This window comes from Monodon monoceros, unplaced genomic scaffold (assembly GCF_005190385.1).
Source record: "Monodon monoceros isolate NGI ecotype Baffin Bay Population unplaced genomic scaffold, NGI_Narwhal_1 Super_Scaffold_4, whole genome shotgun sequence".
NCBI classification, from domain to species: domain Eukaryota; kingdom Metazoa; phylum Chordata; class Mammalia; order Artiodactyla; family Monodontidae; genus Monodon; species Monodon monoceros.
The window spans coordinates 79,665,978-79,738,066 of NW_021703781.1; the positions used below are offsets into that span (position 1 = coordinate 79,665,978).

Here is a 72,089-nt window from a genome sequence, read left to right on the forward strand (position 1 = left end):
GGCCTGGAGAGCGGGAGTCGGGCTGGTGCCGGCCTCCGAGCCATCCAGAAACTTCGGCCAAGTTGGGGTCCCAGGACGCAAGGCCGGCCGCGGCGTCAGCGCCGGCCCAACGCCCAGAGCACTCTGTGAATGCCCCTTCCTGCCCGCGGCCGAGCCCCAGGAGCCAGCCGCCCTCTCTCCCAGCCTTCCGAAGAGTAATAAACTGCATTTCCGGCGTTGAGAAGCCCGGGCCGGGGGTTCCTGGAAGCCAACCCCCAGGAGGCATCCGGGGTGCGCGAGCGCGGCCGGGTGCGGCTCCCTCGTAGCGCCAGTGTCCTCAGGCCCAGGCTGCGCGGCCATGTCCCTCAGAGCCCTCGGGAAAGGGTGGGAGCCAACGCCCCGAAGGCCAGCGGTTCGCTTTCCCGCCGCCAGTGCTGAGTTGCAGGCGCGGCCCGCCCCACGTCCTCCGCGCCCAGGGGTCACGCTCAGACAGCGCCGGTGACCCGGCCTCCAGCCCGGCTCCGGCCCCGAGTCTGGGCCCGGCGCCGCGCACAGGCACGGCTCGGGAAAAGAACCCGAAAGCGGAGGGCCAGACTGACCTTGGGCCCCGGCGAGAAGGAGGTCGCAGGGGCTGGGGGAGCCGGAGAATAGAGTAATCCCGGGAGGGCGCACCTAGAAAGTCCCGTGAACTGTGGGGTGGGGTGGAACAGCCAGGCACTCGCAAACCCTGCCCCTCGGGGGTCAGTGACGCGGCCACTGAGCGCGCCCGGGCTTTGCCTTGCGCCGCGGGGGCACACTCGCCCGTGGGCCTGGGGAGACCGGGGAAGCCAGGGCTCCGCACTCAGGCCACCCCAACCTGTTAAGCTGCGTACCAAGGGGGCCGGGCCAGAGTCGGGAGTTTTCCAGGCCCAGAGAACGCGCCTTCGCTCTCTCAATACAGAGGCGGAAGCTGCGGGGCCCTCAGGAGGCCTGTGGCGACGGAATCCAAGCCGGGACGCGCGTCCCGCCTGCCCTCAGAGGCAATCAACTGGGCATCTCGCCCTGGACACACGGGGCGCTTCTACGGGCTCCTCTCCCCTGCGCTGGAAGGCGGGAGGCCTGGCTGGATTCACAGCTAAAAAGAGAGCACCGAAGGGTCTCAGACCCCTGTTCTCTGCACCGCCGCCCCCCCCCAACACCGGTCACTCTGTAGGCCCAACCCTGAGTACCGAAAAGGGCTCAATTCTCCAAGTGAGAACGTGCAGGCGCCTCCTGCCAAGGCGGCCAAGTTTGATAAACAGCGCCTCCTGGGGTGAGGAGAGCGGAGTGCCGCAGCGCAGCCGAGAGCCGAGCCGCCCAGGCTCCCACCCACCCCCGGGCAGGTGGCCGCCGCGGCTCCCCGCCCGGCTTCACCAGCTGGGCCGCGGCTTCTGCGCGTCGGGCGCACCTAGGCCTCGCTGACCCCGTGACCTCAGGAGCGCGAAGAAACGTCCACCCGCCGCCCGGTCCTAATTGCCGCTCACGTATGTTTGCAAGAGTCAGGCCGAGCCGGGCACCGGGAACAAGGCCCAGGCGGCGAACACCGCGCTCACGCCCTTGTTGGAGAGAAGCGCGCGCTCCAAGTGCCCGGCCCTGTGGGGGGCAGCGGACGCCACCGGAACGCGCTCGACCGTCTCCTTGGAAAACCTAGCTCCAAGCGGGGCCGAAAATGCCGGGGCGCACCTCGGCTCCTGCAGCGTGCGAAATTAGAAAGGAAACAGTTAATTACTGTCTCCTTGTCCTAACTTTTCTCTGGTCCTTTCAGTTACTTTGTCTAACCCCATATTCTGAGTCAGCCCTGGGAGCTCTTCAGCCAGAGCGAGAATCCAAAATCAAACACTCGCCTTCTGCCAGCCGGGCTTCTCCCAGTGCACCTTGCAACCTTAAAGGTTGCCCCTCCGCAACAAGCTCGGAAGGCGCACCGGTGCTGGGAAAGACAGCTGAAGCGTGGCGGGGTCCCTCGGATCCGAAAAGGCACAGTGGTTTCGCAACGAGCTGGGATTTCCCGAGCTGCGTTCAGCGGCGCCCCAAGGCAGTCGGGCAGGCTGAGCCAGAGCCGGCGCCCCGGACGCGGGTTCCGCGCGCGCACGCCCGCCCCCGCCAGTTTACAAAGCAAACTTTCCCCAGAGTAGCTTCTACATGGAACGGCGCGCGAAGTACGCCAATCAGCACCTAATCACACCCAAACTGTAGAAACACGGATCGATCAGATAATTTCAAATATTATAATTGGCTTTAATTAAACACACTGCGTTCTAATTAACTCTGAAATTTTAGCATGCTTTGGGACACTGGTGTGTGATTTGATATTGTCAGTCCAGATGTCCTAATAAAATTCAATCCTCCACTCAAGACTTCAATATTCACTAAGAACAAAATGCAAATTAAATGCAAAACCTAAAGTATCGCCAGAGGTATAATCAAGAAAGGTGTCTCAAAACTTCTCACTTTTTATTACGCAGTAGTTTAAAAATGCAGATTACACCCTAACAAGACCTCTCCGGTACACCATAAATCTTAACTCTTTCCTGGACGGGGATGGAGTGCCCTGCCACTGGCTTAAAGGTAAAGGAGGGGGAGAGCCAGATCCCATGATGGAACTGAACAACCTCCTGTGGAAGAAAACGGAGCGCAAAAGTTTGCCAGTGAGATTCTGGTTTGAAACACGGGTTTGCCAACCCGGGCAAAGGAGTTGGGGTGGTAGAGAGCCAAGGGGTGGAGGTGAACGGGATGGCACGGGACTGACGCCCTCCTCTGCCGCCACCTTCGCCCACTCCTTGGCCACACCTTAACGGAGCGTGTACACATCCCTTCTCCTGCGCAAAGGTGGGGAGGTGGGTGACCGCGGCCGGGCCCGGTCAGTCCGCTCGCGTAATTATCTCAGCTGCGGGGACCGGGAGGACGAGGCTGGGAGGGAAGAGAGAGCACACTGCCCTTGGACAGAAATGTGTCAAGCCCTCCTCCTCTCCCTCTTGCACAAATCCTTTCGCCACATTCTCCCGAATTCTAAGGGATCCGAGCCAGCGGACGGGGTCCAGCGGCACGCGGCGTCGGGACGGCCTCTCCTGGGAAGCCCGGCGCAGGCCACACCGGGGGTGCGCCTCTGGCGACACGTTTAGCCGCGACTTGATTCTTTACCAATGCGGGGGTCTGCTAAATTTACAGTCCAGAATGAGCCCCGTTAAAAGGAAGCTATTCTCACATTAAAAATGTGTATGTTTTCCATACTAATGGAGTCACTTAAAGCTGTTGCTAATTTAACTTTTTAAAAAGGCCACACTGGAAATTTGCATTTTCTTTAGGATATTGAAATGAAGAGAAAACTGCTGGGCGGCGAGGCTGCCCAGGGCATAGCTGGGGGCCATGCAGAAATAAAAACAGATAAAGAAAAGAAGAAAGAAAGAAACCCGCTTCCCTTCTAGACTATTAATAAGCAATTTGTCCCGCTGAAATTTACATTGCAAAGCGCAGTGCACAGGCTGCCACGGCGGCGGAGCGGGCTCGGGCGGCGCATCCCGCGCGGGGTGCGGGCGGCCTCTGGGCAGTCCGGGCCGCCCTCGGGAGTGATCGGTGCGCAGCTTTGAACTTGGTGTCCTTGCCGACGCATGGCCGACCCTCGCCCGCACCCAGGCGTATCTGCACCCCAGTGCCCCGCCTGGGCCGAGCGCCCGGAGAGCCGGCACTGGAGCTGCGCGGTCACCACCAGGGGGCCGCAGCCAGTTGGGGTCTCTCCCGGGGAGCCCCTAGGCTCCCACGGACATCCCAGACTCACTGACCCCCATCCGCCCCGCAACACTGCCCCGGCCTTAAATTAAAAATGCCAACAATACGCTTAATATTTTTCCCGCTGAGCCGTGCGGCCCTGGTCCAGGCCCACTGCCGGTGCGGAGCCTCGCGCTCGGCGCCCGCCCCGCGCCCCCGCCAGCTCCCCCGCCCGCGCGCGGCCCGGCGGAGCGCAGCTCCGGAGCCTAGTGTGGGACCAGGGCGCCATCTACGGGCGCCGCGCGGCTCCGGGCGCCGCCGCCTCCTCCCTCTCCCCTTCCGGAACCCGCTCCTCCTCCCGCAGCCGCCGCCCGCGCTCGCCCCGCGTCCGCACAGCGACGCTGCCACTTACCACAATTGCAAGGCCCTCCCCGTGCCATTTTGCTTATGAAACATTGCTAGATAGTCGAACTTTTAAGCGCTGTATTAAAACTTTCGAAATGAAGGCGCTCTCCTGCTTGCAATTTTGGGGCACACGGTTAAAAGACATGAAATGCAAAGATAATGCAATTTGTTAGTCCAACTCTGCGATTTGAGACTTGATGTCCCCAAAGACCCGGCGAGCTTTTCGCCTTTATTTTTATTAAAACATCAATCTACGCTGGAGCTGGGTGAACTCGGTTTCACCTGGAGAACATAGAATTCTCCGTACCAGAGAAATAAGCACCTTTCATAAATCAGCGGTGCTCCTGACACATCGATCAATTTTTGGTTGTTAATCCGAAAGGAGGAGTTTTAATTGCTTCCTGCGTTCTCGTCCAGGCATCTCAGCGTTTCGAGCCCTCCCTCCTGCCCTCCAGGGATCTCACTTTGTATTGGGGGGAGGGGCGGGGATTGAAAAGTCCTGGGTCGTTCCACTAAATCCCAGAACCCCCAATCTCCGCCCGCGCCCGTGCGCGCCTCCCCCGCGCCGAGGGCGCTCTGCACGCGCTCACCTCTCAGCAGCCCAGCCAGGAAGGCCTCGAGGAGAGGCCACCCGGAGCCCGCGAGGCCGCCCAGGCGTGCTCGCCAGCCGCCAAGACGCTGCCAGGGCCCGGCGCAAAAGTTCACTGCGAGGCCAGGCCCGAAGTGCCGCCCACGGTCCCGGGCTCCCGCGTCCCCAAGCCCCGACCCGCGCTCCCGCAGGCGAGGAGAGCGCATCCCGGCTCGGGGACCCCTCAGTGCGCGCAGCCCGGGCCCCCCCCCCACTCCGCCCAGCGCCCGACCCGCGACGCGCGAAGTTCAACTTTGAGGGCCCGCGGCCTCCGGTGGGCCGCGGGCCGGGGCGGGGACCACCCCCCCGACGGGATCGCGAGCAGCCACCACGCGCTTACCTGCGCCACTCATTCGACGGGAGTCGCGGGGCGCCCTGGCCGCGAGGTGACAGCGGCGCAGGCTTTGGGCCGGGAGGGTGTGCTGCCCGGCGCCTGCCCACCTTCCCACCTCCCGCCCTCCCTGGAGAGCCCACGGGCCGGGCCGCGAGCGCACCAGTGCGCACGCGCCGCGCCGTCTTCCACCGCGGGAGGCGGCGGCGCGGTGGGCGCTGTGGGCGGGCGGGCGAGAAGGTACCCGCGGGCGCCCGGCAGCCTGCCCGCCGCCGTGCCCCGGGGCCGCAGCTGCACCCCGCGCTGGCCGCGGGCGGGGGAGGACTTGCGGGGCATCCCCTGGCCGGACGCGGGGTTCTCCGTGGGGAGGCCCTTTTGCCAGGACCTGAGCCACGCTCCTTCCTCTGAGGGCCTGAGGGCGTTCGCAACCTGCTTTGGACAAGACAGCGCGCCAGGCCCCGGACGGGACGGCACGGCCGGTACACCTGTCCGGAAGGGGGTCCCAAGCCCGGGAGGCCTGAAGCCGTCGGTGTGGATGCGTGCACCCTCGCAACCTGAAGATGCCCCGCGCCTTTTTGGTAATGTTGGGGAGGGGGCCGCTTCCTTGGAGACTAGATGCTACTAAGCTAGTGAGAAACACTCTTCGCCCGGAGGTCTCAGTGAAATGGGGGAGGGAAGAGATCTCCCACAAACAGGAGCGGGACCAGGATTCTCCCCTGAGAATTTGTTTGCAGGTGGCTTTAGCCACCTGGCCCGCTCCAAGCGGAGCTCTGCGCTCCGGGCGTCGTCAGCTCACGCGCCTCCGCAGCTCTTGGAGAACGAGGCCAGGCAGCCCTGACCACGCTACCCCTGCCTTTGGTGTCACCTGGCAAATGACCAGATGTGGAACCTTTGCCATAAGCATCTGGAGCTGCTCTGTAGGAAAGAAAGGGCGTCAGGAGCTCTGGCATCCCGCACCCTCTGACTGACGCTGGGCCTGGCGGGAGCTGACCGGGCCTGCCCTCCCTACCCCCTTCTGCTCAGTTTTCTAATACCTCCCTTTGACGAAAGCCTGGGGCTATCTCCTACCGATTCTTATCTACATGCTTTCTTAAAACCTAAGTGCGATGCAGATACCTAAACAAATACAACTTTCTTATCACCAAGGTTTGTTTCAGAAAGCACCAGTGTGTTGTAATGTGACCCTCACCCTCCACCTTCTTGGTTTTTCTCCCCTGTTTCTGGCTCCTAGACTTGTTTTGTACTCTTTATTTCAGCCTTTTACAGTGAAAGTTGAATGTGCTGAATCATGAAATCTTACCGGAAGGAGAAAGTTATTTTTGGCCATTTATTTAGTAAAAGGCACTCTAGAGAATGCAACCCAGAAATGTACTTTATTATGATAGCTTAATGTAAGAAAAGAACTAAATAACGAATATTTCCCCCTTGTCATCTTCACTTGGGAATCATTTTTAATGTGAGCCAGCATGAAACTATTTAAGCAGTATGCAGTATTTTAGGACATAAAATTACCCATGTTTTTAAAAGCAGCTCACATGTATTGGATGTTATGTGCCAGCACCCCAAGATAGGCACATGCACAGAAAAGACGGAGGACATGTCCTGGTCACACTGCCAGGAGGCTGCGACTCCAGCCCCAGCGCTGGACTCCAGAGCTCTGGTCCTTACAAGGTGCAGCCACGTGTGCCTTCAGAGGCAAAGGGGGAAGCGCGGGGTGGGGGGGGTCCAACGTCTTGAAGTCACTTTGCATGCATGGAGCCTTGAAACTGCCTCTGCTCAGTTTGGTCAGGTCGGCTGTGGAATGATGGGGGTGGGGTGCTGACAGGGGGGCGCTGAAGGGAGGGGTTCCATCCTCTAGTGATGGCTTGGTGACCCCTTGCTGTCCAACCTTCCTTCTTGCTGTTTAACCCCAAGTTCCCACACCATGCCCTACAGTCTTGCCTGCTCCCGTCCCCCAAAGGCTGCTGTCGCCAGGGCTCCTTCTCCGAATGTGCCCGTGAGCCTCTGCCGCCCTGCAGGTGCCCACTGCTCTGTGGCACCTCTCTCCTCCTGAGCCACCGCTCGACTAAGGAGCCTGGGCTCACCCTTGGTAGGTCCTCAAGGGAGATATATATGTGTGTATACATATATATATATATGTACATATATACGAATATATATATACATGAATGAGGAATGGATGGAGAACATTTAGCCACGTAGGTAGTGATTCAGGGGTCAGGGGCCTGGGAGAGGAATGGTGTAGGTCTGGTGGGTTCGTGAGGGAAATGACATGATCTGATGGGGTGCTTGGAGCAAACCTGTCATTTTTATGGGAGAGAAACTCAGAGAGCTCAGCCGTTGAGAGGAGGCCCCCCATGGCCTCATTTTTACACACCAGTATCGGCACAGAGGTATCCTTGAGTAGAAGCCATTGACTTTCTCTGTGCCTCGCTTACTGGATACAGTGACTGCTGCCCCTCCACTGCCCTCCCTTCCCCCCACCCCCAAACATTCATGTAGGCCAGGCTCAGCTGTGTGTGAGGTGTGGTGAGGAAGCCCTGCCCGCATGCAGCGGGAGATGTAGTGTCACAGCCGGACACGCGAAAGAAACAGGAAACAGCTTGGTGATGTTTGCACTGGGAAAGCCTTCCATGGATCTCACAGGTTAAGCCCAGTTCTCTCAGCCACATAAAAATCAGCATCCATTTCATCTGTCACGGTCCACATCTGTGTGCTCTCATTGGCCACTGTACCTGGAAACATAAATTCACAAACATCAATATTCAAACCTGTATCAATATTTACTTGAATCGTTTTACCCGTAACAAGCACTGTGCCTAGTGGCCACGACTAAGCAGCTAACATTGCGAGTGTGAGGATTGCAGGTGGGGACTTAGCTGCCCCCAAATAGCACAGGCTAGTCCAAGGTGCTGGAGGCGCAGGGGCCCCGTCACGGCAACTTGGCCGAGGTGAAACTCGGCCACTGAACCCAGAAGTCAGAACTTGATCGTGGGCATTTTCAGAGCACAAATAGTTTCAGGGATTGTTTGTTTTATTTGCAGGTCTCTCATTCTGGTGTGAAACGTGTCTCTACATGGATTTCTCCTACGAGAAGCTCCTGGAGTCAGGACCGTCCCCGTCTTCTGGTTTATTAGTTCTTAGCACAGAGCTGGCACAACGAGGGGGCTCAGCAAATACTTCCTGAATTAATACAGATGTGATTCTGTTTTAGAGACTCTGTATCATGGGAAGATTCAAACACACCCACACCTTGATAGAATGGAAGATGGAAACCGCTCTCCTGCTCAGAACATTGCTGTTCGTCCATCTCTCTTCCTGTCCTGCAGGGGAAAAAAAATATGTTAGTTAAAACGGCACCTGACTTGGTCAAATATGCCATGATGCTTGAGGACACCTTTGCTCTTGCCTCCCACTGGAGTAACCTGGGCGAGAGTAACAAAGAAAACAACAACACACTGTCCACGTCGGACAGCCATGAAAAGGGCCCCTTGTGGGAGGTGGGGGCAGGGGAAGTGAGGACCCTCACGGTCGAGTCCCCCCTGGGAAGCAGTGAACAACCGCCCACAGGGCTATAAGCCAGGCCAGGGATGATGGGAACTGGCTTCCCAATGCCCTTCCTGCCTGGGATGTTGATTTCACATTGAGACCCACTCCTCCAAATTGTGGAGATGGACTTGGGGCTCTCGGGGCAGAAGACTTGCCCAAGGGACTTGTGAACGGAAGCAATCAGATGCCCCTTCCCAAGACATCTCTGCCCCTACCTGGCCCTCCACTGTCGGAGTCTAAAGGAACACGATGGATGCTTCTGTCTTAAAATCATTCCTGGGGAAATCCCAGGGTGGGAAGCCCTCTGGCCAGGAGGCGAAGTTTTCAGTGAAAGGTGTGAGGACGGCAGAGGGTTCCCTCATCAGCTGTCCCGACCCCGCAAGCTCTGGGGCCACCAGAAATGCAGCCGTGGGGTGAGAGGTCGCACTCAGAGATGGAAAGTTGGAGCAAGGAAGTGGCAGCTGCCCTCCCAGGGACTGAGCAGGTCTGAATCACAGAATCCCGTCAAGCCCACAGTAAAGAGCACCCTTTTGCCTTGTGGTGGAACAAAGGAATCATGTACAAGTGCGAGGGCACCTGCCCGGTAGCTTGGGGCTGGCAGGGTGTCTCGGCTGGCCTTGGCCGTGGGGCGTGGTAATTATAAATTACAAGGTATTGAGTAGAGTTCCCTGTGCTGTACAGTAGGTCCTTGTTGCTCATCTATTTTATATATAGTCATGTGTATCTGTTAATCTCAAACTCCTAATTTATCCCTCCCCCGCTTTCCCCTTTGGTAACCATAAGTTCACTTTCTATATCTGTGAGCCTGTTTCTGTCTTGTAAATAGCTTCATTTGTGTCATGTTTTAGATCCCACACATAAGTGATATCGTGATATTTGTCTTTATCTGTCTGACTTACTTCACTTGGTATGACAATCTCTAGGTGCATTCATGTTGCTGCAAATTTCACTCTTTCTTTATGGCTGAGTAATATTCCATAGTGTGTATATGTATGTATATACTACATCTTCTTTATCCATTCATCTGTTGATGGACACTTAGGCTGCTTCCATAACCTGGCTATTGTAAACAGTGCTGCAGTGAACATTGGGGTGCATGTGTCTTTTCAAATTAGAGTTTTCATTTTTTCCAGGAGTGGGATTGCTGGGTCATATGATAATTCTATTTTTAGTTTTTTAAGGAACCTCCATACTGTTCTGCATAGTGGCTGCACCAATTTACATTCCCACCGACGGTGTAAGAAGGTTCCCGTTTCTACACACCCTCCCCAGCATTTACTAGAGAAGACCTCTTACTAAAATCCAGGGTCTCCACTGTGCATATTCTAGGACGGGGCGACTGCCAAGGAGCAACACACAGGCAAGGAGACCCCTGCATATGATCACAGCAGACATAAACCTGAGGATATTTTCTATGCACACACTAACCATTTTGCTTGTCTACTAAGAGTTATCTCCTCAACCTGAAACAATGTATTTTTGTACCGCAAATTCTACTAAAGAGAAAACAAGCCATTTTTAAAAATGTAAATCATAACAGTTCTTTGCATTTAACTTTCAGAAGAGATTCCTAATGAATTCTTTCCAACCCTGCGTTCTAATCTCTGATCCAGTGCTGACAGGTGTGAGATAATACAGAAGTCCACTCCTCAGCCAGCTGGCCATGGCACAGCCCTGGTGCAGGGCTGGAATTCTAAAGATGTCCCCGAGATTTCTGTCCTCCGGTTGTTCAATCAAACCATAATCCAGGAACTGCTGGGAAGGAACTTGGCAGATGGAATTAAGGTTACCAGTCAGCCGACTTTAAAATTGGGAGATTATCCTGGACTCTCTGGACATGAGCCCTTAAGAGCAGATGAGGAAGGGAGAAGAGTCAGTGAGATGTAGCAGGAAAGGGAGCCAGAGGAGAGGCCAGAGAGAGTCAAAGCATGAGAGAAACTGGGCCTGCCATTGTCGGAGGGGCCACACAGAAAGCACAAGGAGGACACAGGCAGCCGCTATGAACAAAGACTGGACCCAGCTGTCAGCCAGCAAGGAAACAGGACTTCAGTCCTACAACCACAGGAACCGAATTTAGCCAAAGATCAGAATCATCTTGGATGAGGACCCCAAGCTCCCGATGAGAACACAGCCAGGCTGACAGCTTGATTTCAGCCTTGCAAGACCCCCAGCAGAGGACCCAACTGAGACCATCCAGGCAGCTGACCTTCAGAACTATAAGACGGTGAATGGTGCTGTTTTAAGCCACCAAACTGGTGGCAATTTGTTACCCCAACAACAGACAATGAAAACACCCACCTTTGAAGCCTGGAGGCAGATGCTCCTTGCTTACACTGTGTATCAGTCAGTTGTTGCCATGGTAATGCTGCTAACAGACCTTCCCCAATGCAGAGGCTTGAACAACAGCCATGCCCCTCACACATGCCCCTGCAGGGCAGCTGGCACAGCTGTGCTGATCTCGGCCTGGTGGGTTGTGTCTGGCCAACGGTGGCTTCACTACACAAGGCGAGAGCTGTGGACTCTCCCAGCAACTCTGCGGACAGGCTGGCTTTTTCCCCGGGGGCCCCTGGCTCCAGGGTGGCCACAGGCTGGAGCAGACCTGTTCTGAGGGGTGGAGGCCAGGTGGGCATCTCCAGTGCCTCGGAAGAAGGCTAACCCAGCCTCTGAGCCATAGAGTGTGGAGAAAATGCACATCAGTCCCATTGGGAAGCTATAGGTGATGGGGAGGAGGGTCAGGAGAAAAGAGCACATGGCACTCACCTCCCATCTGTCCCTCCTGTTGTATGGAGACCAGCTCCAACAGGCCTGTGGGTCTACCTCCCACCCCCCAGCACCTAGAACAGTGCCGTCAGCCTTCAACCATATACTTTCAATTTACCAGCCCCTGCTTAACATAAAAACCGAAAGCAGAGCCCACATTGGTCTGGGTTGGATCACATACATGATCATCCATAAACCAAGTACGGTGGCCCCAGGAGGATGGGGCTCTTTGATAGGCAGGCATCCATCCCAAAACTGCCTATTGAGGAGTGGTCCCATATGAAAGAATGCAGGGTGACAAAATGCATCCAACACAGCAACCATAGAAGCCAGAATGAAAATGGCAAAAAATTATTTCTAAGTGTTGAAAGAAAAGAACTGTCCATACAGAATCCTATATTCAGAAAACAATGTCCTTCAGGAATAAAAGGGAGATCAAGCCATTCTCAGATGAAAGACAACTAAGAGACTTTCTTGCTTGTATACCTACACCCCAAAAATGGCTGAAGGAAGTTCTTTAAACAATAAAGAAACAATAAGAGAAAGAGCTTTGGAACATACAAAGAGATAAACATAGAAACACAATAGTTAACTCAAAATGGAATTCAAAAAAAAGTGTTTAAGTCTCAGCAAGCGAAAGTCCAAATCCAGACAGCTTCACAGGTGAATTCTACAAAACATTTAAAAAAGAGTTAACACTGATCCTTCTTAAACGATCCCCAAAAAATTGAAGAGGAAGGAATGCTTCTGAACACATTCTACGAGGCCAGCATCACCCTGATACCAAAACTAGACAAAGACACCACAACAAAAGAAAATTACAGGCCAATATCACTGATGAACATAGACACAAAAATCCTCAACAAAATATTAGCAAACTGAATTCAAAAATACATTGAAAGGATCATACCCATGCTCAGGTAGGATTTGTCCTAGAGATGCAAAGATGGTTCAGTATATCCACAAAGCAGTCAACGTGACACACCACATTCACAAGTTGAAGAATAAAATCATCTGATCATCTCAATAGATGCATAAAAAGCTTTAGACACCACAATTCAACATCCACTTATCATAAAAACTCTCAACAAAGTGGACATAGAGGGAACATACCTCAACATAAAAAAGCCCACATATGACCAACCTACAGCCAACATCATACTCAACTGTGAAAATCTGAAAGCATTTCCTCTAAGATCAGGAACAATACAAGTATGCCCACTCTCAACACTTTTATTTGACATAGCGTTGGAATTCCTAGCCACGGTAATCAGGCAAGAAAAGAAATAAAAGAAGTACAAATTTGAAAAAAGAAGTAAAACTGTCACTGTTTGCAGATGACATGATACTATATATAGAAAATTCTAAAGACACTACCAAAAAAATTTAGAATTAATAAATGAATTCAGCAAAGTTGCAGGATACAAAATTAATACACAGAAATTTGTTGCATTTTTATACACTAATAATGAACTATCAGAAAGAGAAATTAAGAAAAAATCTCATTTACATTTGCATCAAAAAGAATAAAATATGTCAGAGTAAATCTAACCAAAGAGGTAAAGGACTCTGAAAACTATAAGACACTGATGAAAGAAATTGAAGATGACACAAATGGAAAGATATACCATGCTCATGGATTGAAAGAATATTGTTAAAATAACCACATTACCCAAGGCAATCTACAGATTCAAAGCAATCCCTATCAAAATACCAATGGCAATTTTCACAGAACTAGAACAAATAATTCTAAAATTTATATGAAAACACAAAAGACCCCAAATAGCCAAAGCAGTCTTGAGAAAGAAGAACAAAGCTGGAGGTATCATAGTCCCTTCCTGATCTCAAACTATACTACAAAGCTACAGTAATCAAAACCGTATAACCGGCACAAAAACAAACACACAGATCAATGGTACAGAATAGACAGCCCAGAAATAAACCCACGCAATTATGGTCAATTAATCTACAACAAAGGAGGTAAAAATATACAGTGAAGAAAAGATAGTCTCTTCAATAAATGGCACCGGGAAAACCGGATAGCTACATGCAAAAGAATCAAATTGGACTACTTTCTCACACCATATACAAAAATAAACTCAAAATAGATTAAAGACTTAAACGTAAGACCTAAAACCATAAAACTCCTAGAAGAAAACATAGGCAGTATGCTCTTTGACATGGATCTTAGCAATAATTTTTTGGATCTGTCTCTACAGGCAAGGGAACAAAATCAAAAATAAACAAATGAGACTAAACTAAAAAGCTTTTTCACAGGGAAGGAAACAACCAGCAAAACAAAAAGGCAGCCCACTGAATGGGAGAAGATATTTGTAAACAATATATCCAATAAGGGGTTAATATACAAAATTACAACGAACTCATACAACTGAACATCAAAAAACACAACCTGATTAAAAAATGGGCAGAGGATCTGAATAGACATTTTTCCAAAGAAGACATACAGATGGCCAACCAACACGTGAAAAGATGCTCAACATCTCTAATTATCAGGGAAATGCAAATCAAAACCACGTTGCAATACCACCTCACACCTCTCAGAGTGGCTATTGTCAAAAACACAACAAAACGGCAAGTGCTGGAGAGGATGTAGAGAAAAGGGAACACTTGTGCACTGCTGGTGGAAATGTAAATTTGTGCAACCACTAGGGAAAACAGTATGGAGTTTCCTCAAAAAATTAAAACTAGAACTTCCATGTGATCCAGCAATTTTACTACTGGGTATTTACCAGAAGAAAACAAAAACACTAATTCAAAAAGATATATGCACACCAATGTTCACGGCAGCATTATTTACAATAGCCAAGAGATGAAATCAACATAAGTGTCCTCTGGTAGATGAATGGATAAAGAAGATGTGGAGTGTGTGTGTGTGTGTGTGTGTGTGTGTGTGTGTGTGTATACATATATATGTTTACACATACATATATATGTACATACGCACACACAATGGAATATTGCTTGATCATAAAAAATGAAATATTGTCATTTGCAGCAAATGGATGGATTTAGAGGGTATTATGTTAAATGAAATAAGTCAGACAGAGAAAGAAAATTCCATAGGATCTCTTGTGTATGTGGAATCTAAAATACAAAACAAAATTAAAACAGACTCATAGATACAGAGAACAAAAAGGTGGTTGTCAGAGGGGAGAGAAGTGGGGAGGGCAAAATAGGTGAAAGAGGTACAAACTTCCAGTTATAAATAAGCCACAAGGATGTAATATACAGCATATTACATAAGTAATATGGTCAATAATACGGTCAATAGTATTGTAATATTGTAACAATTTTGTATGAGGACAGTTACTTGATTTACCATGGTGATCATTTCATGATGTATGCAAATGTCAAATCGCTATGCAGTACACCTGAAACTAACATAATATTGTACATCAACTGTATTTCAATAAAAAATAAAAATTAATTAACCTAATAATTTAAAGTGTTTAAGTAACCCACAGAAAGACAGGTAAAATAAAAAGCAGAGGGAATACACTTAAAACAAAAAGAAAATGGCAAACCTAAGCCCTAACATATCAAAAAACTACATTAAATGTAAATAGTCTAAATACTCCATTAAAAAGGCAGAGATTAGAAAACATGATTCAACAATATATTCAATATACTCAACAATATACAGTCTACAGGAAACTCACTTCAAATATAATGCTATAGGCAGGTTGAAAACAAAGAGATGGAAAAAGATATATTGTGTGAACATTAATCAAAAAGAAAGGGGTACTGCCTGTATTAATATCAGAAAAAGTATACTTTAGAGCAAAGAAAATCACCAGAGACAGAGAATGACATTATATAATGATAAAAGAAGACATAGCAATTGATAAAAGAAAACACAGCAATGCTAAATGTGTTTGTACCACAGAAACAGCTACAAAACATGTGAAGCAGAGACCGACAGAATTGAAAGAAGAAGTAGACAAATCTATAATTATACATGGAGCTTCTCTGTGATGGATAGAACATATTTACAAAAAATCAGCAGACATAGAAGAACTCAACCACACCATCAACCAACAACTCAATCCAATTAGGATCTAATTGACATTTATAGAACATGCCTCTCAACAACGGCATTATACACATTCTTTCCAAGTATCCATGAAACATATAACAGTATTGACCATACAACCTAGGACATAAGACAGATCTCAACAAATTTAAAAGAATCAAAATCATACAGAGTGTGTTGTCTGACCACAATAGAATAAAACTAATATTCAGTAAGAAAAAAAATCTTCAAACACTTAGAAACTAAGCAAGGCACTTCTAAATAATCCCATGAGCCAAAGAAGAAATCCTTAGTGAAATAAAAAAATAAATCCATTGAACTAAATAAAAAGACATATCAAAATGATGGAGCACAGCTAAAGCAGTGCTGAGGGAAAAATGTAGAGCATTAAATGCATTCATTAGAAAAGATGCTGAACCAAGTAGACATTCACAGGCAAACGTGAACCTCCACCAAAGTCTCAAACCTTATACAAAGAGTAATTCAAAATGGATCATGGACTTAAATGAAAAATTACAAAACTTTTTGAAACAAACATGGGAGAAAATCTTGGGAATTTAGAGTAGTAAAACAGTTCTCAGACTTGTAACAAAAACACAAGCCAAAAATAGAAAAAAAATGGATAAATTGGATTTAATCAAAATATGTTGGGACGAGCCTCTTAGATAGCCTCATCTGCCAGAGGGCAGACAGCAGAAGCAAGAAGAACTATAATCCTGCAACCTGTGGAAGGAAAACCACAATCACAGAAAGATAGACAAAATGGAAAGGCAGAGGACTATGTCCCAGATGAAGGAACAAGGTAAAACCCCAGAAAAACAACTAAATGAAGTGGAGATAGGCAACCTTCCAGAAAAAGAATTCAGAATAATGATAGTGAAGATGATCCAGGACCTTGGAAAAAGAATGGAGGCAAAGATCGAGAAGATGCAAGAGATGTTTAACAAAGACCTGGAAGAATTAAAGAACAAACACCTAGAGGAATTAAAGAACAAACAGAGATGAACAATACAATAACTGAAGTGAAAAATACACTAGAAGGAATCAATAGCAGAATAACTGAGGCAGGAGAACAGATAAGTGACCTGGAAGACAGAATGGTGGACATCACTGCCACAGAACAGAATAAGGAAAAAAGAATGAAAAGAAATGAAGACAGCCTAAGAGACCTCAGGGACAACATTAAACACACCAACATTCGCATTATAGGGGTCCCAGAAGGAGAAGAGAGAGAGAAAGGACCCAAGAAAATATTTGAAGAGATTATAGTCGAAAATTTCCCTAACATGGGAAAGGAAATAGCCACCCAAGTCCAGGAAGTGCAGAGAGTCCCAGGCAGGATAAACCCAAGGAGAAACATGTCAAGACACACAGTAATCAAATTGACAAAAATTAAAGACAAAGAAAAATTATTGAATGCAACAAGGGAAAAATGACAAATAACATACAAGGGATCTCCCATAAGGTTAACAGCTGATTTCTCAGCAGAAACTCTACAAGCCAGAAGGGAGTGGCAAAACATATTTAAAGTGATGAAAGGGAAGAACCTTCAACCAAGATTACTCTACCCAGCAAGGATCTCACTCATATTTGATGGAGAAATCAACAGCTTTACAAACAAGCAAAAGCTAAGAGAATTCACCACCACCAAACCAGCTCTACAACAAATGCTAAAGGGACTTCTCTAAGTGGGAAACACAAAAGAAGAAAACGATCTACAAAAACAAACCCCCCCCCAAAAAAAAAACAAACCCAAAACAATTAAGAAAATGGTAATAGGAACATACATGTCAATAATTACCTTAAATGTGAATGGATTAAACACTCCAACGAAAAGACACAAACTGGCTGAATGTATACAAAAACAAGACCCATATATATGCTGTCTACAAGAGACCCACTTCAGACCTAGGGACACATACAGATTGAAAGTGAAGGGATGGAAAAAGATATTCCATGCAAATTGAAATCAAAAGAAAGCTGGAGTAGTGATACTCATATCAGATAAAATAGACTTTAAATTAAAGAATGTTGCAAGAGACAAGGAAGGACACTACATAATGATCAAGGGATCAATCCAAGAAGAAGATATAACAGTTGTAAATATATATTCACCCAGCATAGGAGCACCTCAATACATAAGGCAAATGCTAACAGCTATAAAAGAGGAAACTGACAGTAATACAGTAATAGTGAGGGACTTTAACACCTCACTTTCACCAATGGACGGATCATCCAGACAGAAAATTAATAAAGAAACACAAGCTTTAAATGACACAATAGACCAGATAGATTTAATTGATCTTTATAGGACATTCCATCTGAAAACAGCAGACTGTACTTTCTTCTCAAGCACTCACGGAACATTCTCCAGGATAGATCACATCTTGGGTCACAAATCAAGCCTTGGTAAATTTAAGAAACTTGAAATCATATCAAGCATCTTTTCTGACCACAATGCTATGAGATTAGAAGTCAATTACAGGGAAAAAAATGTAAAAAACACAAACATATGGAGGCTAAACAATGCACTACTAAACAACCAAGAGATCACTGAAGAAATCAAAAAGGAAATCAAAAAATACCTAGAGACAAATGACAATGAAAACACGACAATCCAAAAATTATGGGACACAGCAAAAGCCGTTCTAAGAGGGAAGTTTATAGCAATACAATCCTACCTCAAGAAACAAGAAAAATCTCAAGTCAACAATCTAACCTTACACCTAAAGGAAGTAGAGAAAGAAGAACAAACAAAACCCAAAGTTAGTAGAAGGAAAGAAATCATAAAGGTCAGAGCAGAAATAAATGAAATACAAACAAAGAAAACAATAGCAAAGATAAAACTAAATAAAAATAAAACTAAAAGCTGGTGCTTTGAGAAGATAAACAAGATTGATAAACCTTTAGCCAGGCGCATCAAGAAAAAGAGGGAGAGGACTCAAATCAATAAAATTAGAAATGAAAAAGGAGAAGTTTCAATGGACACCACAGAAATACAAAGCATCATAAGAGACTACTATAAGCAACTGTATGCCAATAAAATGGACAACCTGGAAGAAATGGACCAATTCTTAGAAAGGTATAAACTTCCAAGACTGAACCAGGAAGAAACAGAAATTATGAACAGACCAATCACAAGTAATGAAATTGAAACTGTGATTAAAAACCTTCCAACAAACAAAAGTCCAGAACCAGATGGCTTCACAGATGAATTCTATCAAACATTTAGAGAAGAGCTAACACTCATCCTTCTCAAACTCTTCAAAAAATTGCAGAGGAAGGAACACTCCCAAACTGTTTCTACGAGGCCACCATCGCCCTGATACCAAAACCAGAAAAAGATACTACACAAAAAAAAGAAAATTAGAGACCAATATCACTGATGAATATAGATTCAAAAATCCTCAACAAAATACTAGAAAACAGAGCCCAACAACACATTAAAAGGATCATACACCATGATGAAGTGTGATTTATCCCAGGGATGCAAGGATTCTTCAATATATGAAAATCAATCAGTGTGATACACCATATTAACAAATTGAAGAATGAAAACCATATGATCATCTCAATAGATGCAGAAAAAGCTTTTGACAAAATTCAATACCCATTTATGATAAAAACTCTCCAGAAAGTGGGCATAGAGGGAACCTACCTCAACATAATAAAGGCCTTATACGACAAACCCACAGCAAATATCATTCTCAATGGTGAAAAACTGAAACCATTTCCTCTAAGATCAGGAAGAGACAAGGATGTCCACTCTCACCACTATTATTCAACATAGTTTTGGAAGTCCTAGCCACAGCAATCAGAGAAGAAAAAGAAATAAAAGGAATACCAATTGGAAAGAAGAAGTACAACTGTCACTGTTTGCAGATGACATGATACTATACATAGAAAATCCTAAAGATGCCACCAGAAAACTACTAGAGCTAATCAATGAGCTTGGTAAAGTTGCAGGATACAAAATTTATGCACAGAAATCTCTTGCATTCCTATACACTAACAACGAAAGATCAGAAAAAGAAATTAAGGAAACAATCCCATTCACCATTGCAACAAAAAGAATAAAATACCTAGGAATAAACCTACCTAAGGAGGTAAAAGACCTGTACTCAGAAAACTATAATACACTGATGAAAGAAATCAAAGATGACACAAACAGATAAAGAGATATACCATGTTCTTGGATTGGAAAAATCAATATTGTGAAAATGACTATACTACCCAAAGCAATCTACAGATTCAATGCAATCCCTATCAAGCTACCAGTGGCATTTTTTACAGAACTAGAAAAAACCTTAAAATTTGTATGGAGACACAAAAGACCCCAAATAGCCAAAGCAATCTTGAGAAAAAAAAAAAAGCTGGAGCTGGAGGAATCAGACTCCCTGACTTCAGACTATACTACAAAGCTACAGTAATCAAGACAATATGGTATTGGCACAAAAACAGAAATATAGATCAATGGAACAGGATAGAAAGCCCAGAGATAACCCCACGCACGTATGGTCAACTAATCTATGACAAGCATATACAATGGAGAAAAGACAGTCTCTTCAATAAGCAGTGCTGGGAAAACTGGACAGCTACTTGTAAAAGAATGAAATTAGAACACTGCCTAACACCATACACAAAAATAAACTCAAGATGAATTAGAGACCTAAATGTAAGACCGGACGCTATAAAACTCTTACAGGAAAACATAGGAAGAACACTCTTTGACATAAATCACAGCAAGATCTTTTTTGACCCACCTCCTAGAGTAATGGAAATAAAAACAAAAATAAACAAATGGGACCTAATGAAACTTAAAAGCTTTTGCACAGCAAAGGAAACTATAAACAAGACAAAAAGACAACCCTCAGAATGAGGGAAAATATTTGCAAACAAATCAATGTACAAAGGATTAATATCCAAAATACATAAACAGCTCATGCAGCTCAATATCAAAAAAACAAACAATCCAATCCAGAAATGTGCAGAAGACCTAAATAGACATTTCTCCAAAGAAGATATACAGATTGCCAACAAACACATGAAAGGATGCTCAACATCACTAATCATTAGAGAAATGCAAATCAAAACCACAATGAGGTATCACCTCACACCAGTCAGAATGGGCATCATCGGAAAATCTACAAACAACAAATGCTGGAGAGGGTGTGGAGAAAAGGGAACCCTCTTGCACTGTTGGTGGGAATGTAAATTGATACAGCCACTATGGAGAACAGTATGGAGGTTCCTTAAAAAACAAAAAATAGAATTACCATATGACCCAGCAATCCCACCACTGGGCATATACCCAGAGAAAACCATAATTCAAAAAGACACATGGGGCTTTCCTGGTGCCGATGCAGGGGACACAGGTTTGTGCCCCGGTCCGGGAGGATCCCACATGCCATGGAGTGGCTGGGCCCGTGAGCCATGGCTGCTGAGCCTGCGTGTCCAGAGCCTGTGCTCCACAATCGGAGAGGCCACAACAGTGAGAGGCCTGCATACCGCAAAAAAAAAAAAAAGACTCATGTACCACAATGTTCATTGCAGATCTATTTACAACAGCCAGGTCATGGAAGCAACCTAAATGTCCACAGACAGACGAATGGATCAAGAAGATGTGGTACATATATACAATGGAATATTACTCAGCCATATAAAGGAATGAAATTGGGTCATTTGTAGAGACATGGATGGACCTAGAGATTTTGTCATACAGAGTGAAGTAAGTCAGAAAGAGAAATACAAATATCGCATATTAATGCATATGTGTGGAATCTAGAAAAATGGTACAGACGAACCAGTTTGCAAGGCAGAAATAGAGACACAGATGTAGAGAACAAACGTGTGGACTCCAAGGGGCAAAAGCAGGGGTGGGGAGTGGAATGAATTGGGAGATTGGGATTGACATATATACACTAACATGTATAAAATAGATAACAAATAAGAACTTGCTGTACAGCACAGGTAACTCCACTTTGCTGTACAGTAGAAACTAACACAACATTGTAAAACAACTGTACCCCAAGGAAAAAATTAATTAATTAAATTAAATTTTAAAATTAATCAATTAATTAAATATGTTGGGAAAGGAAGTCTCCCACTTATAGTCTTTCCATCCCCCACTCAGCCGCGTAAGAATGGGCCTTGGGCCTGGACAACTCCTCATCAAGAGATAAAGGGCCCATGCAGCCCTGCTGGACTTGCCGGACTCAGTGTGCGCTCCTCTGCTCTGCTTAGCTACACGCATCGCACAGCACCTGGCCAACCCCTCTGCTGTATCTGTCCCCTGCGGGGGGGGGGGGGGGGCAGTGTTCTTCCGATGCAGCGCAAGAGGGCTGCGTGCAACCAATGGCCCTGCAGCAGCTGCCGGGAGGAGCCCACTGGCGTGGAGACCGATGCCCACTCTTGAAGCAGAACCGGCTAAGTCTCTTCTCTGCGTCAGGAGAGACTTGTTCCATGCAGTGCTTGTTTGTGTTGTTTCCCTTGGTACCTCTGATACTAACATGCACTGGGCAGGAGTGCAAATTGCTTGACACAATTTTTTTTAAACTTCGTTTAAGCACTCACCTATTGAAGTCGGCATCTGGGCTGATTCCTGGTTTAGGCTGTTACGAATAAAGCTGCTACCAACATTCATGTACAGGGTTTCGTGTGAACATAAGATGTTGCTCTGCAAAAGATCCTGGGAAGAAGATGAAAAGACAAGTCACAGACCAGGAGAAAATATTTGTAAATTGAAAATCTGACAAAGGATTAGTATCTAGAACATATAAAGAATTCTCAAAACTCAACAGTAAAAACACAAAAAATCTAATAAGAAGGTAAGTTAAAGACATGAAGAAACATTTCATTAAAGAGTGTCTACAGATGGCAAATCATCACATGAAAAAGATGTAAAACGCCATTGTCATTAGAGAAATGCAAATTAAAACCAATGAAATACCATAACTTCCTATCAAAATGGCTAAAATGAAAAATAGTAACGCATCAAATCCTGGTGTGGATGTGGGGAAACCGAATCCCTCACACATAGCCAGGGATGGGAAGGTAACGTGGTGCAGCCGTTTGGGAAGACAGCTCGGTGGTTTCTTCAGAAACTGAACACGCAACCACTATACAAGCTAGCAACTGCACCCTGGGCCTTATCCCAGGGAAAGGGAAACTGACGTTCGCACAGAAACCTGAACACTAATGTTGGTAGCAGCTCTGTTCATAACAGCCAAAACCGGGGAACAGCCCAGATGACCTTCAACGGGTGGATGCTTAAAGCAGCTGCGGCCGTGCACACCATACAAAGCTACCCAGCCATGGAAAGGAGAGAAGAAGCCAAAGTTCACACACCATACGATTCCATGTATATGGTATTCTTGATGTGACAAAGTTATAGAATGAGGTGACATGTCAGTGGTTCCCAGGGGTAAGGAGGGGCGGGGGCAGGACAGAAGTGTGGCTCCTTGGGCTGGTGGGAACGCACTGTGCCCGGCCTCTATCGCCACGGGTTTCCTGGCAGTGATGCTCACCACAGTTGTGTAAGACGTCGTCATGAGGAGAGACCAGGTAGAGCGGACACAGGGTCTCTCTGCACTATTCTTTACAACTGCATGTGAACCTACACTGATCTCAACACAGAAAACCAAGTTAAAAGTCATAAGGATCAGTAATGTTTTCTGGGCACGTGCTGTGTGCCTTCCGGTCCCCATAGGAGCCCTGCAGGGTGGACGTCCTTGTTGTCCCATTTTAGATGAGGACACTAGGCTGAACAAGGACAGACCGCTCCCCCAGGGTCACCAGCCAGTGGTGTGGAAGCTGGGATTCTGGCACAGGGAGCTGGCCCAGCTCTTAGGACCCGCCCCCCTCCACCGCCTCTGCAGGCCCTTCAGTCTGGGCCCCATGAGGGATGTGCCCTCCCTCCCTCCCTGGCCGGGCTCCCGGGCCCTCTTTGTCTGAAAGGGCAGTGTCCACTGCACCCAGTGCTCCATGCCCTCCTCCCACCCGGGCAGAGCCGTTCCTGCCCACGCACATCACTCAGCACTGCTGGGCCAGCCCCCCTGGATGATCCTGGCCACAGGCACCACCTGGCCTGCACGTGGGACAGACCAGAGGACCAAGTCCCAGGAGGCAGCTTCAGCCAGTGGCAGTCTTCAGGGAGACACCCGCTTCCTGTGCAGGTGTGAGCTCTCAGGCCCGGTGGTCACTACACACTCAGGCCTCCTGTGCTGACGCCCTGCTGTTCCCGCCTGGCTTCCCCACTCCCCTATGCTGTATCCCAGGTAAACCCCTGTCCCCATCCATTCTCGGGAGGCCCACCCGGAGATGTGCTCCCAGGAGATTCTGTGCCTCATCCACGTCCAGCAGCCCCTAGTCTGGAAGGCTCCCGCGTGAGTGGGGGCGGCTGCCACACATCACCACAAACTGGGTGGCTTAAAACAACAGGAATTTGTTCCCTTACAGTTTGGGAGGCCAGAAGTAGGAAATCAGTACCACCGGGCTGAAGTCAGCTGTCAGCAGGGCCGAGCTCCCTCTGGAATCACGAGGGGAAAATCCATTATCCGTTCCTCGCTTCTCCCAGCTCCTGGAGGCTGCCGGCTTCGCTGGCTCGTGGCCGCATCCCTCTAAATCTCTGCAGGTGTGGTCAGATGGCTTCTCCTGTTCTGTCTGCAAAATATCTCCTTCCGCCTCCTTCCTGTATGGAGATGTGATTGCATTTAGGGCTCACCTGGACCATCCAGGCTAAGCTCCCCATTTCCAGATCTTTAATTTAAACCTGTGCAAACACACTTCTTCCTTATAAGATACAATTACAGGATCCAGGGGTTGGGACCTGACATCTCTGGAGCAGCCTTTAGTCAGCCTGACACACTCCCAGTCCATAGCTCTGGCCAGACTCCCTCATCCCCTTTGGACATTTGTCCTGTCTTAATCTGAACTCATCTGTCCCATCCTAAACCGGAACCGCCATAGACATTTTAGCCATGGCTGAACCACTGGTTCTGTCCTCCAGGCTAGGAATCGGGCACCATCCTCACCCCACCTCTCCCTCCTCCATCTTCACCCTGACCTAGCCCCCAGGCCCATCCATCCTAGTCCAGAGACCCTGGTGCACTTGCGGGACGTGAGGTCAGTTGAGGTCATGCTTCCCATCTGTTCACTGACCAAAAAATGCCCAGTGCCGCTGTGGGTCACGTGTCCCCTCGGCCTCACTCCCGGGCTCCTTGGCTGCAAGTCCCTTCTCCCCCCAGAAATGCCAGCGGCCCCCATGCCTCCGTCCTTCAATCTCGCCTCACCCGCTTCTGTCCAGACAACTCTAATCATAGCCACCTCAAGGCACTCTCCTGTCCCCCGAGACTAGAACCCTGGCCCGTCGACCCCAGGGCCAAATTCTGAATGGACCAGAGGCCTTCCCCCCTGGATGTCCCTTGTCACCTGGGACAAGGTGTTAGGTGTCACCTGCACCTAACACCAAGTCTAACACCTCCATCCTCATCTCAGGCCTGCTTCTCCTTCTATGATTTTAAAGCACCGAAAAACAGCCTCTTGCAGATGACAGCCTGCCAGGCTGTTACAGCTCAGGCCTTTCTCTCCATTTAGAGTTCGCCTATCTTCTCCACTGGACCATGTCCCACACCCGGCTGGCGGTGACTCTGTGTGTCTTGGCCACCATGGTTATCCCCAGTCTAATACGTTGCATGGTATGTAGTAGGCACTCAATAATATCCATGACTGGCTTTTCCATTTAACGTTTTGTGGGCATTTTGGTAATTAACATATCAATATTTTGATGTTGATCCAATGCTGTGCTCCATGGCCTTGCCCTGACCCGTATCAATGGATGCACAGACTCTGTGCTTATCTGCACCACACACAAAGCTCCAGGAGCTCTTTGTGTATGAGTCGCTGACTGCATCTCTGCTGGTTTCCATGAGCTAGGTTTCTAGGAATGCAGTTACTGGCCTGAAGCGCTTTTGGTTCAAATCAGGAGCAGCTTCTTCACTAGCTCAGCCCAGGGTGGGAAGGGCTGGCCACCTGGTTTAAGCCTCTGACCCATCCACCCTAGGCCTGTCCTTCCTTCCGACCGAGGTGCAGGTCTGTCCCAGCAGGAGGGATGAGGCTCCCAGGGTCCGCACCCTGCTCGGCCTGGGCAGTGCCCTGCAGTGCGCCCTCTTGGGGCATGTGTCCAGGGACCCTGCAGCTGCCCCCTGGGCCCTCACAAGGAGCTCAGGCCACTGCTTTGGTGGTGAGCTTAGCCTTCCAGGTGGCCTGCAGGCCTGGACACTGGCTGCCCCCAAGGCTGCAGCACCCAGGTGTGCTGGCCACCTTGGCCCTCTCTGCAGACCACTGCCCCTCCTTCACCCTCACACCCCAGTGTCCAGCAACCCTGAGGCCAGGTCCCTGTGGCCCTGAGACCTGTCCCCAAGCCCACAGCTAGACTATTGGGCTTCTTTATAAATTGAGATAAAACCCACGTAACATAAAATTAACCATTTTAGCCATTTAAAGCACCCGGTTCAGTAGCATTTAGTGCATGTTAGTACATTCAGAGTTGCGCTCTATCCAGTTCTACAGAATTTTCAAGCCCCCAGAGGAAACCCTGCACCCATTAAGCATTGCTTCCCAGTCCCCTGTGATAGTAATTAAACAAGGAGGTCGTCAGACAGTGGCTCTGATGCCAGGTAGCCACAAAAGCCAGCCGACACCTAAGCCGAGTCATGCACTCGAATCTGGGAAGATGAGACCTGAAAACTCCAAACACAAACAGCTGTGGGGTCTTTCCCAAATACGACAGCTGCTTAAGCTGTGGCCAAATTTTCCTGCTCTCCAAGTCTTCTCTATAAAAACCCCTCCCCGCTCCTGTCGGGCGGGCCTGGGGGGGCTCCAATCACCTCCAGTTTCACATTGATGTTTGTTCACATAGACCCTTGAAAACATGTACCGTGCCTCAGTTTACCCAGCTCCCGCCAGGCCCTAGTCCTCGCCAATCTGCTTTCTGCGTCTGTGGATCTGCCTGGTCTGGACACTTCATACAAATGAGACCACACGAGACGTGGCCGATGGTGTCTGGCTCCTTTCCCTTTGCATCACGCTTTCGAGGTTCCTCCAGGCTGTGGCAGGATAGGTGTCCCCTCCCTTTGATGGCTGAGGGCTATTCCAGGGCGTGGACTGCAACCCTGACCCATGAGGGCCGTGCCCCGTCCCCCCTCCTGACCGCCCTCAGCTCAGGAGACTCAGCCCAGGCCCCGCGGCCCCCAGGCGGGCGCTGGCCCCAGTGCAGCTCACAGAGGTCTTGGGAGGATACCGGGGAAGCTCATTCCATTCAGACCAAACAGCTGCCCAAGACACCCACGAACATGCACCCACGCAGCACACTGCCCCCAGCCTGTGGAGAAGTGGCGGTTACGGCCGTTGTCCCAGAAACCATGAGCCTGGGTGTTTGTCCCCAAGGTGGGTCTGGGTCCCCCCCTTGCCAGGGGCCCAGCCTCTCCCTGTGACCCTGAGCAGAGAGGCCGCCTTCACCTAGGCACAGTGGGGGAAAGGACCAGCTTTCCTCAAGAAGTGGGGGCAACAGATCTGGGCCGAGACCCCCCGGCTGCCAGGTGGCATGTCTGTCCTCGGTGGAGAAGACGCTGGTGCGGGAGTGGAGGCCAGCTGCCCAGGCCGTCCTGCCGGGCGTGCCAGGCTCTGCCAGCAGTGGGCTGGGGCTCTCTTCCCCAGGCTGGGTTCCGAGGCCAGGGCTGGCCTCCAGACACCTGCGGCAGGCACTCCCGAGCCAGTGGGTACAGCTGCCCGCAAAGACAGGGCCTGGCCGTCCACCAAGTGTGCGGGAACTTCCTCTGTCTGCCCTTCAGCCAGGCTGGGCTTCCACGGTGAGGCAAGGTGTGAGCCTGCACCCAGGTCCCAGAGGGCAACCCAGACGGAGGGAGTGACACCGGGAGACGGGGGAGAGCAAAAACGGCATCCAGGTTTTAGTGGCCGGGGTGCCAGGGTCAGTGGAAGGCCCCTCTGAGCTGTTCCGGAGAGAGAGCTGTGCTGGTAGCCGATGCCCAGCAGCCCACCGCAGACTGGGAACTCCATGCCCACAGGAGAGGGTGTGCAGAAAAGGGAACCCTCCTACACTGTTGGTGGGAATGTAAATTGGTGCAGCCACTACGGAGAACAGTATGGAGGTTCCTTTAAAAACTAAAAGTGGAGCTACCATTGATCCAGCAATCCCACTCCTGGGCATATATCTGGAGAAAACCATAATTCGAAAAAATACATGCACCCCAATTTCATTGCAGCACTGTTTACAATAGCCAAGACATGGAGGCAACCTAAATGTCCATCAACATTTAGGATGGTGGTACATATATACAATGGAATATTACTCAGACATAAAAAAGGAATGAAATAATGCCATTTGCAGCAACATGGATGGACCTGGAGATTATCATACTAAGTGAAGTAAGTCAGACAGAGAAAGACAGATATCATATGATATCGCTTATATATGGAATCTAAAAAAAAAACAAATGAAATTATTTGTAAAACAGAAACAGACATGCAGACTTAGAGAACAAATTTATGGTTTCCAGGGGGGAAGGGTGGAGGGGAGGGATAGACTGGGAGGTTGGGATTGACATATACACACTACTATATTTGAAATAGGTAACTGAAAAGGATATATATGTATAGCACAGGGAACTCTGCTCAATATTCTGTAATAACCTAAATGGGAAAAGAACTTTAAAAAGAATAGATACATGTATACGTATAACTGAATCACTTTGCTGTACACCTGAAACTAACACATTGTTAATCAACTGTATTTCAATGTAAAATAAAAATTTTTTAAATAATAAATAAATGAAAAATAAATACCTCCTCCTCACCCCTCCTGGGAGCAGCTGACCTATTAGCCACTCACACCTTAGTACGACTTTGTTCCCACTGCACAGACCCTCTCACAGTGCGGTAGCCACAGCAGCTGTACTCATGTTTCAGGGGCACCCAACTCCTGTGAGATTCTGATTCCTCTACCCAAAAGGAGACTTAGACTCCGTACCAGCCTTGAGGAATTTCAGGATATCAAGGATTAAGGACAGATCTCTGGAGTATTTAGAGAGGGAAAGGAGAGGTTAACCACGGAGGAATGAGGATCCAATCAGCAACAGGCTTCTCATCAGTCCCAGTGGGTCCCAGAAAACAATGAAGTCAACCTTTAAAGTCAGGAGGTGGGTATTTTGAACTCAGAATCTATCCTCAGCCGAACCATCAATTACATTTGAATTTCCAGATATGCAAATTTGGGGGAAGTAATCTGTTAATTCTCCTTTTGTGCCCTTTCTGAGAAAATTTTCTTGAGGATGTACTCCAACAACGCCAACAACGACAAAAGGAATTCAAGAAAAAGAAAGAAATGGAATCCAAGAAAACAGTTGCATTAACCCAAGAGTGAAACATGAAAGTAAATTCTAGTCTGAGAGCCTAGGTAACAGCCAGTACAAAAACTAGCGCTCCAGAAGGGAAGCTGGCTGGCCTTCCTGATGTGGAAGCATGCTTGTTCCATCAATATGGAAAAAGAAAGGCCGTTAGCAATGCCAGGATAAAGAGTTACAGATGAGTGTCATGGGCCCAGATGAGGCATCCTGATGCGATTTGGAGCAACTGATAGAATGTAAAAATTATACATCCATTTCAACATGAGTCCTGGACCATCCCCTTGCCAGAAGCCAGGCTCAGTGGTATAGGAAAGGAATAATATTTATAAAATCATAATATATTTTTACTAGCTTTAGAATTATAGACTCAACATAGTGGCAACAATAGGGGAAACACAGTTAACAGATTGAGGACAGAGTGCTATAAATTCTCCCCTAGCCGTTTGTTAAATTGCAACCCCTCACCTCCCTCCCTCTTCTCCCAGCTTTAGTTTTCTCCACAGCTCTCATCACCACCTGACACCCTCTTGCACTGTTGGTGGGAAAGTAAATTAATATAACCACTATGGAGAACAGTATGAAGGTTCCTTAAAAAGCTAAAAATAGAACTACCATATGACCCAGCAATCCCACTACTGGGCATATACCCTGAGAAAACCATAATTCAAGAAGAGTCATGTACCACAATGTTCATTGAAGCACTATTTACAATAGCCAGGACATGGAAGCAACTTAAGTGTCCATCGACAGATGAATGGATAAAGAAGATGTGGCACATATATACAATGGAATATTACTCAGCCATAAAAAGAAACGATATTGAGCTATTTGTAGCGAGGTAGATGGACCTAGAGTCTGTCAGGTAGCGTGAAGTAAGTCAGAAAGAGAAAAACAAATACCGCGTGCTAACACATATATACGGAATCTAAAAAAAAAAAAAGGGGGGTTCTGAAGAACCTAGAGGCAGGACAGGAATAAAGACGCAGACATAAAGAATGGACTTGAGGACACAGGGAGGGGGAAGGGTAAGCTGGGACTAAGTGAGAGAGTGGCATGGATATATAGACACTACCAAAATAGCTAGCTAGTGGGAAGCAGCCGCATAGCACAGGGAGATCAGCTCAGTGCTTTGTGACCACCTAGAGGGGTGGGATAGGGAGGGTGGGAGGGAGACCCAAGAGGGAGGGGATATGGGGATATATGTACACATATAGCTGATTCACTTTGTTATACAGCAGAAACTAACACAACATTGCAAAGCAATTATACTCCAATGTAAATGACAGGGCATCACTGACACAGTTGGAGGGAACAGTGCAGAGAGAGGATTCCCCACTTCTTCCCCTGACACAGAAGGGAGACAGGAGTGTGTCCAAGGCTGGTCGCGGAAGTGGAGGTCCATACATGGGATTCTAAACTATTCATGAAAACACGGAAGGGCTAAAAACAATATACCAAAATTAAGTGGGGAATGGATGAAGTTGAAATGACTTAAGCTTCTCTTTCATACTGAGAAGTCAAATAGAACTTGCTTAAAATGGACAAATGCAGGGACAGAGTGGAAGCATTTCATTTAGACTTATGGTGGTAACAAGATCTGAAAACATAACGGTTAAAATGGTTCTCTCCTTAGCGGGGGAATGGGGTGGGAAATGTTTCTTTTTCATTTCATATCAGTCTACACTGCTTTAATATTTTTACTTCCTGTGTAATACTTTTATAATTTTAAAAATGTGGGGAAAAAGCCATGGACACAGACATCAATGTCCTTGTTTCCTGTAAAAATGTCTTCACTTGTTTATGATTTAGTCTTATCCCCTTGGACTTTATATACATCTATATTAAAAAAATAGCCATCGAAGAGCACATCTGTAGGGTTTGGAAACTGCAATGAAAGACATTCATGTCCATTATGTCACCTCATGTCCCCATATGAGGATTCGTGCCGCACACCTCTCCCAGAATTTCTCACCTGAAGAAAGTTTGCCCCAACCTGGGAAAAATATCTACAACAGATATGGAGGACAGAAGGGTTGACATCCTTAATAAAGAGAAACTTTCTCAAATTAACGAGAAAAATTCCTAAATATCTCAATAGAAAAAAAGGATGAAGGATATAAAGCATCTCACCAAAGGAGAAATGAAAAATTGTCAAATAAAACAGCAAATTAACTTTTTTACCCCTCAGCCTGGCAAAATTGAAAACAGAGGAGGAGGAAGAGAAAGGGAAGGAGGAGAGCAAGGAGGGGGGAGAGCCAGTAATGATGGGAGTGGGAGGTAGGGGGAGCCTGCCTCCTGGGCCCTGCAGCCAGAGGCACCATCTTCCGTGGGCCAATTGGAGGATGTGGCCAAAAGTCCAGCAGTTTTACTTCTAGGAACTGAGACTAAGGAAATAATTGGCTAAGTGTGCAAAGATGTATATCAATCAATGACAGGTGTCAAAGACACCAGGACACACACAAAGGGAGAAAGGAGGCAGGGTGAGGAGAGAGGCAGAGATTGGAGTGATGGAGGAAGCCCAGGGACCACCTAGAACCACCAGCAACTAGGAGGAAGGCAGGAAGGATGCTCTCCTAGAGCCTCCAGAGGGAGCCTGGCCCTGCCCACACCTTGATTTTGGACTTCGGCCTCCTGAATTATGAGATGATAAATGTCTATCATTTTAAGCCGCCAGCCTGTGGTACCTGGTCACATGTCCTGGGAAACTAAGTGTAATTCTTTTTTTTTTTTTTTTTTTTTTTTTGGTTCGCGGGCCTCTCGCTTTTGTGGCCTCTCCCGTTGCGGAGCACAGGCTCCGGACGCGCAGGCTCAGCGGCCATGGCTCACGGGCCCAGCCGCTCCGCGGCATGTGGGATTCTCCCGGACCGGGGCACGAACCCGTGTCCCCTGCATCGGCAGGCGGACGCTCAACCACTGCGCCACCAGGGAAGCCCCCTAAGTGTAATTCTTAACAGTGTAAGAATTAACATTGGGCTCACAGTCTCAGGCTGGACGAGGGTGCCCAGCCTAGCGGGCTGACTCCCAAGTGGGGCCTCCATCTCTGGTCCACCAATGCCACTGTGTCAGCTGGAACTGACAGGGTTCTATTCAAAAAAGGAAGATGGGAGAAGAATCCAGGGGGTAGTTTGGGTCAGTTTCATTGCTCCCCTCACCCATGCAGCCAACTGTGGCCTGGAAGGTGCATCAGGTGAAACAGATGTGGCTCCAGGTGATCACCTGGTACGTGGCAGGCAGGTCCTCAAAGGATGGAGGGCTTCCCAGGTGAGCTAGACCCATGAAAATAGGACAAGCACAGCAGACAGAATGATGTTTAAGCGCTCAGTGTATCTTAAAACTGTAGGTCCCGTTTCTTCCTTTCTTTAAAAATAGGCCGGGGGGCTTCCCTGGTGGCGCAGTGGTTGAGAGTCCACCTGCCGATGCAGGGGACACAGGTTTGTGCCCCAGTCCGGGAAGATCCCACATGCCGCGGAGCAGCTAGGCCCGTGAGCCATGGCCGCTGAGCCTGCGCGTCTGGAGCCTGTGCTCCGCAACGGGAGAGGCCACAACAGTGAGAGGCCCGCATACTGCAAAAAAAAAAAAAAAAATAGGCTGTATAAACTGGGAGAAAATATTTGTAAATGATGTGACTGACAAGGGCTTAATTTCCAAAAAATATACACTAAGTCCCCTACATACACACGAGTTCCATTCCAAGAGCACGTTTGCGAGTCCAATTTGTTCATAAGTGCAACAAAGTTAGCCTAGGTACCCAACTAACACAATGGGCTATATAGTACTGTACTGTAATAGGTTTATAATACTTTTCACACAAATAACACATAAGATACAAACAAACACAACAAATAAAACATTTTTAATCTTACCGTACAGTCCCTTGAAAAGGACAGCAGTGTAGCACAACAGCTGGCATCCAGGGGCTGGCATTGAGGGAACAGGCAAGAAGAGTTACTGACTGCAGGAGGGAGAGGAGGTGGGAGATGGTAGAGCTGAAGGGTCGTGAGCAATAGGAGACGGAGGGCAAGCTGCAATTTCACTTACACCTGACGTTGATGGCACAGGTTCTGGTTCCTTGCTGGATTCAAATCTATCTACCCTCTTGAAAAAACAATTCAGTGATGTCTGGGTAGTAGCTCTTTTTTCTCATCATAGATGACACCGTAGCGCTGGATTGCATTCTGAACGGCTGCTGCAACCTTCATCTACTGTTCTTCCTTTGGGTCTGTGCCTCATAAACTAACAGTGCCTCCCAAATAAAGGAAATCCCCTCACCATTTCCTGTGTCATGAATCTCTCTGGTTCTTCAGTTACTTTTTCTTCCTCTTGTCTTTCTTCATCCTTTCTCTGTGTCTCCAGTTCCATCAGGTCTTCATTAGTAAGCTCCTCGTGTTGTACAGCAAGGAGTTCAATGAAGTCATCCTCTTGCAGATCTAGCTCCAGCTTCTTGCTGAGGGCCACTACGTTGCTGAAGACCTCTTTGGACTCCTCATCTACCTCTCAAATCCACGAAAATCATGAACAAACTGTGAAAAAAGGTTCTTCCAAACCCCATTCATGGTGAAGGCCATAACCTCACACACGCTGGCATCTTTCAAAGTTCGCAACTTGAAGTTTTGTGTAAGGGACTTACTGTAAACAGCTCATAAGATTCAACAACAACAACAACAACAACAAAAAAAAAACAACCCAATCAAAAATGGACAGAAGACCTAAACAGACAATTTTCCAAAGAAGACCTACAGATTGACAACAGGCACAAGAAAAGATGCTCAACATCACTAATCATTAGAGAAAATGCAAATCAAAACTACACCAAGGTACCACCTCACCCTAGTCAGAATGGCCATCATTTAAAAATCTACAAATAACAAATGCTGGAGAGGGTGTGGAGAAAAGGGAACCCGCCTACATTTTTAGTGGGAATGTAAATTGGTGCAGCCACTATTGAAAACAGTATGGAGTTTCCTCAGAAAACTAAAAATAGTTGCCATATGAAGAATCAACATTGTGAAAATGACTATAGTACCCAAAGCAAACTACAGATTAAATGCAATCCCTATCAAACTACCAAAGGCATTTTTTCACAGAACTAGAACAAAAAATTTCACAATTTGTATGGAAAAACAAAGACCCCGAATAGTCAAAGCAATCTTGAGAAAGAAAAACAGAGCTGGAGGAATCAGGTTCCCGAACTTCAGACTATACTACAAAGCTACAGTAATCAAGACAGTATGGTACTGGCACAAAAACAGAAATATAGATCAATGGAACAGGATAGAAAGCCCAGAGATAAACCCACCCACGTGTGGTCACCTTATTTTTGATAAAGGAGGCAAGAATATACAATGGAGAAAAGACAGCCTCTTCAATAAGTGTGCTGGGAAAACTCGACAGCTACTTGTAAAAGAATTAAATTAGAACACTCCTTAACACCATACACAAAAATAACCTAAAATGGATTAAAGACCTAAATGTAAGGCCAGACACTATAAAACTCTTAGAGGAAAACATAGGCAGAACACTCTATGAGGTAAATCATAGCAAGATCATTTTTGACCCACCTCCTAGAGAAATGGAAATAAAAACAAAAATAAACAAATGGGACCTAATGAAACTTTTGAACAGCAAAGGAAAACATAAACAAGACGAAAAGGCAACCTGCAGAATGGGAGAAAATATTTACAAATGAAGCAATTGACAAAGGATTAACCTCCAAAATTTATAAGCAGCTCATGAAGCTCAATATCAAAAAAACAAACAACCCAATCCAAAAATGGGCAGAAGACCTAAATAGACATTTCTCCAAAGAAGATATACAGATTGCCAATAAACACATGAAAGAATGCTCAACATCATTAATCATTAGAGAAACGCAAATCAAAACTACAATGAGGTATCACCTCACACTGGTCAGAATGGCCATCATCAAAAAATCTACAAACAATAAATGCTGGAGAGGATGTGGAGAAAAGGGAACCCTCTTGCACTGTTGGTGGGAATGTAAATTGATACAGCCACTATGGAGAACAGTATGGAGGTTCCTTAAAAAACTAAAAATACAACTACCATATGACCCAGCAATCCCACTACTGGGCATATACCCTGAGAAAACCATAATTCAAAAAGAGTCATGTACCACAATGTTCATTGCAGCACTATTTACAGTAGCCAGGACATGGAAGCAAACTAAGTGTCCATCGACAGATGAATGGATAAAGAAGATGTGGCACATATATACAATGGAATATTACTCAGCCATAAAAAGAAATGAAATTGAGTTATTTGTAGTGAAGTAGATGGACCTAGAGTCTGTCATACAGAGTGAAGTAAGTCAGAAAGAGAAAAACAAATACCTCATGCTAACACATATATACGGAGTCCAAAAAAAAGGTTCTGAAGAACCTAGAGGCAGGACAGGAATAAAGATGCAGACATAGAGAATGGACTTGAGGACACGGGGAAGGGGAAGGGTAGGCTGGGACGAAGTGAGAGAGTGGCATGGACATACACACACTATCAAATGTAAAATAGATAGCTACTGGGAAGCAGCCACATAGCACAGGGAGATCAGCTCGGTGCTTTGTGACCACCTAGAGGGGTGGGATAGGGAGGGTGGGAGGGAGACACAGGATATGGGGATATATGTATACATATAGCTGATTCACTTTGTTATAAAGCAGAAACTAACACAACATTGTAAAGCAATTATACTCCAATAATGACGTTAAAAATAAAACAAAAAAAGGCACAGTCCAAATGGAAAGGAAGGGATGGGTAATATGTCATATGAAGAGGTGTGCTGATATATATGCATGTCTAGGAAAGGAGAAGGCTAACATGTGATATCCTGTTTGTTAAGAGTAATAAAAATAGCAAAGTTTACAAAAAAAAGTTGCCATATGATCCAGCAGTCCCAATCCTGGGCATATATCCAGACAAAACTATAATTCAAAGAAATAAATGCACTGCTATATTCATAGCAGCACTATTCACAATAGTCAAGACATGGAAACAACCTAAATGTCCATTGACAGATGAATGGATAAAGAAGATGTGGTACATATATACAACGGAATACTACTTGGCAAAAAAAAGAATGAAATAATGCCATTTGCAGCAACATGAATGGACCTAAAGAATGGACCTAGAGATTATCATGCTAAGTGAAGTAAGTCAGACAAAGACAAATTCCATATGACATCACTTATATGTGGAATCTAAACTATGACACAAGTGAACTCATCTACAAAACACAACAGACTCACAGGCATAAAGAACAGACTTGTGGTTGCTAAGGGGATGGAGGGGTGGGGGAGGGATGGACTGGGAGTTTGGGATTAGCAGATGCAAACTAGTGTACATAGGATGGATAAAGAACAAGGTCCTACTGTAGAGCACAGGGAACTATATTCAATATCCTATGATAAACCATAATGGAAAAGAAGATGAAAAAGAGTGTACACATATGTCAAACTGAATCACTTTGCTGTACAGTAGAAAGTAACACAACATTGTAAATCAACTATACTTCAACAAAATAATTATTTTTTAAAGGCCATATAGTAAGTTGATACCATATTTGGAAACTGATGCATTCCTTCTCAGCTCTGGTAAGAACGGGCTAAAAAATACAACAAACTAGTGAATATAACAGAAAAGAAGCAGACTCACAGATCTAGAGAACAAACTAGTGGTTACCAGTGGGGGTGGGGCAATAAAGGGGTCAGAGAGGAAGAGGTACAAACTGTGAGGTACAAAATAAACTACAAGGGTATATTGTAGGAATATAGCCAATATGTTAAAAAAACTATAAATGGAGTATAACCTTTAAAAATTATGAATAACTGCATTGTACACCTGTAAGTTAGATAATATTGTATAGCAGCTATACTTCAACTAAAAAAACAAGGAAGCAAGGAAGAAAGAAACGAGAGAGGGAGGGAGGGAGGGAGGGAGGGAGGGAAGGAGAGAGAGAGAGAAAGAGAGAGAGAGAGAAAGAGGAAAGAAAGAAAGGAAAGGAAAGAAAAGGAAAGGAAGGAAGGAAAGAAAAGAAAGAAAGAAAAGGAAAGAAAGGAAGGAAGGAAGGAAGGAAGGAAGGAAGGAAGGAAGAAAGAAAAGAAAGGCAAAATAGAAGGAACCTGGCTGTGTCTAACCAGAGCCACCAAGCATGCCCAAGCCGGACGTCACCTCGGCCCAGCTGGTACCTGAGGAGTCCCGGGCACCACTTGGCCAACCTTCCAGGCTCAGATGTGGGCACGTCCCTTTGACATTTGCCATGGCCCCTGAGGGTAATTCACGTGTCACTTCCTGGAAGCGTTTTAAGGGCCAAGTTCTAGCATCAGTCAGCATTTGCTTCCCTTCTGGGTGGCTGAGCAGCCAGTTTAGAAGGAGATGGACCAGCCTGGGACCCTCTCAAGGGTCTGGGCCACCTGGACCCAAGCGTGAGCCAGAGATAACTCGGGTTATTTTAATCCACTATGGTTGGGGAGTCCTTTGTTATTACTTAGCTTATCCTAACAAACAACCTGAACATCTTTCAGGAAAGGAGAACTTAAGCCAAGATTGCAACCCGTTCAGAGCCCAGCGCCACGTGGTGAGGGCACGCAGAGGGGCTGCCTCCCTTACTTATCCAAAAAAGCCAGCTGATCGCCGAGCAGGCAGGGGGATACACACTGGTGGGCCAAACGTGGCACATAGGCCACCGGCTGGGACCTCGACTTCAAAGACATGACGGTGAGTACCCAGGGGGAACGTCACACAGCCAGGAGAAACAGTGGGCTCCCCAAGCGTGCTGGAGGGCATGGAGTCCGTGGGCGGCAGGAACATAGAATCCTGTTGAAATGTTCATACACAAGAAGAAATGTGGACATTTGCACAGTCACAAATGCACTAACAAAATGTGATATATCCGTACAATGGGATATTATTCAGCCATAATGAGGAATAAAATACTAACACACTCTTCACCACAGATGAACCTTGAAGACATTATACTGAGTGAAAGAAGCCAGACACGAAAGACCGTGCATTGCGTGATTCCATTTACATGAAATGTGCAGAGCAGGGAAATCTATGGAGATAGAAAGTAGACAGAAAACAGGCCGCGTAGGGCTCGCGGGTGTTCAGCTGCTTTCCGAGGTGATGACGAGACGCTAAAATTGACTGTGGTGATGGGTGCACTTATCTGTGAATACACACTTTAAATGGGTGAGGTGTATGTTATGTGACTTGTATCTCAATAAACTAGTTTTGAAAAAGAAATGTGTGTATCTGTACTTACACAGCCAAGACCTGCCAATGGCATTTGCTCCGGGGATGGGACTAGGGCAGGAAGAGGATGGGAGCTTTTTGCTCTGAGCTTTGAACTGTGTCTCTGTTTCATTTCCGAATTGTAGGAAGTTTTGCAATAAGCAGTTACTTTTGCTACTGGGGAGAAAAGGAGGCCCACAGCCTGTGTCTGCCAGTCTGACGTCCTGCAGATTCACCAACATCCTCTTCCTGCTTTTTAAGAAGGCCGAGTCCACGTGGGCTTTGCTGCGCCGAACGCCCTCCGTGTGCCCGTCTGGCTGGGAGAGCGCAGTCCTCAGAAGCCCAGCAAGTGCTCGTGAACTTCTGGGAAAACGCACGTACATTCTCCTAAGTGACCTCGGCCGAGCCTTCCCTGTTTCTGGATGGCGTTGCAGCCATTTATGGTAAAACTGAACTGGGCTCCACATCAATCCTTTTCTTGTTGAAAGGTTCTGGTTATAAACCACATCCTCAGAAGGATAATTAAAAGATGGATTAGACGGGCCATCCTGCTTTCTTGGGGCAGATAACTTGGATGCAGGCCCGCAGCCGGTGAGAGCTCACCCAGTCAGCTCGCTGTGGTCATCGTGACGTGCGGGTCTCGGCTGGTGTCTTAGGTAGGATGCACGTGGCTGGGGCGAAAGTTACCATCACTGCACATGTATCCTGCATTGTTCACTTTTGACAAAACAGACTTTTAGTTCCAGAGGTGGCTTGCGTCTAGAATGGCTGTTGGATCCTTACGAATGAAGCTTTATTTCCACGAGCTCGCCCCTGACATGGGCTTCGAGAAAAGCATGCAGACGCTAGCCAGAGGGGCACCGTGGAGGAACAGCGGGACAGCATCCACGAGCAGGACAAGTCTGGCTCTGCAGTCAGGAGGGGGCCTGCTTGGAGCCAGGCCCGCGTGGAGCCTCTGCCCGTCTGCCATCGCCTGGTCAGCCTCCCACTCCATCTGGCACAGGTGTGCGTGTGGCTGCCCTGGGGTCTGGATTCCCACGTTCTGCTTTGTCCCTGCTGTGGAGTTTTGGAGGAAAACACCAGCCTGGCATATTTAGCCCTAAAGTCCAGCCAAAGTGGAGGCAGGGCACATTCAGGAGACCCGTGGGTCCTGCTTTGCTGCGGCCCTGTGAAGCCTATCAGGAGGACTTGTGGGATGAGTGGGGACCCACAGGGCAGAGACAGGCCTAGAAGAGGGAGACCCACACTCTGACCTGTGACATTCTCTCCTGGGCAGTGGCTGCACCTCCCGGTGTCTCAGCGCCCAGCCCTCACGGGATCTGGTGAGTGCACTCGGCCTGCCGCAGACTCCCAGTGCCATGGGGGCCTTGGCGCTGCTCCAGGGCAAGGCCGTGTCGTTGTCGGTTTGATGTGTCTGTCTCCTCAACTGGACAGCCGCACGGGGCACGGAGTGGCACCCGCGAGATACAGTTCCCAGCACGCAGCAGGTATTTTAGATGGGGCTCTTCAGGTTGGAAAAAAAAGATAAATCTACTGTAACTCAAGCACGAAAGGTGTAGTGGCCTCAGCACTGCTCTCAGGTGGAGGTTTGGTTGCCGGACTGACTCTGGCGAACAAGCTGACAGAGGCCGTTTATTGGTGGGTTGCCAGGAGCTCCCAGAATTGATGGGAGAAGGGGCACCACAGATGTTCCAGGCATCTCAGAGCAGGAGGCAGACAGTCGTCTGGCTGTTGAGGGCTTGAGGGCTCTCCCATCATGCAAAGCTGGGTCCCAGGTGGTGTTGCTGGGGGTACCACGTAGGCTGTGCTGTGGTCACTGCCCCATGAGGACAGAAGGCTTGGTGGCTGGGGGAGAGCGCCAGGCAGGTGGCATTGAGAGCTTCAGAGGGCAGTGGTGGCAGCTCTCACAGGCTACTGGGGCCCAGGGACAGGAGTGGGGCTCCTGTCCCTCCCTCCAGTGCAGAGCTGGGGCTCAGAGCCAGACGGGGAGAGGGGACCGATGTCCCCATGGCTTCACTCCCGGACTGGAGGCAGGTCTCGTGCAGGCTGAACAACGGCCACCGTGGTGGCTGACCGGGAATCGGGCGGGATCTCACCCCCTCCTCGCTCTGTGAGCCCCACCCTGATGCTCTAATCACAGTTTCTGTGGATGGGACCTCGCCTGGCAGACAAGTGACTATTACTTTCTATGACGAAAGATGCCGTTAAGGTTCTTGAGGGGAGTAGCTCATCCTGGGTTATCTGGGTGGCCCGAAATGCCATCAGGTGTCCTCCTAGAGGGACACAGAGGGAGGTTTGGTACAGATGCACAGGGGAGGCCATGTGAGGATGGACGCAGAGACGGGAGTGAAGCACCACGGCAGCACGCAGGCTGAAAGAGGTGGGAAGCCACCCCCCCAGAGCCTGCAGAGGGAGCGCAGCCCCGCATGACACCTTGATTTTGAACTTCTGGCCTGCAGGACTGTGAGAGAACGCATTTCTGTTGATTTAAAATACGTTGAGATAAAATAAGCTTGTGGTGGCGTGTTAGGCGGCCATGGGAAGCAGAGACAGGTGGGTATGGCTGTGCCCACCGCCGGCGAGGGTGTCCAGGTTCACGGACATCCGGCACCTTGCTGAGGCCACAGAGTGGGGTCTCGGGGCCGGAGGGAGTGCCAGCCCAGGGACACTGGCATGTCGCTGCCCCGGCGGCCAGGGCCGCAAACCTCAGGCTGCTGACCAGCCGCACGGGTGGAAAACAATGGTAATAACAACGGCCGATGCTCACTGCCGCACAGCCAGAGCCAGGCTCTGCCGTGTGCTCTGTGGCACCTACGAGGGGTGGGGACCCTAACCCCAGCCCTGTCCACACCGCAGAGGTGGAGGACAGGGTGTGAGCCATCCGCCCCGTGCAGGGCCAGGCCGGGACACGTCCGAGGGCAAACTTGATGCAGAAGCCACACTGTCGGCCTCCACCCTGCACTGCTTCCCCGAGGAAAGTTTATACTCATTAGAATAAATGGTTCATTCAAAGGCTTATATTTTATACCCAGTTTCATGTTTTCCAGTGACGCGGTGTGTTCTTGGATGTGAAGGAAAGCATCACTTCAGAGGGAAAAAGTATAAGGAAACCTTTTCTGTTTTGCCCTCAAGGGTGTTAATCTCACCCGGCTGCTGAGTTCGGGGCACAGTTCTGGGTGGGCTGGGCTTACGAGGCTGATGGGTCTGGGGGCTGCTCCCCCCGCACAGGCTGTCGCCCCCATCCGTTCCTCCACCACCTGGCGCAGTGGTGGACCCTCCTCTCTGTAGGTGCATTCGTCCCCACTCTGGTGTCCACTTTGAGTCTCTCACGCTTGTCGACAGCCAGAGCAGCGCAGGGACCAAAAAGGCAGGAGGCTGTAGCCTTAATGGATCTGAGACTCGGAGGGGCAGGCGTGGGCGTGGAGCCAGGCGCTGTGTCCTGGGATGGCGTCGTGCCCCAGACGGGGTTTGGGAGAGGTCGGCTCCCTTTGGGGAGGAGGGAGCCGTTTGAAACCGTCTGCCCCTTCCCTCTCACCTTTTCTCTTTTTGAAGGGGTTCCGAGTTGGAACCGTGGCTGGTGTCTATAAGATTCATCTGGGGCTTTTCTGGGTGTTTTTGAAAAGGCAGAACAGGAGAGAATTTAGGAACCAGACGGTTCTCGTAAAAAAAAATAATGAATTCCTCCCAAGTATGAGATATTGATTTAGCATCACCTAAGAAGTCATCCTAACACTCTGTGAAGAATATGCTTTCAGTTCTAAAATCTTCTAATGGATACGTCAATTTTAACTGATTTTTCCCCATTAGGTCTAAATCTTTCCTTTGGATCGTGCCATGCGGCTGTCATGAGCGCTGATAACATGACAAATGGGGTTAGGATACGCATTTCCATTTTCCAAATGAGCCTTTCCACTGAGGCTGCAGCTGGCCTGCCTCTTTCTAGGCAAATGAGCCCGAAGGCTTAGGCAGTGGGGTCCTCAGTGTGGGGTGTGGCTCCATCACATGCGCTGAGACAGGGCGGGGCCGGCCTCCCCCAGCAGCCTCTAGACCATGTGCTTGCCCCGCAGCCCAGCATCATACTTAATTGCTTGGTGACACTGCCGGTATTATCATCGTTCTTCTTCTTCTTTTGCCCGGAGATGAAATGACTGGTCCTGTGATGAGGCTGGCAGCAGCGGCACATTATCCCATGATGCTTGTTCTGTGCAGGCCCTGCTCTGACTGCTTCTCCACTATTAACCCACTTAGTCCTCACAACAGGTCACTGGGGGTTATCTGAGTTTTACAGATGAGGAAACCGAGGCACAGAGGGTTGGAGATGCGTCCGAGGCCACACAGCTGGGAAGTGGGCCTCGGGCTCCAGCCTCCAGTGGTGAGAAGCGCAGATGGGACCCTTTCTTGGCAGAGGACTGTCCGCCAGCTCCCCGGAGCGGGTCAGGCTGCCCGGCTGGGCTGCATGAGGCTCGTTACCTACCACCACTCACGGGCCCCACTGAGACCAGCGGCTGCCACCGGGAAGGTGGGGCCTGTCCTGCCGCGTGGCAAGGCCCCCGGCTGCAGTTGGCCTCCCTGGGCTGCTATCAGGGGGCCGGGTGGGAGGGGCCAGGTCTAGTGCGGCCCCCGAGCAGACTCAGCAACATCGCAGGGCAGCCCTTCGTGTCCTTCATCGCATGTGCCAAGTGTTCCTTTGCTTCTTTATTGATTTTGCTGCCTTGCTTTGCAAGGTTTTCCCCAGGACTTCACCATAATAATGTTTTCTAGTGAGGCTAATGATGTCTCCCTTAAGAGGCATTAATATTGGAATAAATTGTTCTTAAGGTGCATCGACTTATGAAGTAAACTGTAGTAAGCACGCTGCAGTGTTCCACGGAGCACGGTACACATCATAATATATAGAAAACTGTCGGGTATTCATAACTTTAACTTCCTGAATCAGTCCACAAGGGATGGGATGCCTTTCTAGAACAATCTCTGTCAGAGAGGAAAGCTCACCCAATGCTTCATCTGAAGGAGGTGGGGTGCTTGGCGGGAGCAGCCTGGGTGGTCACTAGGGATGGAGGCGGCCCCGGGAACCCCTCTGCACAGGAAGAAGGTACAGAGCATCTTCGAGACCTTCGTCCCCCTCTGGCCCATTGGAGATTTCACTGCCTAGACCCCGAAACCACAGCTTCAGGAGGACTTCGCTGCTTTGGAAGCTCTCTTCTTTAATGGTAGGTGTCAAATGCATCGCCGTATCTAAATATTCAATTCATTAAGTATTAAACATCCATTCTAAACAGCACTGTGAAATGCACATGAGAGCGGCTGTGTTATACCTTAATACAAAATTCAATAAATCTGTCGCCCCAAACTTTCCGACCTCGTTACAAAGTTGTGTGCTCACCGCTCGCCACCAAAGATGTGTCAGCTCCGTTGCCTCTCCTGGAAGCCAAAATGTCCAGGCGGCGGGCACGCAAGAAGGATGCCGGGGGATGGGGTGGGAATTGGCCACTGTCACCCGGGAGACATGGGAAATGAAGCTTTGCTTGTTTTGTGCATCCCCCAGAGAAACTACTGACTCAGTTCAAAGGACCCTCAGGCTTTGCCACCAAAGCAAACCCACATGTGTCCATGCCTGAGACCACAGTAGCTCCTGCAGCACGGGCAGGGCAGGGAGGACCACTGGCCCAGACCTGTGGGCCGCCCATGGGGTTAGCACCCTGCAGGGTCCACTAGCTCTGTGCAGAGGGGACTGGCAGGCAGCAGGGCCCCCACCATCCTGGGCCACTGGGAGATGAGCCCTAGGGGACAACAAAGCAAAGAGGACCCAGGGGCTGGCCAGAGTCTCGGAGCCATCAATTCTAGTGCACAGACACTCAGAACCATCTCCATGGAACCTCTGCCAACCACGAGGAGCTTGGCATGGGGCAGGGGGCAGCCGGGCACACAGGGCAGCTGACTGGCTGGTTAATTAACTGACCCACTAGGTGTTCTCTCCTCCCTCTTCACAGTGTTGCTTCTGCCTGGGCGTCTCTCTGGGAAGATCTCATCTTGCTGTGCTGCATGTCAAGTGAGGCCACACTCCGCCCACCGCGCCAGCTGCCATGCCGGCCGAACATCGCCCAACTCCTGCTGCACTTCGGGCTTCTCCTTCTCTCCGTCCCGAGGCTGCCCCCTGCTCCTCTGGCGCCAACTCATACCTTGCATGTGGTACCTGCTCCATAATCCTTCCTGAACTATTGAAAGAACAGATGGACATCCTGCATGGCCTATGAGAGAATGCACGAGTGTGGGCCCCACAAGGCCCCATCCCACCTTCCGTGTTAAACATGAATGGCACTGCTTGACACATTTTCAACACAACCCACAGTAGGAAACGTGGTTTATGCTGGACCAATCCTCACATGTTTATATCTCACGTGTGGTCTATTCTAACCTTTTAGCCTCTCTGAAATGCACTCTGTCTTACAAAGACCCCGCCTTGCAATGAAACGCTGCCTGGCACCCTCCTCAACTCACTTGAGTTGCCCATCTTTTTGGTACCACGTGGGGTGAACTTCATTTTTGTTAAAATGTCTTCAAAGAGAGTCACTATGATTCAGCGTTGAAATGAAAGAATTTTGAGTATGTAGAATGGTACCAAAGCAGGGCAGCTGATTCGAATTCAAATCAATATTGAATCAGAATTCAATATTAGGGAAGCAGGGCTTCCCTGGTGGCGCAGTGGTTGAGAAACCGCCTGCCAATGCAGGGGACACGGGTTCGAGCCCTGGTCCGGGAAGGTCCCACATGCTGTGGAGCAACTAAGCCCGTGCGCCACAACTACTGAGCCTGCGCTCTAGAGCCCGCGAGCCACAACTACTGAAGCCCACACGCCTAGAGCCCGTGCTGCGCAACACGAGAAGCCGCCGCAATGAGAAGCCCACGCACAGCAACGAAGAGTAGCCCCTGCTCACCACAACTAGAGGAAGCCCGCACGCAGCAACAAAGACCCAACTCAGCCAAAAATAAATAAATAAATCAATTAATTTAAAAAAAACATTAGGGAAGCAAATACGCATCATTGGGAGAATGATTGGGAGGCCACGTGGTTTTCTGCAAAACAACATCCAGTGGTTTATGAACCTGAAGGAAAGAAGAGGCCCATAAGTAGGTGAGGCTGGGTTGTGTTTGGTGACCAAGACACATGCAAAAGGACTGACTATACTACCCCCAGCAATGCAGCCCAAGGCAGGATAAATGGCCAAGGCCTACACAGTAGACAAGGAACTCAAAGCACCAAGAAGCTGTTGGGACTGATTCTGGTGTTCCGAATGCCTGTCATTTAATGCGTTTCATCATGGTTTAATTGGCTGTGTGTTTTCTTAGTTGTTCATAAAATTATAGTACAGTGGGCCCTCCATATCCATGGGTTTTGCATCTGTGGTTTCAACCAAATGCAAATACAATACTCAGCCATTTTACATAAGGGCCGTGAGCATCCTCGCATCTTGGTATCTACAGAGGTTCTGGAGCCAATCCCCAGGGTCAACTGTACCTCTTACAACTTCTAGCACTTAGATCGATGAACTAAAAAATGCTTAACTTAAGAAGGTTTTGCAAACCAGTATCTTTAGTGTGCAATTCACTAGAAATATTTTCTCTTTTGTTCTATTTCATTGTTTAAAAATTCTGGCCATGACCTACTAAACTGATTTCCTGGCCACTTGATAGGCTGTGGCCTGCAATTTGAAAAGATGCTGCTGGCAGCCACCTCCTCTACCACATGCAGGAACCCCACCCGGGAGGTGGGAGAGAGGCGTGGAGTCTGAACAAGTGCCGTCCAATAAAAATGCAACAGGAGCCACAGACACAGTTGAAAATTTTACACTTTTCACGTGAAAAGTGTAGAAAGAAGCAGGTGAAATTAATTTTCATACTATATTTCATTTAGCCCAACATATCAAAAGATACCACCTTAACACGCAAACAAATATGCAAAATTTCTTAATGAGCTATTTTATACCCTTTTCTTCCTATTAAGCCTCTGAAATCTTAGTTTACACTTAAGCCCACTTAGTTCAGACTAGACAGGTTTCAAGTGTCATAACATTAGAGAGCACATCTCTAGAGCCAGGGTGAGCAAACCTTTCGTGTAAAGGCCCAGGTAATAAATATCTTAGGCTCTGCCAGATGATGGTCTCTGGCACAACTGCTCAACCCTGCCTTGTTGTGTGAAAGCAGACACAGGTATCACTTAAATGCTTCTGCTCGTGTTCCCGTAACAATGCACTTACAAGAAAAGCCAGCAGGACAGATGTGGCCCGAGGGCCAGAGTTTGCCGACCCCTGATGCGGGTCACTCCCCGCCCGAAACCATCACCGTCTCAGGACTCTCCAGCTCAAGCCAACAAACCCTCTTTTTACCATTTGCTCAAGCGATCATCAAATTCCCAGTTAAGATCTACCGTCTCAAGCTCCTGCCTGCTGCGGCCGCTAGGCAGCCCTCAGCGGTGCCCTGGGTCAGAGTTTCCTCCCAGCTTTCTGTTCACTGCTCAGCCTTTGCTGCTTCCGCCCCCTTCCATCCGCAGTTCTCCTGAAAGCTTGGCGTCGCCTCTCCTCCCTCCCGCTCTCCCCATCTCCGTTTCTCTTCTAGGAGGCATTGGCTGGGTTCTCCTGCCTTTGAAAAGCATGGGGGAACGTGAGGTTGACTTCATGAAGGCACACTGTCTCTCATGGACTGGAACCCCCAGCCCAGACCAGAGAGTAGGGAGGCCTGTCGGGCTGGTTCAGGGAGAGCTGGCCAGACAGGCAGGAATGGCCCTCCTGCCCTCCAAGTGCACAGCCTGCGTCCGGGTCTACAGAAAAGCTCCCACTGCGTCCCTGGTCCCTGCTGCCTGGAGGCCCCAGCACCGCAGCATCCCTCATGGCTTGGTGTCAGCCAAATGGCTCCAACATCTGATTTTAGCTCGCTCAGCCCTGCACAGGAAATGATTTCCAAGTGACAAACATTAGCCTTGTGGCTCCCAAATGCCGGAAACAAGCGATCCCCAAGTGATGGTGGCAGGTAGCAGACCTCCCTAGGTTTCCCTGCCAGGTCCTCGCCTTTCCGTGGGCAATTCCTTGTCCCCAGCTGGCCTCCGATGCTGCGCGGGGCCGGGAGGGACCTGACCGATGAGTTGCTGCCCTGAGGGTTCTGGACTTGGAGCTCTGTCGGCTGAGGCAGACCCACTTGGGGGCCGTTGGCAGCCACGTGGAGAAAGCTGATGCGCCGCGCAAGTGAAGGGAACCAAGTGCAGGGAGCGGGGAGGCAGCTGGAGGGGCCTGGGGGCATTCGTGGCCCTGGATGTCACATCCAGCCCTGGTTTGTGCTTGCTTTCCTAGGGGCTGAGTGGCTCTTAGAGACACCTCCAAGTCCTTTCCACAAGCCCCTGGCTGCCTTAGCCAGCTCCCATTTTGTTCTGACCACTTGCAAATAAATGAGTCCTATTAAGTCCTATGTGATCTAATGCAAGTGGGCAAAGTGCAGTGAACGCACAGAGGGGAGAAAGGGGCAGGGACGGCCTGGGGGCTGCAGCCTGTCTGAGGCCAGAGGCCCGGGGCCTCCCTTCTTACCCGTGGTCCCGCAGTCCTGGGCTTGGTTTAGCCTCCCCTGCCTGGGGAAGGAAGCACCTGCTCGTCTTCCATCCCTGGGGAGAGAAGCAAGAAAAGAAGCCCTTCTCTTCAGAAAACACTTGTGACTTAGTTAATATCACACGCTGCTTTGGGGCATCACAGGGGTGAACTGGGGAGTGAGAAAGTCTCTCCAAGATGGGACAAAGGGGGCTGCTCTTCACAACATGCTTCCTGCACAGGGTTAAATCGTGTCTCCCCAGGTGCACGTCCACCCAGAACCTTGGAAGGTGACAATTGGCAATAGGTCTTTGCAGGTGTCATTGGTTAAAGATGAGGTCATTCTGGATTAGGGTGGGCCCCAAATCCAATGGCTGGTGTCCTTGTAAGGAGAGGAGAGACACACACAGAGGAACAGAACACACAGGGACAACGTCCACGTGACGATGGAGGAGCTGCCATCCGAGGAACCCCAGCGAATGCCATAAGCCAGGGAGGCAGGAAGGATGCCCTGCGGCGTCCAGAGGGAGGGCACTGCTGCCACCTTGGCTTCTGGCCTCCAGACCGTGAGAGAATAGATTCTGCTGTTTTAAGTTGCCCACTTCGTGGCACTTGGTTACAGCGGCCCCAGGACACTAGTGTGGGGAGCAACTCCTTAGTCGGGCCCCCCGCCAGGGCCCGGCGCCCACCTGGGCTTCTGGTTCTGAACTCTTAGCAGCCAGCGGCTCCCCTGACACACAGCCCTCACTCTGCTTCCTGCAGCTCTGCGGACTCCTGGACCTCCTGAAGAATCCGCTCTGTCCTGGGAAGCACCTGCCCACACCTGGAGACCCCCAGTGCCCCTTTACCTGGCTTCCCTTTGCCCTGTGAAAAAGGCTACTTTGACGGTGACCTCAGAGGATGCCAGTGCCTGTGTCTGCATCCGCCTCCCTCACGTACTGAGCTCCTGGCGGGGACCCCGGCCCTGGCCATCTCCACGCTTGGCCGGAGAGGACGCACTTAAGGAAGCATCAGTTGGGGCTTCGCCGGCAAAGCAGGGATTTGAGAAACAATTGTTCCTGTTCATCACGGGCCTGATGTATCCGTTCCAAACTCTTGTTGCCTGGATGGATTCATTTCTCCTCATGACATCTGACGGGGGTCATGCTCCGATCCCCATTTGGTGTGTGAGGTGACAGAGGCCTCACATGTCCAAGTGGTCCCGGCACCCCTGCCAGGAGATGGGGCCTTTCAAGAGGTGACTGAGGTTACAGGAGGTCACCAGGTCATCCGCTAGGACTGGTGTTCTTATGAGAAGAAACACTGGATACACGTGACCACAGAGGACAGACATGTGAGGACACAGGGAGGAGGTGGCCATCTACAAGGCAGGGAGAAAGGCCTCAGGAGAGCCAACCCTGCCCACACCTTGATCTTGGATGTCCAGCCTCCAGGACTGTGGGAAGATAAATTTCATCTTGTTTAAGCCCCCCAGCCTGTGGTACTTTGTTACAGCTGCCCTAGCAGACAAATACAGCAAAGCCTCCTTGATCTTATTTGTCCTTAAAATTCAATTTTTAAAATCGATTCATTGGTTGATACTCTGCCATATTCCAAGATGGGTGTGAGTGTTTCAAAATCTATGTTGACAGACCGAGGGTTGCCATGAACATTGTTGGAAGCTCCCCTGCCCCCCACCCCCAGGGCTGCAAGAATGATGCTCTCACCTTTCCAGGCCTGTGGCTCAGGGGCTCACGTTCCACGTGGTGGTTTCACGGGTACCAGTTTGCAGCCCTGATGATGGGTCACCGGTGGGAAGATGCCGTGACAGCACGTGGGCAGGTCACTGGTGTTGTGTCCAAAGCATTGTCAGTGTTTCCTCAGGTTTCACACTGCTTGTATGATACACAATAGAGGGTTTCGGCCTCTGAGCTCTTCAGATCCTTCTCCCACAAAATTTAGGAGGCACCCACGTGCCCCTGCAGAGTATTCTCTGTCAGGCAATTTCAAGGGATGCTCACAGAGGAGCTTTTTCCTCTTTTGAAATGCACTTAGAAATGGTTGTGTTGTTGAGGATTCCAAGTGCTCCCAAGTACTGGGATGTTCTCCCTAATGTGAAATGTTTTCCCCTCAAGCTCCCAAGAATTCATGCAAGCGTGCCCAGTGTTCAGGTTTGGATCAGATCTCCAGCGCTGGCTGCTGCAGCAGGGGGGTAGAGAAGTAATTCAGGCGTTCTAGTCGGGTGATGAAAACCGCTGCGTGCACATTGAGACACAGAAAAGGAGCAGCTGAAACCATTTCCTTGTGGGGTCCCAATGAGAAACAGGCCTGTTAGTCCCATGGATGCACGGAGGGGGCCAGACAGTGACGTGCGTGGCAGGTGAGCGCACTGAGCCAGGGCCAGGTGCTGAGGTCCTCTGCGCTTCTCTCCTCCAGCTGCGCTCCTGAGCGGGGAGGACTTGCCTGGGGACTTCCCCACACCTGTGGCTCGTCGGCCATAAAGGAGGTCCTATGAAGCCCCAGACCACCGAGTATAAACAAGTGCCCATGACCTGGACTCCAGGCCCAAGATCTGCCAGGGAGCACGGCCCCGGCCAGTGAGAGACAGGAGTCAGGTTGCGGCGTGACATTGGCCAATGCCACAGGCTATGCCTCAGAGCAGCAGGACCTGGGTGACACCCAGTGTCCTAATGGCTCACAGGGCTAAAGGGTCCTGAGTGAGGGGACACCCACACACCCTCCACCATGCTCACAGCCCCCAGGATTGTGAGATGAAAGCAGAATGGTGGTCTCGAGGGGCTGCAGGGCGAGGGAGAAACGGGGCATTTATTCATGGGTACAGAGTTTCGGCTTTGCAAGATGAACAGCTCCGGAGACTGACTGCAGAACACTGTAAATATACGTAGCACTACTGATCTATACACTTAAAAATGGTAAATTACACTGAAGACAGGGAATTTTTATGTTATGTGTATTTTACCACAATGAAAAAGAAATGAAAAAACAGCAAGTCCCAGCTGTAATAGTTAGCTTAAATAGGTTCCTTTAAAATCGTTACTTTAAAATGAAAACTCAGATAGGCTGGGCACAAATAGATGGAAAAAGACATGCCCTGAAACCAGTAAGCATAAGAAGGCTAGGCTGGCGACATTAACACCAGACAAAACAGAACTCAGATAGCAGTAAAAGAAAGGAGGAGGAACATCTCATCCTGACTAAAACGTCCACTCATCGGGCTCATCAGGCATGTGGACCCAGAGCCAGCACTCCGGTCCCCTGTCCACGGGCAGAGTCCCTGCTCTCTTTCCCTCTCTGGCTCCCCTGCCCCAGGTCAGGCAGAGTGGTAGGCTGTGCCCTGCCATCCCAGGAAGACAATCTCTGGCGAGGGCGGAATTGTCCAGAACTAACCTCTCGCTCGGGCTGCGTGTCCAAGTCAACAGCCTGCCCCTGGGCTCGGCCACCAGCCTGCCTGCACGGGCCCACGGGCCCCGCTCACAGACAGCATCCCAGGCTGCCGCCCAGAGCAGAGAGGCCAGAGGGGCTGGGCAGCGGCGGCCAGGCTTGCCCAAGGGAGGGTGTTCCTGGGAACTCTGCACTGGAAGGCACAGGGGAGCAGGGCAGAGGGGAGAGCCCCAGTCCTGAATCTGGGGTTTTCCTTCCTGTTTTAGTCAAAGCAGGTACCAGTATGTGAGGAGTGGACACAGCCCTGATGTGTCTGGACCTCAGGGCTCTGAGCATGGGGGAGGGTGTGTGGATGCCCCTCAGTACTCCGGGCTGTGAAGAAACATCTTTGCATAATGTCTTCAAGGTTCACCTATGTTGTAGCTTGTGTCAGGATTTCCTTCTTTTTAAGGCTGAATAATACTTCCTTGTATGTATTTACCACATTTTGCTTATCTTTTCACCCATCGATGGACATATAGGTGGCCGCCCACTTTTGACTACTGTGAATAATGCTGCTATGAACATGGTGTACAAATATCTGTTCAGGTCCTTGCTTTTCGTTCTTTTGGGTATATACGTAGAAGTGGAGTTGTCGGATCATACAGTAATTCTGTTTTTAGTTTTGAGTAATTACCACACTGTTTTACATGGCAGCTGTGCCATTGTACATTCCCACCAATAGTGCACAAGGATGCCAATTTTTCCACATCCTTGCAACCTGTTATTTTCTGGGTTTTTCACTGTTGCATCCTAATGAGTATGAGGTGTGGGTCTTGCTTTTTAAAGTCCATTCTGACACCCTCTGCCTTTTAACTGGCATGCTCAGTTCACTAAAATTTAATGTAATTTTTGATGTGGTCGGATTTAGGCTAATTTAAGTATTTGTTTTCTTTTTGTTCCCTCCGTTTTGTGTTCCTCATTTTCTGCCTTCTTCTGGATTAGTTGAATATTTTTTAAAAATCCATTTCAATTAACCTATTGTGTTTTAGCTATACCTCTGTACATTACACTATTAGTGGTTGCTTACAGATTAAAGTATACATAATATGCACCCTTGACTTTTCAGTCTAGTTAGAGTTAATACTGTAGCACCATAAGTAAAATGTAGAAACCTTATAATTGTATAGGTCCATATGTCCCCCCAGTCCTTTAATCTATAGTTGTCATGGGTATTGTATCCACATACATAATAAACCCCAGAAGAAAATGTTACAGCTTTTTGCTTTAAACAGTCTTATGGGTTTTTTTTTTGTGGTACGTGGGCCTCTCACTGTTGTGGCTACTCCCGTTGCGGAGCACAGGCTCCGGACGCGCAGGCTCAGTGGCCATGGCTCACGGGCCCAGCCGCTCCGCGGCATGTGGGATCTTCCCAGACCCGGGCACGAACCCACGTCCCCCACATTGGCAGGCAGACTCTCAACCACTGCGCCACCAGGGAAGCCCCAGTCTTATGTATTTTAAAGAAATTAAGATTTTAACATTCATTTATATGTACCCACATATTTCCCAGTTTTGATACTCTCCATTACTTCTCTAAAATCTGAATTCCCAACTGGTATCATTTCCCTTCAAAGAACTTCTTTTAGTAGTTCTCATAAATAGCAACAGATTCTCTGTTATTTAATCTGAAAACATTTTCCTTTTTGAAGGATACTGTCCCTGGTTATAGACTCCTAGGTTGACGGGTTTGTCTTTCAGCATCAAACACATCGTTCCACTGCCTTCTGGCCTCCATAGTTTTTGATGAGAAGTCTGCAGTCACTCAGATCGTATCCTTCACGTACAATGTGTACAGTTTTTCTTTGGCTGCTTCAGAGATAGCCTCTTCCTTTGATTTTCAGCAGTTTGACTATGATGCTCAGACATGGTTTTATTTATATTTATCTTGTTTGGGGGCTCACTGAGCCTTTTGAAATTCAAATTTAGGTGTTTCACCAAATTTAGGAAATGTCTTGGCCACTATAACTTTGAATACTTTTTTCTCCTACATTCTCTGCTTTCTCTCCTCTTGGGATTCAAATTGCATATGTGTTAGATGTTTTGATATTGTCCCACAGGTTCCCAGGGCTCTCTTCATTATTTTCAACCTGTTTTCTTTCTCTTCATCAGATTGGATGATTGACATTCATCTATATTGAAGTTCACTGACTCAGATTTTAATCTATTATCTCTGTTCTGGTAATAAGCCAATCCCCTGAATATTTTATTTCAAATATTTTTCAATTATTTTTTTCAGTTCTAGAATTTCTTTTTGGTTCTGATTTTTATAGTTTCTGTTTCTTAGCTGAGATTTCTTATCTCTTCTTTCACTGCCAGCATATTTTTCCTTACTTAATTGTGTGTAGTTATAATATCTTCTTTAAAGTTGTTGCCTTCTAATTCCAGCATCTTGGGGGTCACCTCAGGATTGTTCTCAGCTGATTGACTTTCCTCTGGAGACTGAGTCACATTTTCCTGTTTTGTTTTTTTTTCATATGTCAAGCAATTTTAGACTGTATCCTGAATGTCATGTGTTGGGAATGTTATGTTGCAGAGATTCTGGAGTCTATTCTAATCCTCCAGAGAATGTTGACTTTTTTGTTTTGGTAGGCAGTTAACATGACTGGACTTAAATTGCAAACTCTGTCTTTTGTATCAGCCCAAATCACAGTGCAGATCTTTTATTTTAGCTAAACTGCTTTGATTCTACCTACAAGCATGTGTGGTTCAGATATCAGTCAGAGATTTGGGTAGAGTTTTTTCTTTTTGTGCAGAGTTTTTAGTTTTTACATGCAAGAGGGTTAGGTCCAGTAGGAGTTTACTTGGCTATTACCCGTATGCTTGTTTCCAATGCACAGGTGTTTTGTTCACCTGTCACAAAGCTGGGAAGCCTCTGAGCAGATGACTCAGTGACAGGCAGAAACAGAAGAAATTAAGGAATAAAAGGTTAGCTCTCTCTAGGCCGAGGGCAGAGCCAGCTGTGGGCAAATCTGCCTGTATTAGTCTGCTCCGGCTGCTACCACTATGTGGCTCAAACAACAGAAATTCATGTTCTCACGGTCCTAGAGGCTGGAAGTCCAAAAGTAAGGTGTCAGCAGGTTTGGTTTCTTTCTGAGGTCTCTCTCCTCGGCATGTAGATGGCCGTCTTCTCCCTGTGTGTCTGTCTTTTCCCTCTGTGTGTGTCTGAATCTCCTCTTCCTATGAGGACAACAGTCATATTGGATTGGGACCGACCCTAATAACCTCGTTTTAACCTTAAATACCTTTAAAGACTCTTTCTCCAAATAGAGTCACATTCTGAGTTACCGGCAGCTAGGACTTCAATATATGAAGTTTGAGAAGGAAACAATTTATCTCATAACACTGCCCTTCAAAGGCTAAGGACTGCCCTCTCTTAAAAGACTGTAATTAATTCAGCTGATCCACCCAGTGGCACCGTGTTATCCCTATATTATGATGAGGAAACTGAGGCTCTGGAGGACGCGGTCATGGAGCTACTGAGTGGCACATCTGGTGCCCACTTCCCACATCAGCCTGTCTAACTGGGAGCCCATTTTGGGTCTTGGGCTCTGGTCCTCCAAGCCCAGTAGGTCGTGGGCACCACCACACACCTCAGGACCTCCCAACACAGTACCAAAAGTACCAACTGGGGCAGAGCCCATGTTGGACAGAGGGGTCCAGATAGTTCTGTGGGCTCTGTCTGTGGCTCAGAATTGCCTCCTGGCAGCACCAACAGCCTGACCCAGAGGCAGGCAGCTCTCTCCTCAGGCCCCCAGCACCAGGGCCGGAGCACTTCTAAAAGCCCTCACCTGAGAGGAGGGCTCCTCGCTCATCGGCAGCTGCCTTCTGGCTGTGTGGTGTTGTGAGCATCCAACGTCTCCATGGCCTGTATCTGACGACCCGAGCGAGAAGTGACGTGGCTCCATATGGGTGTGAATCACTGTACAGTGTCTGAGTTCCCAGAGGACGGCCTGGCTACACAGCCCACCGCAGGGACTGCTGCGGAAATGAAAGCTTCTAGCGATGTGTCCTCTACGCAATGGGGTTGGCTCTTCCGAGGTGTAGCTGGAGGGAAGATGCGACACCTGGAATGAACAGAATTGGAATGTTTGCGAAACTTGGCTTCAATGTCATGTTAAAGTGCAGATAATATTGAAGAGTCTGGACCAGCCCTGAGCCATGGGCCAGCCTGGACCAGCCCTGAGCCACCTGGAAGTCTGGGTGGAGATGGTGGAGGGGAGGGAGGGGACGGACAGGCAGAAAGGCTGCTGGCGTTGCAGTTCTGCACAGCTCCATTGCTGGATCATTTTACATGGCAAAGAACATTTTTAACCAAGCGCTGCTGCCTTCCCCCAGCTTGACTCATGCAGTCATATTGATGCAATGTATTCATGCAATTTGCCTCAATTACACTGTCTGGGGAACAGCTTGGCAACCCATTAATCTGCTGGTAAAGTACTCGGTAAACAAATTCAGAGAAGGATCACTCACAATCCTGAATTTCACCAGCTCCCTTTTTGCACAAGGAGTCCGGGTGCTTGACCTCCCAGGAGGAAGCGATCGGCTCTGTCCTGTGTCCTAAGAGCCTGCCCTCTCCATGGGGTGGCCGCTGCCAAGTCCCACCCCACCGAGGAGGTGCCATGCACAGTGCATGTGCATCCTGCCATCAGGTAACTCTAGCCCAACATGTTGCCCCGTGTAGGGTCACAACAGGAAGATATGCAATTAAAGGGACAAAAATACCCCAAGGAAATCAACACGGGACTTAGCAATATCAGACACATAGGTGACAACTGTCAGACAATCAGTCAACAAGGGGCCCCGTGTCTGTGTGATCCTGGCTAACCCATTATGATCTTTGTGAAGTGTCCTTCTGGGGGGTCCGGATCTGCAGATAGGAGGGGAAACCCCTTCCCTTTTATTAGCAGCTAAGCTCTTTATACTTCAGCCATATTGCAGCAGGTTAGAAGTCTAAGCTTTATTGTCTTATGTTATTGAAAATCCAGGTTCCGGCGGCCTTCTCCCTCAGGTCACGCTTCGTCTGCGAATACATTCTCATTTTTCCATGTACGGAGAGCGTCTGGAGAGAGGCAGGAAAGATTAGGGCTGTAATATACTTGAATCCAGTTTATTTGCCTAGCCAGAAACTTCCACCCTCCGCAATTGCTTCCCACCCAAGATGTTGTCTTTAATTCTTTCATGACAGGAAGAAACACCGGCGCCGGCTCCCAGCAGGTCCAGGCAGAGAGGAAGGGCCTGGGCCCTGAGGTGTCCCTGCCAGTGGGGAACAGGGGTCCTGTTCCTGCCACAGACTGAAGTTTCTGGTTCTGAACTTCTCATTTGTTTAGGAGGAATGCATCTTCAGTGGCACGTCATTCATCAGAAGAGAAACACGTTCATTAGAGAACGGCGGGTGCAGAAAAGCCCCCTGGCCCGCAATTCCTGTTGCGGCCGCTCCCTCGTGCTTGGTGTCCTCCGGGAGCATCTTGTCCCCTGGCTGCCGGCTCCTGCGCACGTGTCGGCCCCGACCAGGGTGGTCCCCACAGCCGCTGCTAAGGTCCACCTTAGCCTGTGTGACCGACCCTCCACACTTTGCCGCTGGACACACACAGGAAGCCTGGGAGGGAAATGATCTGGGGGGATTATTTTGTTAATTAGTTTGCTCAATTTAAATGAGGGGACAGCAGGGTCCAGCTGCCTGGACGGTGCCCTCCCCATCCCCAGCCTGGCAGAACAATGCCTGCCTTGGCTTTGGACTGCCCAGCCCCTGAATTTGGGACTGGGCTGTCCCCGATTATTATCTGTAGACCCTGCCTACAGTCAGTCCAGTGTGGCTCAGGCCACAACTACTGAGCACCGACTGTGTATGCTATTCCATTCCAGGCCTCAACGAAGGGAGGAAGCAGAGACGGCAGCCCAGAAAGTGCTGAACTGGGGGGGCTCTGAGCTCAGGGCGAGGAGCAGGGCATGGGGACAGGGCCCCAGCTGGCAGGGAGCACCCAGGGAGGCGCTTGGGAGATGTCGCACAGAGTGACCAACTGAGGCCGGTTTGCCTGGAATGTCCCTGTTAACACTGAGAGTCCTGTGTCCCAGGAAACCCTCGGTAGCGGACAAACCAGGACAGTTGGTCACCCTGGCAGCCAGAAACCCAGCTCCGTGCTGCTCTGTCCCATCCGGGTGACCCTGGAAGTCAGCTTGCAACCCGGGCCTGTTTCCTCATCCATACACTGTGGATGATAAGGATGCCTTTCACCTCTAGGAAACCTCGAGGCTTTTCATACACTGTTCTGTTTGGGTCCGTGGCCTTCCCCAAGGCACTATGGATGCCTTTAAGGAAGGCTACCATCAGTTTGCTGTCCCCAGGGAGCCAATGGGCATGATCCATTCAGAGACGCAGCCAGTTGCACGGCATCGATGGTGGAGAGCTTGGGATAAGAAACTGGCTCGTACGGGGAAGTGGCTCCACTGTCAGCAGGAGGCCTGGAGGCTCCAATCTCTCAACAACTTAGCCAGTCAGGGTGCTCCAGGATGGGTGCGGGTGACAGTGGACACATCGGTGGGGACACGAGGGGCTGGTGTTCGACCAGTCGGAGTCTGGGGGCCGCCTCTTTAAGGGAATGCCCGGGTCCCTGCACCCCCAGTCCCCAACCCCTTTTGGGCTAAAGGCACCCCTGTGCCAGGTAACCTGTGCCAGGCAGTCCACAAAGAGCTACCATGACTGTGTCATACGTCTGCTTGTCCCTGCGGTGCAAGGACCATGTGAGCGTTTGGGTCTCTCCAAGGCGAAGGCCACGTCAAGGCTCCTTTTGCAAAACATCTCAGGAAGTGGGACGTTTGGTTCATGGATATCAACTCTGTACTGGCCTCAAATTCTTTCCCTTCACTGGAAATAAGGCAGCAACGAGCGTCCTCGGTGATTCTCTCCTGGCCTGGCCCACGCTGCCTGCCGCCCGTGGTAAAGCCCCTTACTCAAACGGGCAGGAGAAGAAGAGACCGCAGGAGTGGAGCTGGAGGCCCAGCGAGAGGGGGCCCTGACGGCCATGGGGGCCTGGGGGAAACTGCACGGCCTCTTTGTCCAAGGCACCATTCCTGGACACGAACCACCATGCAAGGGGATGCTTGCATCCTGGTCAGGACCCACGCCCCGCCCAGACCTCTGTGAGGCCTCCTAGGGTGGATGCGCGGTGCTGCACCATCCGAAACGCTATCGCCTCCTTCCCGCCACCGGAGGGCGGAGTTGGGGAAATCTGTTCCGCTTTGAAGGAGACAAGGCTCCCAGTCTGACATCTTGCCAGGGAGATGCTGTGTCTGAGACCAGACATCCGGAGTACTGGCGGCTTCCACAAACCTGAATCTCCAGGAGCCCTGACAGGTGTCACCGTCCCCACATAGGACGTTTGACCCCAGAAGGGAAAGAAGACGGTGGTCCCTTCCGTAGGCTCAGAACGCAGCTTTGGGCATAAATCTGTGGACAGAATCGATTCTTAGGAGGGTGACAAATTGAGCAAAGAGCAGGGGCATTTGACACATTAAAAGATTGTGCCAAATGGTCTTCCAAAATGATTGTAACACTTTTCATTGCTACCAACAGTGACTGAGTGCCTATTTTCCAACATCCTCACCAGCACCAAGTGTTATGCTTTTTAAAACTTCTTGCCAAATTGATTGTAAAATATCTAACAGATTTGACTTGCATTTTTAAACTTACAAGTTTTAGCATTTTTGGCTGTAGCAAAAATTCAAGAGGAACCCAAGTGTCTACCAAGAGGATACGAGCAGCATGAATTATTGTTCATATATTCAATGTAATAACACATGGCTCTTAAAACAACGAGCCAGATCTGTGCTGATGACTTATACTCACAGGAAGGACGCTCAGGACACAGTGTTAAGTGAAAATGAAAGTTGCAGGAGTTTTGTGTATAATTTTAACAACCTCCACACACACACGTGCATACACATGCATACACGTACACACACGCCCATGTGTGCACACCTGCACATTCATACAAACACTCGCACACACATGCCCCACGAGGAGGCATCAGTGGGCATCAGGGAGGAAGACGTGAGACGGAGCCCGCCCAGCCCATGCTCATCACGTGACTGCCTTCCCAAATCCCGACAATCGTGACTTGCTTCCAGCGAGCCAGGCTGTGCAGCCAGAACATCTGAGAACAGAAAGGGAAATGTACACGTGTCAAGCGTCTGACACTAGTAGGTAAGTAAAACGGCACGAGCCCGCACCCCGTGTGCGCCGACGACAGCGACAGCCCTCGTGCCCTCTGACGTGGGACTCAGCACTTCTGCAGCCCTTCGGGCCCGGCATGGCTCGCGTAGAAACCACGGCAGCGCATGGCTGCGAGCTGCGTTAAGACCTTTATTCCAGAAACGTTTTTCTTCTGGGGAATGTTCATTCGAAGCAGAGGCTTCAAAAAATGAACGCAGACAAGAAAGTCTGACTAGGCGGCCACGGCATGTCCAGTCACACCCTGCATGCAGCGTGGCTCGTGTCCGTCAGCAGCGGGGATCGCCGAGGCAAACGCTGGCATCTCGTCTGCGAGGTGACCGTCCCCTGAACCTATCCAATGCGCTCCCGTATTCCCAGGCAGGCTGATAAAGTAGTTTGATACCAATCAGTTGTAGATTAGATTCTGCAAAGCACATTTTCCTAGGAAATCCAATTGCACCTGCTTTGGTTTCTGGGGCAGTATCCGTTATTTGGTGATGGTACATGATTGTGCTTAGGCTGTTTGAGAAGAGAGGGTGTGATCCTTCATCTGACACGGACCAGATGAGACTGCACCAGGGGCTTTGGAAGGGGAGGGGCCGGAGTGGGCACCCTTGGGTCCCGTGCTGGCTGGGCAGCCCCGTCTGCCCCTCTGCTTGGCATCTCCCCGACCAGGACCTGCCCCAGGGGCCCAGCCTGCAGGCCGTACATCCGAAGGCAGGCATTTGGTGGTTCTCACCGTAATTTATTTTAATTACGTGTGACATAAAGATACCACCTACAAATGAGACAATGCTGCCATAAGAGTCTCAAGGTTACTGTAGGGAATACTTCATAACCGAAGTGTGTTTTCCCCAAGGAGTTATACTACTATTTGATTTAATTTTTAATTTTTACATTTTAATCAAAAATAGATCAAATGGTGGTGGTCTCTCTGGGGAAACATACTTCAGATAGGAAGCCGGCCATGCTCCTTTTAAATATGTAAAGCTGCCATCTCCCTATAAGTCACGGACGGCGCCTGCTGCCGGCCGCCCCTGCGATGGCCTGGGCGTGTTTCCCGGGCAGCAAGGCCGCCGGCGGCAGCTAAACCTGCTCCAATCCGTCAGGAGCCTTAAACAAAGGATGAGAGGTTCATTTAATCAAATGTCCTCTGTACCATGTGGGTCATTAGATCTCCCCGGGGTGGGGCCTGTTCTGCCTCCCACGGGGAGTCCCCTTACCTTTCCCTGGTGGGTCGGTGGGCAGTGTGAATCACATCTCAGGGGTATGTGTGTGTGTGTGTGTGTGTACACCTGTGCACACTTGCTCTGCATTCTAAACAACAGGCAATAAAACTTTTCAATTGCAAGGAAAGGCATGCACATTCTTATCCAGGTGGGTCTTCCACCTACAAGGGTCACCTGGTTTGTCACATCACCACCTTGAGGGTGACCCGGACTCCCGCTGATATCCAGGTGGGCTCCAAGAGCAGCCACTCAACCCACCATGGACCTCAGATGATACACACGTACCTTCTGTAGCTTCTCTGGACTTGACGTTCTCATCTGTAAAGTGGGGATGAAGCTGGGATGTGAGTCATCGTGGGGACCAAGCGTCCATCAGAGGACACGCTGGAGAAGTACTGGCCGCACACCGGAACTGCTCACAAACGTTATCTCGTTAGCGTCTTGCTACTGCCTGGGTAATAAAGGTAATGTGCTCATTCTCTCTCATCCTGAGTGTCACCACAGGACACTGGAGGCTCTTGTTCAAGGCTGGATGCCTGACGGGGAAACAGCCTGGACAATGCGGGAGACCCGGGGCCTCCAGCAGCCCTGCCCTTCCCGGGGGCTGCCTTAATGCCTCAGCAGTGCCCACAGCTCTGCAGCCGGCAGGGCTTTCTGAAGTGCCCGGATCTCCCTTCGGTGAGTAACCCAGACACCCACACTCCAGGCTTCCAGCCTCCCCCGTTACAAAGCCAGTGGATCCCAGGAAGCTGGGAGGGGGTGGGGGAGGCATGCGGGGGAGGGGCACCGCCCACTTCCTCCAACTCCTGTCCCTGCCTCAGCTGAGATCGGCAACACCACGGCCACACCAACCTGGCCCCGGAGACACGCTTCCTCACGTTTCTAGATTCAGTACATCCCACCGGTGCCCCAACTCAGGGATGTTCCCCTCCGTCCGCCAATGTCATTTACATAAAGATCCACTGGAAGTGTTCCTTCTGAATCAGCTCCAGGGAAATAACGCAGTTTCTCCTAAAGGACAGGTGTGCCTCCTTTCTTTGGGCCAGCAGTCTATACAGCAGACCATCTCCGTGCCCTAGAAGCCCAGAGAAAAAGCTCACGCTCGCATCTGGCAGCCTGGCACCCGGACAGCGGTCCTCTGCTTTGGTGACGAATCTGTCTTCTACCTCCTTCTCTGTGGCTCGTCACAGACGTGCTTGGCACTGGCCTGCCGGGCTCCCTCTAGAAGCTGTAGGACAGTGGGGCAGTAAAGGCTGGTCTGGCTGTGTCCTCGCCCCGGTCCCACACGCTAAGCCTGAGGGTGGAGCCTGGCTCTCTGGGCGCCCCTCCCACTGGCCAGGTGGGCAGGCCGATTGGGGGCAGGCACCCACTTTCCCCGCCCGGGTCCAGCACCCCCTGCACCCTCCTCCTCCCCGGTCACCGACGTGGCCCATGGCTTGGCTGGACAGACTAGGTCCCCAGTACCCACTTCTGGGGCCACCATGGGGCTTTGGGACAGCATTGTGGGCCCCCAACTCAGGACTCAGGGTGAGTAGCTTTGGCTGCTGTTCCAGACCCAGGGGGCCCAGGGGAGGTGAGGCCTGCAGGGACCTCAGTCGGCTTCAGGCCCTGAGGGCCACCCACTATCCCCACAGTTACACAGGTCCCGGCAGTTCAGCAAATTTTCTCACAGACCATGCACAAGCTGTGCATCACAGAGGAAGCTCATGAATGAAATAGAGAGCTGGGGAGACATGTTCTTAATAGACTTTATTACTAATGCAGAGGCCCTGGAACGTACAGTGAGGCCCCTGGAACTGGGGGGCTCCAGCCCTCAGCACTGTCCCAGGTGTGTCCCCGAGGGTGGCCAGGGTGGGTACGAGGTCGGGCTTGGGCTCGCTCACTCATCCTTCACGTGTTTGATCCCAACGCTTGGGGAAATCACGCGGCCCAGGGGATGGGGGATGAGCAGGCGTCCTGGTGTCGGGCAGGGCTTGGACACTCCCACCTCTGAGACTGGGGAGGATGGCCATGCCACCTGGCGGGCAGGAGGTCCAGCTCGGGCGGGTCCCCTTTCCTCCGCTGGGCTAGGTCTTCATGTTAGAATCCGAGCTCCACACGGTGCCTTCCCGGGGCACAGCGTGTCATCCGGGCAGGACAGCGACTCTCCAAGACACCGGGCAGGCAGGTCCAGGCCTCTCCACTCGGGGGCTGGGGTGGGTCCTGGGCTGGGAAGCTGCCGAGGCGGCCCGGCTCGCTCGCGACCACCAAGGTGGTGTCCGACTTTACGGTCATTTTGTTCGTGGGGTTTGCTCCAACACCTCCTGAAGCCACGTGGAATAAGTGCCACTTCCACTCCTGGGGGGCTGAGCCTGGGGTTTAGACTTGGAGTTCTTCTCATTTAGAGTTAGAAAGTCAGGGGAAACATTTAAAATGTTAAATGAAAACCTCAAGAAATTCTATTGCGCATTGTTGGGAATCAAAGCAGAGAACGAGGAAATCCTGTCACATTTAGAAAGGGACTATCCCTCGGTGATACACTGAGTGATTTTAACCTCATCGCCACGTGCTCTCTTTTCAGCCTACCTGCGGCGCACACGCGTGGCTTTTCTACCCAGGAGAGAATCACCGGCAACGCGGGTGACACTTAGGGCTGAGGGCAGGGTCTGCAGCGGGAAGCAGGTGGTGGACTTGGCTGCGAGGTCAGAGCCCTGCAGCATGTGGCAGCAGGACCACAAGCTGAGGGTCCTCGGTGGGCTGCCCCCAGCCCCACTGGCTGAGCACGCTGCTGGCCTGGTGGTGGCTGGGCTCCTGAAGTTCATTAAAAATCGGTTCCAATCGACTCTGTGAGTATTCACTGAGCCCCCCTGAGTGCCAGGGAACCCTGCCCAGCTCTGGGGCACCGCCAAGTGAAGCACCGTCCTCAACTCCACTCGGGCCCGAGAAAACCTCGCACCCTTGCCCTCCAAGGCCAGCCTCCCTCAGGGCTCTGGGAGGGGGGCCAGGTAGACAAGGATGGAGGGGCGCCCTGGGCCGGCGGCTGACGGCCGAGCCAGCGCGCCTGGATGGGGGACAATGGCACAGGGACCTGGCATCATCCATGACATATAAACATCACTAATCCACAAAATGCAGGCAAGCTGGAAGAGAAAATAAGGTGTAATCACAGTAAGACTTTAACATATAAGATTTCTAAAAGAAATGTGAAAATCTACATGACATTTTCTACCTCACATAAGACAGAGTCGTGTGAATTCATTTCACAAAGGCAGCAAAGAAACACCAAATCTGAATGCCACACTGAGGGTACAATGGGCCATCTTATGCATTTATACCAGTTGTGTCAGTACGTCTTTTTTGTTAAGACCCACACTTCCTAAGAGTGACGCAGAGCTCGAGAGGATGTAAACAAAGCTCAGCTGCCCCGGGACCTCTGTAATCTGCTGGGCCCATCACTGTTGCTCACATGGTTTTCGGGGACAGAGTCAGATCTTCTGGGACAAGCCTCTGTGCCTCTGTGTCTGAGGTGGCGTTTCCCAGAATAGGGCCCAGAGCATGTAGGGCCCTCACTGGACTGCGTCCACCTGTGTCAGGGTGCTGGTATCGAACTTGACAACGGAGGGACAGCTGGCCGGCTGTGGGATACTCTGCAGTCCGGGTGGGCACAGCAGCCAGCGTGGGCTGCTCCAGAGCCTGGACTTGCGGACACGGGGTCTTGAGCGCATCTGTCAATTACCCCGGATGCCAGTGAAACCGCGGCATAAGTGGAACCATCTGGAGGGACAAAGAGGCTTTGTGCAAAGTCTCCTCCTGCTCTGGTCGGAGGAGAAACTGCTGACCACGGGGAGGGGGAGGAGAGGCCCTTCAGCGACGACCCTCTGGGGGGAGGGGCAGCATCCGAACCCAAGTGCAAAGTCCAAGAGTAAGTGCAGCCCTCCCTCCCAAGTGCCACCGCGGTCTTTTTAACTTTACTGTGGTAAAAACACTTAACACAGGATCCAGCCTCTCGGGTTTTCAAGTGTGCAACACACACGGTTTGCTGACACAGGCACTCTGTCGTGAAGCAGAGCACCAGACCTTAGTTTCCCTGCACATCTGAAACTCCACCCACCCAGCAACACCCCCCCCCCGTGTGCCCCTCCCCCAGCCTGGCAACTAGGGTTCTGTCCCTTGCTTCTTTGAGTCTGACTCTTTTAGATTCCCCACATAAGTGGAATCATGCAATATTTATTCTTCTCTGAATGGCTTATTTCACTTGGCATAGTGTCCTCCAGGTTCATCCATGTTTTCACATAATGTAGGATTTCCTTCTTTTTAAAGGCTGAATAATATTCCATGGTTTGCATATACCACATTTTCTTTATCCATTTATCAGTCAACGGCCATTCAGATAGTTTCCGTATCTTGGCTTTTGTGAATAGTGCTCCAATGACCATGGGAGTGCTAATAACACTTCAAGATCCTGATTTCGATTCCTTTGGCTATATTCCCAGAAGTGGAATTGCTGGATCATCTATCTGGTGGTTCTATTTTTAATTTTCTGATGAACCTCCATGATACTATTTTCCATAACAGCTGCACCACTTTGCATTCCTCCCAAGAGTGGACAAGGGTTCCGACTTCTCCACACCTTCACGAACACTCATCTTTTGCTTTTCTGGCAACAGCCATCCTAATGGGAGCGAGGTGCTGTCTCAATGTGGTTTTGATTTGCATCTCTATAATGATTAGGGATGTTGAGCATCTCTTCATATGCCTGTTGAAGGCATCATACTTCCTGATTTCAAAATATACTGTAAAGCTATAGTAATCAAAAAAGTATGTTAACAGTATAAAGATGGACATATAGACCAATGGAACAGAATAAAGGGCTCAGAAGTAAATCCATGCATATATGGTCAAGTGATCTTCAACAAGGGTGCCAAGAATACACAATGAGGAAAAGATAGTCTCTTCCACAGATGGTGCTGGGAAAATTGGATATCCACACACAAAATAATGAAACTAGACCTTTATCTCATACTATACATACAAATCAACTCAAAATGGATTAAAGATCTGAAACTGTAAAACTTCTAGAAGAAAAGAGAGGAAAAGCTTCATAACGTTGATATCAGCAATGACATGATGTAACACCAAAAGCATAGGCAACAAAAGCAAAAATAGACAAGCTGGACTACATCGGACTAAAAACCTTCTGCACAGCAAAGGAAACAATCAACAAAGTAAAAAGGCAACCTATGGGATGGAAGAAAACATTTGCAAACCATATATCTGATAAAAGGTTAATTTCTAAAATATGTAAGAAACTCCTATAACTCAATAGCAAAAAACCAAATAACTCATTTTTTAAAGGGACTAAGGACTTGAATAGCCATTTCTCCAAAGATGACACACAAATGGCCACAGGACATTTTTGATGATCGGCAACTTTTAGGGATTGGAAAAAGCATTTATGACCCCTGAGGTTAAATTTCTTCTGCTAATTCAAATTAACTATGAAGAGGCTTGTCAAGAATGTTTGGAAAATTTAAGAGATTTATTAGATCATCATTCAACTGGCTTTCCTGAAACATGAGTAAGTGGGCCTCACCTGAAGACCGACCAAAAAGATCACTTTAAATGTCATATATATTTGTGGTTGACAGTTACATCTTATAATTTTATTCTTAATAAAGGTCATAACTAAATGTGATTTAAGTTTGGATTAGTGTAATTATTTTCACCTAAGTAAATTTAGACGTCCGTAAAGGAATATTGTTTTGTCCTGAATTGGGGCTAAAAAGTCACTATGTATTTAGTTAAAGCTCAATTAGCCCTTGCTGACCTGAGCAGGCCACTGGGAGGGCTTGGGCTCTCGTTCCAGAAGGAAGGGCTGCCCCCAGGCCTCCAAAGCCTTTGGCTCTCACCCTTACCATGAGTCAAGAAGTGGGAGTGCTTCTTGCAGACCAAGGAGAGCACCTGGAGAACCACACATGGGTGCAGAAGTAGCAGTTACCACACGCCGAGCCATCACTACATGCACACCGGCGTTTCACCTCAGGTGGCTGACAACTGTCACAATGACTCTGTCAGGAGATGTAGGCCCCAAAATACAGCAGAGGAAACGGATGGTCAGACAGAAACCCCAGATGAGTCCATGAGAGCCAGGAGACGCAAACTCACATTCTGCATTGTCCCCATCAGTCACTGTGGGAACCAGTTACCGTCACCGGCCATGGGAGGCGCACGGCCTCTCTTTACTGGACCACCCAGCCTTCCAACTGCTCGGAGCCGGCCCTGTAGATCAAACTGACATGCCATCCTGGACCCACACCAAGATATTTGTCCTCAGAGCGACTGGAAACTAAGGAACCTGATTTTGAGCCTGACGCTGACCCGCCCCCATTGGAAGGTCATCTGGAGGGATTATTGCTGAGTTCTTGAGACAGATGGTTACTTCTACTCCATAGAAGCTGTGGGGTAGGTGGGTCCCAGGTGAAAGATGTCAGGTGGCTGAGCAAGGCTCTGAGCAGAAATTTAATGTACAGCTCAAGCTTCAAACAGAGGAGGATTGTTTCTCCTCATCCTCCTTTCTTTTCTTGCCCAGCTCGGCTGTCCCTGCGTGCAATGGAGGGAAAGGCCACGATCCATGCAGGTGCCGCTGTCTGTGACCCTCCCCTGCAGCACTGACTAAATGACAGTCACCACATGCGTCACCGTCCACAGCCTCTGCCCTCCAGCAATTACGGCGGGAGGCCCAGCAGCGCTAACAACTCCTCCAGGACACCTGAGCGTGGCCCAGAGGAATGGACTCCATCCAAATGCTTGTCCGGGCTGTGTCCCCAAACTGGGGACTGAAGGGTCATCCCCAGCTCTGCGTGACCATTTTCCCAAAGAATCCAGGGCAGGGGGGCTTGTCTGAGTTCCTGAATTATCCCAGGGTTTCCAGTGGCTGGAGGAAGAGGAAGAAGTGGAAAATGAGTGGTTGGATTTGGGTTGTCCACAGCCGGTGACTTACAGGAAGCAAGGAAAAGAAAGGGAAGCGGTGGGACTTTCCTGGCGGTCCAGTGGTTAAGACTTGTGCTTCCACTGCAGGGGGCTTGGGTTTGATCCCTGGTCAGGGAACTAGAATCCCGCATGCTGCGTGATGCAGCCAACAAAAAAGAAAGGGAAGGACTGAGTTACTGCAAGTCTTGATTTTTTATTCTGGTGAAATACACGACAAAGAACTTACCATTATAGCCATTTCTAAGTGTACATTGCATCGGCATTCAGTACATTCATATTGTTGTGTAACCATCACCCCCCATTCATGTTCAGAACTTTTCCGTCCTCCCCAACAGAAGTTCTGTCCCCACTCCCGCTCTGAGCCCTGCCGTTTGCATTAGACAGCCCTGCCTTCCCACCGGGTGCAGAAGTGACAGTGATCATGGGAGGCGGACGCCAAGGAATCCTCACCAAATAAGCACGCATTCTGTAAGTAACTGATGGGCCAGAAGTTCCTAAAGGCTCTCTAAAATAAGCACAAAAATCTATCATGATTTTTGTGCTTATCTGAATACTATCATGAGCTCGGGGGCCACGGGCCGTGGTGATGAGGTCTGGGATGGTACTCGCCATGCGGCTCTGATGGCAAGGGAGGGGGCTTCACAACAGGGTCCGTGTCAGGGGCAGAGAGACCCTGCTTTAACCTCCTCTGTCGAGGCTGCCTGTGACCCTGCACACTGGGCTGGGTGGCTCAAAGGCCCTGTGCCAGTGGACCCCGTTCTAGCACCTCAAGTACATCACCGCATCGGCCCCGCTGCAGCTTATTACAAGGGGGCACCGTGGTTGCCATTTCACAGGCAGGAAACAGAGGCACTGGGTTGGAGTGAGGAAGCGGCAGGAGCCCCGGGCCCCCGACCCATCAGACGTCACCACTGCAGGTGCTGGACACCGAGACTAGGGACTTCCTAGGCTGTCCAGTTATTCCAGGAAAACGGAAACACCTTCCACACTGGAGCCCGGGGACTGCCTGCACCTCCACGAAGGCCCCATGTCACAGGGTCCTAAGTGACTCGGGGACACGCCGGTTCTCAGAGTGTGGTCAACGGCACCTCCTGGGGCACCCTCCTGGGAGCCCCTCCACCAGACCCGGAGACTCTGCTTTTTAAGCAGCCCCTCCCACCCCCAGGATCCAGGAGCGCTTTGAGGAGAGCAGGTGGGTCTGGAGGGGCAGATGCTAGCGTCCAAGGAGCCTGGTTTGGACCCGCGGTCTGGCCGTGGATAACTGACCTGGTCTCACTGATCCTCTATCCTTATTAGTACAGTGAGGATAATTCTCCCCCCAAAGGGTTTTTTGAGGGTTAAAAATGATAATTTAGGGGCTTCCCTAGTGGCGCAGTGGTTGAGAGTCCGCCTGCCGATGCAGGGGACGCGGGTTCGTGCCCCGGTCTGGGAAGATCCCACATGCCGCGGAGCGGCTGGGCCCGTGAGCCGTGGCCGCTGAGCCTGCGCGTCCGGAGCCTGTGCTCCGCAACGGGAGAGGCCACGACAGTGAGAGGCCCGCGTGCCGCAAAAAAACAAAAAAAAACAAACAAAAAAAGATAATTTAGTACAACATCTGACATACAGTGTTGCTCACTCTCTAAAGAGCAGCTTCCTTCCCTTTGCTTTTGGGGAAAAAATGCACCAAAAAACTGTTTGAGTTTTAAGCAGCAAAATTTCAGGAAATGATCTGGTACAGCAGTTATAACCAGAAAATGCAATGGAAAAGGGGCACCTAGGACTGAGCTTAAGGCCTAAGGCTGACACTAACAAAACAAAACCAAAAATGAGGGGAGAGGAGGAGACTTTTAGCTGCACACGTAAGAAGTATTATCACAGTAAAGTGCGCTGTGTCTCTGGTGACAAGCCACAACGGTGTAAAGTCACCGCTTATCCCACAATTAACCGGTAAATTCAGCACAAATCCGATAAATACTTTATGTGGTTTCTACTTTTGATATTTTGACAAAACGATCCTGAAGTTGATCTGGAAGAACGAGCACGTGAGGAGAACCGGGAACATCTGACAAATACCGGGGGAGGTGTCGCATCAGCCGTCCACACAAGCGTGTGCGCTGGGCCTGGACACTCCTTTTTTTCCCTTTTCTGCTCATGTGTTATATTTTAACAAAAAGGCCCCCCCCCACACGCACATACACATCCCACACGCACAGGTAGTGTAACAGCCACCAGATGAGAAAGATCAAAGAACAGAAGAGGAAGTACAGAAGCAATCCCACGTACAGAAGTGGGATTTATAATCGGTGCAGAAAGATGTGGTTAGAAAAACTGGCTAATATTTGGGGAAAAGCAAAGTTAGATATGTCACCCTTTATGCCCCCAAACTTTGTAGCTAAAGCAAAGTTCTATGTGTTCAAAATGAAATCAGAATCATGAAAAATGTTACATCAGTTCATATAATGTATGTAATCCGGAGGAACGGAAGGTCTTTCTCGAATGGTTCCAAGAAGAGAAACAGGCTAAAAAGAGGCCAACAGATATGACAGCTAAAAACTTCCAGCAAAGGACTTTGTAGACCTCACTGAAAAGAATGTGAAAAATTGTAAATGGGGAAAAAAATACATGTAACAGATGAGAGGAAAACAGACTTATTATTTAACTCCTAAAAATAAACGACCATGACATGCACCCCAACAGGAAAATGGCCAAAGATGGGACATTCAGAAAGGACACCCACGTGGCCGATGACACGTGTCAGAAACGCAACACGGGACCCGCGCATTAAGACCACGAACTTGGTGCAAAGGTCAGATTGGCAGGGATCAAAAAGGAACTTTTGCCAAAAAATCAAAATTGAATCTGATTAAGCTTCTGGATCAACACTAATTTATAGGAAGTACAGAGGTCAGAGGAGTAGGTAGAACACGGGAGATGCAATTAGCAACATCTCAGCACAAACTCTACGAATAGTTTCCTGAAAATACACTGCAAGTGGGGACAGGAGGTGGGGGACCCGTGATCAGAGACTCAGGACAGATCAGCCACTCAGGTGCGTGGACCCTGTCTGTGTCCTGCATCCAACTCAAACAAGTCATGAAAAACCAAACAAAATAAAAACAATCACCTGTGAAATCGAAGAGGCGTGTAGGAATTTGACCAAAAACTAGAGAGAGATTTCATAGTATAAGGAATTATTGTAAATTTTGTTTGAGGGCTGAAAATTGTACTGTGGTTATGCTTTTCACTTTGTCTGTTTGGGAGGACAGACTGAAATAATTATAGTTGAACTAATATTATGTCTGGGATCTGCTTCCAGTACACAGGGAGGGGGAGAGGAGGTGGGCAGGACTGGCCGTGGTGACCCTTGTTGGAGCAGGTCAAAGGCTAAAGGGGGACCTTGTACTATTTCTTCTGCCTACTTTTGTGTGTGTTTAAGACGAGCTAAGTTAAAAAGGAAAAATAAGAGTGGGTTCTATTCGGTGTTGGTGAAAGGGAAGGGACATGGGACCACCTTTCCAGAGGACAGAAGACCAGTGCACCCGCTGACCTAGCAATACAACTTCTAGAATCTTCTCTTATGAATATAATTGAAAAACTTTATAAAAATGTATGTGTAGGACTTCCCTGGTGGTGCAGTGGTTACAAATCCACCTGCCAATGCAGGGGACACGGTTTCGAGCCCTGGTCCAGGAAGATCCCACATGCCACAGAGCAACTAAGCCCGTGCGCCACAACTACTGAGCTTGTGCTCTAGAGCCCGCGAGCCACAACTACTGAGCCCACGTGCCGCAACTACTGAGCCTATGTGCCACAACTACTGAAGTCCGCGCGCCTAGAGCCCATGCTCTGCAACAAGAGAATCCACCGCAATGAGAAGCCTGCACACCGCAACAAAGAGTAGCCCCCACTCGCCGCAACTAGAGAAAAGCCCACGCACAGCAACAAAGACCCAACACAGCCAAAAATAAATTTAAAAAAAAAAGTATGTGTAAGAATATTTATCCAGCAATTTTTGTGATACCAAGTAGATGAAAGAAAGAATGAATGAATGCAAAGAACCTACATGCACATTAGACAGAAAGTGGGCAAATGCACTGTGTATTTTCAGTCAATGGAATACTATGCAGCCCTCTTTTTTTTTTGGCCACGCCATGCGGCTTTTAGGATCTCAGTTCCCCCACCAGGGATTGAACCTGGGCCCTCAGCAGTGAAAGTGCTGAATCCTAACCACTAAACCACCAGGGAACTCCTGATGCTGCCCTTTAGAATGACAACCTAATACACACTTGCTGACATGAGAAGATGTACATGATGTTAACATCAAAAGTACAGGCCTACAGATGTGCGTGTCCACACAGAAAAAGATTTATAAGGATACACGCTAAAATGTAAACATTAGTTACCCTTGCGTAGGGATTATAGATGACTTTTTAAAAAAATATTTTATTTATTTGGTTGCACCAGGTCTTAGTTGCGGCAGGCGGGCTCCTTAGTTGCAGCTCCCGGGCTCCTTAGTTTCAGCTCACCAGCTCCTTAGTTGTGGCACGCATGTGGGATCTAGTTCCCCAACCAGGAATTGAACCTGGGCCCCCTGCATTGGGAGCGTGCAGCCTTATCC

The 72,089-nt window shown here is 49.2% G+C and overlaps 1 protein-coding gene across 1 annotated transcript; it reads right to left on the bottom strand.

The window, feature by feature from the left end:
- Positions 1-7,565: 7,565 nt before the first annotated feature.
- LOC114883373 lies at positions 7,566-55,018 on the bottom strand. Its single transcript, XM_029201099.1, has 6 exons — positions 54,874-55,018; positions 47,666-47,739; positions 23,914-24,115; positions 22,000-22,114; positions 8,316-8,386; positions 7,566-7,798 (listed from the first exon to the last, which is right to left on the bottom strand). The coding sequence occupies exons 1-6, from the start codon at positions 54,988-54,990 to the stop codon at positions 7,760-7,762; spliced, it is 618 nt and encodes a 205-aa protein (XP_029056932.1). The 5' UTR covers positions 54,991-55,018; the 3' UTR covers positions 7,566-7,759.
- Between the last annotated feature and the right edge of the window lie 17,071 nt (positions 55,019-72,089).

What these genes read in the sequence shown, in the direction of transcription:
- LOC114883373 (XM_029201099.1), bottom strand. Translation starts at nt 54,990, where the DNA reads ATGGAGCCACGTCACTTCTCGCTCGGGTCGTCAGATACAGGCCATGGA. An exon ending in CCAGGACTGCGGGACCACGG is followed by an intron (nt 24,116 to 47,665) that starts GTAAGAAGGGAG and finishes ATCTCCATACAG; the next exon opens with GAAGGAGGCGGAAGGAGATA. An exon ending in CCATCTTCCATTCTATCAAG is followed by an intron (nt 7,799 to 8,315) that starts GTGTGGGTGTGT and finishes TTATGTTTCCAG; the next exon opens with GTACAGTGGCCAATGAGAGC.